Raw genomic sequence first — 72,089 nt, 5'->3', positions numbered from 1 at the left:
ATCAGTCCCTTCCAGCTGTTACTCTAAATCTCAGAAAGGCGGAGTAGGCACTTCCCTCCCGTTAACAGAAGAGAGGCTTAGAGCGGCTGGTAAACAGCTGCTTCTCTTGCTCTAGAGCACTGTGTCCTGCTTCCGCAGCAGGTGGCAGGAAAGGGGGTCCCCCTCTTTACTGGGAGCACCCTCTCCTGAGACCTCTGCCTTCCTTCCCACCTCACCTCATGGGATGTGCGTCTTCTTGTGCGGAGCTGGTCTGACCCGGGTGGGAGACCGGGTAACATTCCCCTTCTTCTCGTGCTACGCCTTCGGATGGGATGTCTGCTTCAACCAGACCCCCTCTGACCACGTGTCAGGCTGCCCTGGGCACTGGCTTCTGGTTCCCGACAGCCACACATGGGAGAGTCATCTGGCTTGGGAGCAGGGAAACCACGCATTCATGTCGAATGTGGGAAACTCACAACGGATGCTTGAAAACAGTTTAGTTTTCCAAACACACGCCTCTGAGCTGGCCTGCCCCTCCCCTTTTCTCTTGTTGAAATGCCACTTATTGGGCTTTTCAGCCATATAAAGGTTTTATATGATCTATTATATGCTGCCTGAATTGCTGCTGCTTATTTATTATGATTGTATTTGAATTGCTGTGGAGAGGCAGCGGTGACTTGGCACAGGGCGCCCAAGACAATGTCACAATATTGCTCTCAGGGCGGCGGCGGGTCTGGACTGCAAAGTGGAGAGCTGGGCGCGAGGAGCAGAGGGAGGCGCTGGCCCTCTGACCGTGGTGTGGGACTGCGCACCCTAACAGTGGCTCAGTCAAGCTAAATGCCCTGAGAGGCGAGCGGCGGAGAATCTTCTCGAATGCCGTGCGGCACTCATAGAGTTGACGTAAGTAAGTCTGCTGAACTTGCTGTACTAAAATAACACTCTCAACCATTCCCAAGCTCCGCTGGGATCCCGCTACATACGCTCTCACCCGGTCCCTGCTGGCACTAGTGGCCGAGGACCCAGGGGATGAGGCTTCAGTGCTGTCTACCGGTCAGCCTCACATTGTAAGGGCTCACCTGCACGAAGACCGCTCTCTGTGAAGGGCCATCACAGTTCATTCATTCATCGGAGCTCTGAACATATTCCTATCCCGTGTTAGCTACTCTCTCCCCTACCCGTTCCTGGTGATGGATCAACGCGTGGCCGGTAGTAGCTACAAAGAACGATGAGACCCAGTTTTTATCTTCATGGAGCTCAGTCTGGTGAGGTGGGTGAGGAGGTAACAGATACCCAAGACCACCAGTGACGCCAGGTGGCAGCAGGCAGTGCTGACTGCCCTCCTCTCCTCTCCGGTGCTGCGTCATCACCAGACGGCTCACGTCAACGTGCCCAGGTGCACACCTACATGTGGACACGATCCCTGTCCTAGGGCCATGAGTTTCTTAGGAGGAAGGATGAATGACAGTCCTGTGAGGACGCAATCTCATGTGTTCCCTGTTTCAGTGATGGCTACCATCTTCCTTCATCAGGAGGCATCACGGGTCTTCCCTCCGTGGCTTGGAGGAGATACTGTAGGAAAAAGGATTTCTCCCTTCGTAGGATGAAAGTGTCAACAGAGAGGCCAGGGAGGAGGGAGCAGAGCAGTGGGCAGCCCAGCAAGAACACAGCAGCCTTCAGCTGGGGCTGGGCAAGGGGCAGAGCAGGGCGCAATGGGGGAAGCGGGCCGTCTGTGTGCGGGATGGCTGGGAGCCAGGCAGGCACGGGGAATCTTCAAGGGGCTAAATACTGAGAGATTTCCATCCCTTTGGGAAAAGTGCCAGGGAAAGAGGCCAAGATTCCAGGGAACGTTGCCAGGACAGGGTTATTATAATCCCTAGGAGGATTCATTTGCCAGCTACTAAAGCGAAAGCAAGCAGCACCCTGAAATGGAGACTAGCTATTTCGGAGCAATTAGCCACTGGTGCCTGCTGCTGTCTTTGGAGAAATTCCAGAAGCCGGTGAGGTAAGGAAGAGGGCAGGAAGGTGTGGTCCGCGGTGGAGGAGATGACTCCATCCTTGGTACCTCTACCCACCTGACAGCTCACTGTGAGGGCAGTGCTAAGCCTGAAGCTCCCAGGGGCTCCTGCTCCCACGGGGTCCACACCCTGCCCTCAGAACGCCACTGGGCGTCACAGCTTCAGTCCACAGGACACTCCACAGCTGCCCAAGAGTGTAACATCTGGGGGGTTAGACCCGGCCAGGCTCTCTGCTCGCGTCAGGCTATCTCAGCCTGGGGCCCAGAGACGCCTTAGACGACTTGCCTTTGGAGGCCAGTGAAACACCAGAAATTATTTATAAAAACAGAGGAAGGCTAAACAGGTCCTAACTCCTCTCAGCCTGTCGTTAATACGCTAAAAACATGCCACTCCCCTTAACATGGCCTCTTTAAGAAGACCTGGACATTGGGGGGGTGGTGGATTGGTGTATAATTTGCACTTAAAGTAAATTGATTACTACAGTCTTTTTCTCCCCCCACTGCCTGCTCTGGAAAATGCCCAGTTTTTAGTCTTACTGACTTCTATACCTTGGGCTTTCTTTCTGGCATCTTGTGGCTTAGAGCTCCAGGTAACAGCCCATCTACAGTATCTCCTCCAAAAAGCCCAAGCCACGGAGGGAAGACCCGTGATGTCTTCTGATGAAGGAAGATGGTAGCCATCACTGAAACAGGGAACACAGGAGATTGCGTCCTCACAGGACTGTCATTCATCCTTCCTCCTGCACCATTCTGGGTTAAGGTCTGTGTCCAATTCCCTGCCTGTTTCCAAGACCGTCCTGCGGGCGGCGGCCACTCCCTGCAAATAAATCCATTGGAATAGAATGAGATTATTGGTGCCATGATCGTTGAATAAAACAGCAACAGACTTCCAACTTCATTAAGCAAAAGAGATGGGACATGTTTTCTTTACCTTGCATCCCTGCATCGAACACAGGAGGACCTGATTAGGAGGGAGTTGCGCACATGAAGCAGGGACAGCTGAGACCAGCCACCACAGCAGTCAAGTGTAAATGCGGGAGTCCCCAGAGTTCCTTAAGCAAGGATCTCTTTCGTACATGGAAAAATAACTCTCCAACTCTTTCTCATGTGCACTGACCATTCTAGGTCCTGGTCCATTTCCCACCCCACCCCACCCCACTGCCAACCACCTCCCCAAACAGAGGTACTGCTCAGGCACCACCCATAGCCAGAGCTGGTACCTCGATGGCTTGCCCCAAGCAAAGAAGACGTATTTCACAGTGTTCTTCCCCAGGTAGTTTGTGGTAGGATCTTTGGGGTGGGTTAGCATCTTACTAGCCTGAAGCTGAACTTGAGTTACCGTTTGAGGAGTCACGTCTCTGTGGTCATTTGCTGGGACTACATGGAAGTAACAGGAAAAAGACCACGATCTCAGCAGCAGTCCACAGGAAGGCGCCCCAGCGAGCTCTGAGCTGGATGCCGCGTGGAGGAGAGAGAAGAGATAACAGAATGTCATAGAGGGGCTCGGATGGCTAACCCCAAAGGGCTTCATAGGGGTTCCCACTGCAACTACTAACGAATGACGGACTTCCTGCTACTCCCCCCTTCACTGGGGAGGCAGGCTGGGAGCTGTTGAGGCCTGGCAGGCAGAGACTTCCAGCCCCCAGTGCCCAGCTCAGGGCGAACGCTTGGCATTTCTGAGAGCTGCCCAGTCTCTCGAGATTCGACGTAGAGAGAGAAGTGGGAAGAGGTATGACTTTGTTTCAAATCATTGTGACCTGCATAGAAAATGGTAACTGACCCCATATTTCTGACCCCCAGGAGAAGCAGAAACTCACCCCACATTCCTGGTCTCCATAGGAAGCAGTAACTGACCCCATATTCCTGGCTCCCAGAGGGAGCAATAACTGGGTAGGTGACGCCATCTCCTCATCATTGATGGGTGCACATTTCTTTACCTTCGCAATCATGTTTTCTAAGGACTCACATGAAAAAATCTGCAATTTCCAAAGCACCCACCTTTTGGAAGGCAAGCCCAGGGAAAGGCCGTTTGAGATGCAGTTGGTTTTCTCAGGGCATGACAGAGGTGAGGCCCCCGCCTGTGATGCTGGTCCTTCTCTGAAGTCCCTTTGCCTTAGGTGCAGCTCACTGCCCCCCACAGAGCCCAGATGCTCCTTCCGCCCCGTGCAGGAGCCCAGCCGCCCCACCGGGCCCTCTTGGGTGCAGAGGCCCGTCTTGCTGTGTTTTTCTCTCCATGTAGCCTAGTGCTAAGCGTGTCAACAGTCAGATAGCACAAGAACAGGGGTAATTCCTTGGTCCATCCTCTCCCCTAGATGCGCCCCTTTGCCCATAATCCTAGCATTCCTATATAGGTAAAAAGAGATGATGATTAAAAAAAAGAAGAAGATGATTAAAGGATGCCACAGGAAGTGTGGAAAGGCGGGAGAGTAATCTTATTTGCTTTAAAGACGGGAGAGCTCATGGTATGCTCTCGACGGTTAAGTCTCCCTATGTTTATGGTAGTATCAGCTGGTTGGCTGGAGGTGTGCTTATGTCCTCCCTGGGTGGTTGCCAATTTACCTGTGGTACATTCTCTGCCAGAGTCATAATCAAAAGATGACTGGGCACAGGTCATGCCTAAGTTGGTACTTACCTCGCATGCCAGCAGGGGAAATCATAGCTGCCAGAGCCCCAAGGGAACCTTGGCTGGGACAGTCTGGGCAGAGGGAGTGTCATATGGCAGAGCCCCAGGCCAGAGAGGTGGCATGCTGGGGACTCTGGGGACGGACCTGGAGCGCCAGTGTGGTAGCAGAGCCTCTCTCCCCCCCCCCGACAGGGCTCCCCGCCTGCTCTGCCTCCACTCGCCAGCAGGGGACTCTGCTAATGGGCGGGAACCTGTTGGCAGGCGCAGCTGAGCCCAGCTCTGGCAGATCGGCTCTGGCAGACCCACCCTGACAGCCTGCAGGACCCGAGCCAGAGGGTAAAAAGGACTTTGAGAATTCTGAGTGGAGACTGGCGCGCAACAAAGAGGCCTGCAAGGCCCGCAGGAAGTTGGTCGCTGACACAGGCACAATCTGCCGGCCTCAGCGGGGAGGTGGGGGCTCTGCCTTGCCCTGTGTGTGGCTGCACCATCTGAACATCTTGATTTGTTGCTAATTGAGCAGCCTGGCACCCGCAAAACCACGTGACCCCCACGCAGCTGAGACCAGAGACTCCAGCTCCCCTGGCTCACTGCGGAGCAGGGAGAGTCAGCTGCCTCGGGCTGCCCAGAAAACTCACCGTGCCAGGGAGAGCGGTCTGGGCAGGGCCCGCAGCCAGCCACATCCAAGGGTCTGGCGGCAGTCCCGCAGAAGGCCTGGCTCTGCGGCTCCTCTTTGCAGCGCTAGCCCTGTGGCTGGCAGCGCCTGGTCTTCCGAGTCCTGACAGTGATAACCTGAGCAGCCCCCGGGTGGCCCAGGACCTGCTGCTCACGTGCTGTGTTGCTGATCCTCTCCACAACTCCGATGATTTTGGGAATGATGAGATTGGAGTCCGAGAGGTTAGGTAACCAGGTACCAGCTAACAAGTGGTAAAGCTGGGTGTCACTCCAGTGCCCCTGGGCTCCAGAGTTTATGCTTGGCAGCCTCAAAAATAGTACACTCTGAAAGAAAACAAGGATTTGTCCTTCTGGGATGGACTTATTTTCACTCAGCATAATGTCCTCCAGGTGCGTCCGTGCTGTTGGCTACGGCAGGGTGTCCTCTTTTCCAGGCCGAATAATATTCCATTATTCAGATACAGACATTTCTTAATCATTCATCCGTTGCATTTAGATTGCTTCCATACCTTGGCTGCTGTGAATCATGCTACAGAGATCTCATGCAGATGTCTCTTTGAGGAACCGATTTCAAATTTCTTTTCTGGATAAATATCCAGAGGTGAGGCTGTTGGATCAATGTAGCTCTGTGATTCCACTTACATGAGCTAGGCGCATAGAAGCCCAGAATAGAGTGGGGTTGCCAGGCGCCAGGAGGAAAAGGGTGTACAATTTGAGTTATGCAAGGTGAATACGCTCTAGTGGCCGCTGCCCAACAGTGTGCCTGGAGGTCTCAATACCGTATTTTACATTTAAAAATCTCGTAAGAGGGCACATTTCAGGTTAAGTGTTCTTACCACAGTAAAATAAAATTTCGAAAACAGAAAGAAGAGATCCACGATGATCCCCTCGGTCTTATCATTCAGGAATTTCTGTAAAACCTGTGATTCTGAGTACGCGTGAGGAAGAAGGGACACTCATTCATCATCATCTCGGGGGACACTGCCCGTCCCCATCTGCTCGGTCTCCGTACCCACCTCGTGGGCAGGTGTTTCCTCCATCTTTTTCACATGTGGTTAAAGCCAGGTCCAGACCACAAGGGGGCTCTCCTGGTAAATAACCGGTGCCATGTGTGGGTGCTAGCTCACATGCCCGTCCACCCAGCCACCTGGGCCCATTGGCAGAATCAGAGAGGGGGCAGAGCACTGATCGGACCCTGGCCTGAGCTCTGAACTCAAATCCCTGGCTGCATGGCTTCGATTTGGCAAATGCTAGTGTGTCCGTTCCAACCACCGTGCTCACGTTTGTCGTGTCATCCTTCAAGTCATTGGCTCCGTTATTAGGTTAGTGCTGGGGAATAGGTTAGAGCGAGGAGGCTTGGAGGTAGCAGAAAGTGCTTCTCCCTCCTGGTGGAACTGAGGAGGGTGGGCAGGACACGCACAGGTGAGCGACAGCGAGAGTGTGTGTCCCCATAGATGACACAAATGGCAGAAATGAAGGGAAAGGACTGGAATCTCACATTTTTGTACTGAAAGTAAAAAAAAAAAAAAAAAAAAAAATCAATCTATGACCTTAAAGAAGTTTATGAATTTCTAGCTGAGGAATCAATGGCCATTGATTTCTGGGCCTCCGCACGGGCTGCGGGTATACACTGGAAAGTGATGAAAGCCGTGTTTTGTTGGGCTTGGAATCCGACTAAGCAGGAGCCACTTCTACCGGATTGCCAAGAGTCGAAAAGGAAAAAAGATCAAGTTCATGCTGTGGTGGTCCCAGCGCAGAGCTCCGGCCTCGGGCGGGGCCCTGGGCGGGGCCTCGGGCGGGGCCTCGGGCCGGGCCTGCTGCGTCCGATGCCACCCCGACCAGGGTGCCAGTATCTCGGATTCCTGAGCACAGTCCAGTCCTCTTTCTCCCACCTGCTTCCTGGCAGCCCCCAGCCTTCCCCACACATAACCTCCCTTTCCCCAGATAGTTTTCTAAGCTTGGATGTACAGGGTGAGGATTTGCTTAGTAAAGGAAAGATGGAGCGCAGAACAGAGATAAGCAGAAAAGGTGCCATGTAAAGGTGACAATGATTTACATTTGAACAACGTATTCCATCTACAGAAGACTTTTTCGTACATTCTGTCATTTGAGCACGGTACGAGCCGTGGGAGCTGGTCAGAGTGTGCATCATGGTCCTCAGGTCGCAAATCAGAGAGCTGAGATGGGGAAAGCTTGGGACTTGCTTATGATCACATAGCTGTTGCGGCCACAACCAGCCTTCCACCAGGTCTCTGCCCCTCCCCCCAGGCTCCTCCAGTGTCCAGAGCACACAGCAGCTGCTGTAATGGAACCTGGAGGCTAAAGGACAATAACCTGTACACACAGGAAAATGTAAAGACGTGCACATAACATTTAGAAAAGTTAACATGCCCGGCTGGTGTGGCTCAGTGGGTTGAACATCGCCCCATGGCCCTGGCCGGTTTGGCTCAGCGGTTGGAGCGTCAGCCTGCGGTACAGAGAGACCCTGGTTCGGTTCCCACTAAGGGCACGTACCTCGGTTGCAGTTTGTCCCCGGCCCTGGTTGGTCGTGCGGGTGGCAGCCACTCAATGTGCCCCTTCACATTGATGTTTCTCTCTCTCTCTCTCTTCCTCTCTCTCCCTCCTTCTCTATCTACACAAAAAAATGGAAAAAATGTCCTTGGGTGAGGATAAAAAAAAAAAAAAAAGAACATCGCCCCAGGGACTGAGAGGTCCTGGTTTGATTCCCGGTCAGGGCACATTCCTGCGTTGTGGGCTGGATCCCCAGTAGGGGGCGTGCAGGAGGCAGCCGATCAATGTTTTTCTCTCACATCGATGTTTCTCTCTCTCTCTCCCTGCCTCTCTCTAAAAAAATCAATAAAACATATTTAAACAAAAGATTCATTTAAAAAACGAAAAGGTAATGCAAGTGAGTCAGTGTAGAGAAATAAACACAAATTTGGGAGAAACTGAGGAAAAAGACACAGCCTGAAGGTGGGACATGGGGTTCTGCTGGGCCCAGGAGGTAGGGTCCCAGTGGGACATCACCTTCAGGATCTCTGAGCAGGCAGCTCAGCTTCTGGGGACACTGCCTCAGGAATTACTTCTGGGCCCTTAAACCCCACGTCCCCAGGGGGTGTCTCTCCCACAACCCACTCCCTGCACGCCTGCTGCTGTAATTCCCAGCTCTGTGCCCCCACCCTTCGCCAGGTTCAGGAGGCCAGAGCCCCCCTCTTACCCGCCACCTCTCATCAGTCACCAGCTCTGATTTGCTTTACTTCTTATATTTTTCTTGAATCCCTTTCTTTTCTTCCTCCTATCTCCTAGCTCAGGGTCTCTCATAATTTCTTATACAAAGTATTGCTGTCCCCTCCTCAGATATGTGTATATTTTGTCTTTCGAAAAACTCATTATGGTGGAGTAAGTCACTCTATGCACTAACAGCGATTTCCCTTCTGTGTGTGTTCGCTCCTTTCCCTCCTAAACAGGGAAGTCACAAGCCCTGGCCAGGCCCCTGACCCGCAGAAGCAATCGGCGTGGAGAAATGGCCTGGCCACTTCCCGGGAACTGCTGCCGTTCTCCCCACACCCCACAGTCTGGGGGAGGGAGTCACCTCAAAGAGAGGGCGGTTCAAGTTTTCTAGCAACCTGATTACATAGGGAGCTGGAAAGAGAAATTAAGGTGAGTTACAAAACGATGTATTTCTCACACACCTACGTGTGTGGACTGGGAGTCACAGACGCTAGCCCCATGCACTGCAGATGAATGTCAGAGACTTTCAAATGTCATGTTAAGGCAAAATAATGTTTCATGTTTCTCCCTACAACCTTCGCTTCACCCCAGCTGCCAGAGTGATCTGGCTGAAATGTGCATTTCATCGTGTTATCCCTGAATGTAAAACCCGCAGGCCTTCTGCATGCCTGTAAGACCAGGGCTAAACGTCTTAGCAGGGTCTGTGGTCTCCACCCCATCGCTTCCCCTCCTCGCCACTGCCGGCCTCTGTGTGCTCGCGAACATCAGCACCTCCGTGATGCTTCATGCCCCAGCCCTTCGTCATGCGGTTCCCTTGGGCAACATCGTCTCCCCCAGTTCCCTCGGCACCCTGATAGTGTCCACCGGGCCCTGGAACTCCTCCTCAGACCTCACTTTCTCCAGAGAGCCATTCCCGACTCCCCGGGCTGGTACCCACAGCACTCAGAGTTCGCTCCTTATACCATGGCAGCGTCTTTGATCCCCAGCCCCTGAGAGGCCTTGACCCCTGTAGGCAAGGTCAAGGTCAAGGCCAGGGGACTGGTGAGGTACCCTCAGGTGGGACACCAGCCTTCAGGGGAAACCCGCCTGCTTTCCTCGATCTACCTCGGGGAGAACAGAGGGTGTGGACTTGAATTTGAGGCCCTTCATGGGTTGGCACCCACAAGGTTTTCAGCGCTGGAAATAAATGCTGCTAGCTTAAAACATTATGTTAAAAGGAAGACCAAGAAGTAATGTTTTAACCCAAGTGACTTCTACCATGAAAGGTCAGAAGAACATTTTCTCTGTTTCTTTCAGCCTTCTAGGTGCTTCTTTTCACGGAAGCCTAATTAGGCCAGGCTGCCTGAACCTAGGAGAGACGGAAAGACAGGTCCCCCCACCGCCTCTGCACCCTGAGAAGGTAACACGCTCCGGAGAAAGGAGAGGGGGGAATCCACACACTCTGCCTGGGGCCAGGATGGACTCTGTTCCATCACCTTTGTCCCCTCACTCTTGCGTTGTCACGGGCGTTGGACATGTGGGTGTGAAGTGTTTAACTGGAAAGTCTTGGTGTGGTAAGAATTCGGGACTCTGGTTAGTGCCCATCACCACGTCTGCTTGGCTTTGAGGAACAGACCATGAAGGCTTGGAAATGGGAGCAGAGCCCTCACAGCACAGAGGAGAGCTGAGGGGCACCAGTTGGGACCACGGCCCTAGAGGGAGGTGACATCAGCTCTTTGAGCTCCCAATGTCAAGTCCCTCAGGCAGACTCAGAAAATAATCAGCCCTCGGAGCCCACAGGCTTCCTTTGTGCTGGTATTGTTTCTAAGCATCCTGCTCAGACGCCTTTCATTTTACTTTTGCATGTGCACGGATCTCTACGGGCGCCTGGGTAACGTGCTGGGTTCATGTACATCCAGGCACACATGTATGTGGAGGAAGAATCATGGAAAGAGGAGGTGGCTGTTTCCTTTGTTTTCTCTCACAGGTTTGCACTTATTTGGTCTGGAAGGAGCATCACCTGGAAGATGCCTGCTCAGACCGCAGGGCTTCCCAGTACCCACTATGCACACAGCGAGGGAGAAGGCCGGGGAGGGGAGAGACGCAATCTGCAATGCAGACTCCTGATCAGCGCAGCCCTTTGTACAGCTGGCTTCTAAATGCGAAGCAACAATCCCTCAAAGGTCCCCGGGAATCCTTGCTGAGAACACACACCTGCTCTGTGGTCAGTAAACAGTCGTCTTCGGGCGAGCGGGAGGAGGAAGCGTAAGATGGAGAAGGGAAATGGCCCGAGCAGATCACAAAGCACAGTGTGGGGAAGGGGTGAGGCCTCAAGGTTTCTTGCTTCGTTTTGTGGAAAATAAAATTCACTCAAAAATATAATAAAGAGGAAGATAAACAGCCTGGGAGCCTGCATGAGCCAGCTTCTCACAAACTGGTCATTCTAATACCGACAGGGCAAGCAGCTGGGGGAATCATCGGGGTTAATCTCTCTCCAGTTAGCAGCCAGGGGCTTGGACCCGTGGATCCCTCCGCTTGGGGGGGGGGTCCTTTCCATCTGTACTGGGGGGACAGTGAGAGAGAGGAGCTAAAAGGAACATTTATTGAGCTAGACAGGAGGTTTTCGACCCTGGCACTACCGACATTTGCGTCTGATAATTCTTTGTTATGGGGCTTTCCTGTGCATTTTCGGGTGTTCAGCAGCATCCTTGGTCTCTGCGGACTAGAGGCCAGGCCACTTCTCCCACACAAGTTGTGATGACCAGAAATGTCTCTGGATGTCACCAAATGTCCTGTGCGGATGAAAACACCCCTGGTTGAGAAACCTCAGGTTAGATTCTGTGCCGGTGTCTCCCACATACTCTCTCAACTAATTCTTCCTCCTTTCTTTTTTTTTTTTATCCTCACCAGAGGACATTTTTTCCATTTTTTGTTCAGATAGAGTGGGAGGGAGAGAGAGAGAGAGAAACATCGACGTGAAAGGGACACATCGAGTGGTTCCCACCCACATGACCCAACCAGGGCCGGGGACAAACTGCAACCGAGGTACGTGCCCTCAGCGGGAACCGAACCCGGGTCTCTCTGGACCGCAGGCCGACGCTCTAACTGCTGAGCCAAACCAGGGCATCTTCCTCCTTTCTTTTGACAGACAAGAAACCAGGCTGAGGTCCTAAAACTGCCCTACTCCAAGGCCTGGACTCTCTTTGCCACACCAGGCCCCCGCTGGAATGGAGTCTGGTCCACATCCTGGCGGAGGGACAGTCACTGTGCATGGCGAAGCTTAGAGAGGCCTGGCAGTAATGCCTTCTGTGGGCCAGTCTGACCTGAAGTGTGACTTTGCGAAGACTTCCGGAAGACTTCCTTTCCCTCTGAGCTCTCCCTAACTTCAGCCTCAACAGTGACTCTGTGATTCGAGAGTCTATCCTTTAGCTTAAGTTAAATCTTGGTTTGCCGGGGGTAGGGTAGGAAGTGGAAGAGCATAGAAGGAATGATAAGTTAAGCCAATTAATATCTCAGTACGAATAAATTCACTAGACTCAAATTCACTGGATAGAAAGTACCTTTCTCTACCGGCTCCTATTCCAATTAGAATGGAACTGAGGTGGAAGACTGTGTAGGCAGAAGCAAAGGAACATTCCTCCCTCCTGATATTAGAAATGTTATAAAAAATACTGTGTGCACTGGTTAGGTTTGCAGATCAGTTCACTATTTTAATGCTTGCAGGGATACTGTTATGAAGGTATAATTAACACTTCTAGTGGTATGCTCATTCTCCATGTGGTTCACTCTCAACTGAGGAAACCACTCATCAGAACCAAAATACATCGAGATAAAAATACTTCTCAATGTTTACTTCTAAATGTATCGCTATTTTTCTACCTTATTTATTCTTACCTGAAATTCTCTATTGGTCCTTATAGGTCTCCCTGGGTTCAGACTTCGCCCTATTCATTTACCCAGTCTCTGCCCTCTGTATTTATGTGCAACTGGTGTTGCCATATTAAAAACCTGCCCATTCCTCTCCTCTTTGAATGCCCCCCGGCTCCTTCTCAAACCTCAGGATAGACTCTAAATTCCTTGCTATGACTCACAGACTTTTCTTAATATGAGTTAGACCTATTCTATGACACTCCCACACTGAGCTTATATTTCAATCACACAGAACCAGTGGAAATTCTTCATGTTATTGGTTTTCTCATTCCTCTGTAAATGTTTGCCCCTGCTGTACATTTCGCCTCAAATATCCTTCCCATTTTTATCCATCTGGCTAGCTTCTCCTTGTCCTTGAAGACTTATCCCAAGGATCCCTTCTTTTCAGAAATTCTGCCTAACTTCTCCCTCCACAGTCCACTTTGTTTGCTTCCCACCGTATTCCATGCAGACCATGATGATATTGTATGTCATGCCATATACAGGTTACCTGGTTATTTCTCAGTCTTCTTCACTGGCCTGTGCGAATCTCAAGGGTAGGAAATATATCTCTGTCATCATTTCATCCTCAGTGACTAGCACAATGCCTAACACAGAGGAGATGGAGAAATACTCAATAAATGTTTGTAAGATGGCTAGCTGGCTGTGTCCATTAATCACTGGTGGTTCAGCTCAACCATTTAGCTTCTTTTTTGACACTCTAACTTAGATAATATTCAAACCTTAAAATCTATCAGAAAACTTCTCAACCAGATCTTCAGAAAGTAGTAAGCCATTTTGGGGGGTAGGAGCGGGGATGGATCAGTTAATTTTTATTATTCCTCTGTGAAGTATTGAGTGATTGAGCCCTCCATTTTCAATCTCTTCTACCACTCAATGTTGAAAAGCCAGAGGCAGTGAAGTTGGAAAACACAACAGGTGTCAGGAAAACAAAGGGAAGTTCTTCTGCCTTTGGTGGGTTTGGAGTTCCCCTCTGATACATGCTTATTGTTCATTATTCACAGTGCACTTCATGTGTTCAGAATGTTTAAGAACCATGGCTGTTGGGTCTGGGCCATCCCAAATGGTCTTCCTCTTCCTCATTAGCTACTTGTCTCCTCCACATCATGCAATAAGAGCTCTGTTACTGGATCTACTACCTGACTGACGTCAGCAGTATGTTCTCCTGCATGAGAGCAGGAGAGACAAAGAAACCTGCATAGGTTGTCTTCCTCCGGAAACTTCATAAAAGTACACACAAATCCGATGCAAACTATTGGTAATCAGGTGAGTTAGTTATAAAATCAGTAACTGAATTTAGTATCTCCTTTCACAACCAACCCCGGGAAAGAAAGGGCAGGATGATTCTTACAAAGTCCTGTGGGGGAGAGTGGGTTTTCCCTGACGAGGAAGGCATACCTGATAGGTCTGCATAGCAGGGGTGGGAGCCACACATTCAGAGATGGAGTTGGAGCTTTCCCAGAAAGAGGCAAGAGGAGAGATCGGTTCTTCAACATGTCCCAGGTATGTGACCTGTATTCTACAAGGCAGGTGATAGAAAAAATCATATTTAAGCCTGCCCAAAGCAGAATGCTCAAGAGATGGATGGCAGATGACAAGGACAAGGGCCAGTGCTGGGCAGTGATGTCCACAGATGGCTGAAGCAATAGGAAAAATAGAGATTAAACCCATCATTAAATTCCATGAAGGATAAAAGGGGAAATGCCACAAATTGCTGAGACACGTAGCAGGGAGCTTACAGCAAATGAAGTCTGATTTTGAGAAATAAAGTCAAGTGACATTTATTGGACTTTGCTAGCATAACAGGACCACATTCTTGGAGAGGCCAGGAACCTTATAGACACACGGGGATAAAAATAACCAAATTGGTAATTAAGCTCCAGGCTACACCAGCCATCGTACATAATACTGCTATAAATAACATCATTTCTGTCCTAGAAGAACTCGCATTCTGATGTTCTGATAGTCTGTGGTTCCCTAGGAGTTTAGAATTAGTTGGTACTCTCTAGTACCTGTCACTGGGAAAGAAGAGAGTAGAGAAGGTAAGTTGGGAACAAGCAGATTTTCAGGCTATTTTGCTGTTTATTCTGAAACCCCATTTAAACTCAACTCCATTGGATATGAACGTTTAGGCTTCGAGTCCACACCCTACCACTGTAGCTGAAGCACTGACTCTGGGGTACAGAGCAGGCTCGAGGATTAGTCTCTGCTCCATGACTGGTGCTTACACGACCGGTGCTTACATGACCTTGGTGAAGTCCTTTAGCTTTGTAATCTTAGTGTCTCCATCTGAGACTGCAGTTCTTGATAGCATCTACCTCGTGGTGCTATTTGGGCTGAAAAATGTGATGGGATTTGCATCTTAATGAGGGAGATAGGCTATCTCCAAAGAAATACATATTTATTCCGGGGTCAAGGAAGAAAAAGTGCTGTGAAATAAAAGCGGGGTACAGGGATAGATGGTTGTGCAGAGGTTTGTAGTTCTTTTATAAAGCGTGGCCAAGAAAGATGGTATTTGAGCTGAGACTGGGTGGAGTGAAGGAGGGGAGGGAACTGATGTATACAGAGCTCACGCTACCTTTCAGACCTAAACGGAACGTCCCAGAAGTGCTTGTTACTCTCCCGTTCAGGGACACAGAGAACGACTCAGAACAAAGTTTCTAGTCAAGAGCACGGAGGTTGATAGGCAGAGACATGAACTCAGTTCCTTGTGTCTGCGTCTCTGAGTCTGCAAGGCTCTAACAGTAATGACAGGTATATCATTTTCTACCTTGGAAGATGCCTTAACTATCCAGACACCGCCCTTGAAAGATGTGAAGGATACGATCTAAAAGAAACAAAGAGATGTGCAGGGCAGATATAGAACATACAGGGGTGTCGGGAAGGGGTGGAGAGAGAGAAGAAAGAGAACATACCAGAAATGAGAACAGCTGTAGAAACAAAAGATGCTTTTTAAGTTTTGTGGGTTTTTTTCACTTTATGCAGGATATATTTTGAATTAATGGGTTTCAGTGGATTCTCAGTGGGTTTCTGAGCCCCGAGATTCTTGCAGCGCATTAGCTGGACTGTATAAGGAATTAGCTCCCAGAAAGGCACAACCATTTGTTCTCAGTTCTGTATGCTCCCCACCCTCCCACCGCTCTGATGTCAACTTTGACATTTTCCATTGGGCAATTTATACACTAGCACCTGCCGGCCCTCCATAGTCCTCATGCTTGTTTGATCTCATACAAACTCCCCTCTCCGATCTGTTGAAGAAATAATAAATCGGAGACCTTTGAAGATGGTGCGCTGTAGGAGAGCACAAATGAAAATCTTTTCTTGACACGTAAGCATTCTAAATGCTGAGTCCCCAGTGCTGATGGGGTCTACATTGTGTGCTTCCTTTTAGACACTTTCAGACAAATCCATCAAGCAGGAGTCCCTAAAAGCCTGTAATTTTCTAGGCAGTTTGGGACACATCACTTTGACAATGGAAGATTCTGGTAAAGCCACATGATCCTGAGCTAAGCTATCTATTTATTTGATTTAAATTGTTTTAAGCACTTCATAGTTTTTGATGTGATAGTAGGAATCTCACATGATTTAACTTCAGGACATAGACCTGACCGTCAAAAAACTAAAAGTCCCAAATAGCATGCTTATTTAGGATATTCATATTTCTAGAACACTTGTTGGGTGTCTCCTAGCATTACATGAAGAACTTCGGAAACTCAATTGGTTGCTAAATACATTGTAGGGTCTTTCATCTGGAACCCACCGTCTCCCCCTGGGCCTCTTCAACCTGTCTCCGAGGTCCCTTCCGTGAACCCGCTCTGCTCTGCCCACTGCCCGGGCATCGCTAGCACAGCCCCTGCTCTCGCGCCTCTTTGTTAGAACCGACTTTAGGTTTCAGAGCAGTTTTAAGTTCACGGAAAAGTTGGGCGGAGGGTACAGAGATTTCCCATAGGCATACCCCTGCCTCTACATGCTCACAGCCTCCCCGACTATTGACAGCCCCACCAGAGTGCACATGTGTACAACTGATGAACCGCAAAGACACATCATTGTCGCCCCCAATCCATAGTTTTCACGTTAGGACTCACTCTTAGTGTTATTCGTTCTGTTGGGCAAATATATAATGACCTGTCTGCCATTATAGTCTCATACAAAGTGGTTTCACCGCCCTAAAAATCCTCTGTGCTCCACCTCTTCACCCCCCGACCCTACCTCTTGAAACCAGACCTTTTCACTGTCCCCACATCCTTGCCTTTTCCAGAACGTCACGCAGTTGGAATCACGGAGCCTGCAGTGGCTTCTCACTTAGTCATACACGTTTACGACTCCTCTCTGTCTTTTCACGACCGGGTCATTTCTTTTTAGTGCCGAACAGCCTTCCACCGCCGGGGTGGGCTACACCTTCCTGCTCTTTTTAAAATTCTGGCAGCTCTTAATGTCTAGACCTGCTCCGTGTGCTGCATGAGCCCCTGGTTATATAAAATTTAAATAGTGCGGCTGTTTAAATTTTAAATAATTAAAATTAAGTAAAATTAAAAATTTAGTTCTTCAATCACTTTAGCTGTATTTTAAATTGCTCCATCACCACGTGTGGGTGGGGGTCACAGTGTCAGCCCAGACGCGGGACACTTGCAGTCGTCACAGAGGTTCTGCGGGGAGCGCGGCTCCGTGCCCAGGTGGCCACCAGGCATGCCCGTGTGGCGGGGCTCAGCTCCAGGCAGGTGCCGGGTTAATATGTGTGAACTGACACGTGGTCCCACCAACAGCCCTGTGAGGGTGAGGCCGATACTACTCTCATTTTACAAAGGGTAGAACAAAACATCGGGAAGCTTGAGGGAAGCGTCCAAAGTCACACGGGCATTGGCAGGGCCTGGACTGAGCCACCCGTCCCCGACTTCAGGACTCCGCCCACCACGTCATCAGCCTGCCTCTCATCTGCTCTGTGATGGCTCTGGGTCCCTGCCGTGGGAGGGACTTTACTGCCAGTGGAGAAATGTACTCGTTGAAACGGGCCTGCACACAGTGCCTCCCAACATTCTCACTTACAGGTGAGTAAACAGGTGTCAAAATGTGAATAACCTGTCTGCGGGCTCGGAGGTAGAGCTCCTGGCAGAACAGAGACCGCGGGTCCCAGGCCCCCTGTAGCACGGCGAGCCTTGGCCGGCCCTGTGTTCTACAGTGCAAGGCTGTGGCTCCTGGGAGCCCACAGAGACAGCGCCGCTTTGGCACAGAAGGTGCCCAGACACGAGCTGTTTCATCGGATGAGAGAGAAAGGTGTATGCCTACACTTCCCAGGGGGTGTGGGGAGCGGAGGCCATGGTCAGTTTTCCCTCCCAGGTTGTTGGGAAAGGTTTGTAAGACAAGAGTGTCTTCCATGTGCCTTCCTGGACTGTGGTTTGGCTTCCGCTGAGAGGGACAAGTGGCAGATATGACGTGGTGACAAAGAACAGGGTGGCCGGCAGTCAGGAGCAATTGCTTAGAAGCAATTGCTCATTCATTCAACAGCTATTAAGGAGCACCCTCAGTTTGCCAAGCACTGCGGCAGGATTGGGGTCCAGGCGCAAGGGAGGCTGAAATGAGATGGAATGGGCTTTGCAAAGTCCAAGCGAGACGCAGGAGGCAGAAGGGCTTAGGAGCAGCAGCCACGCAGACGAGGACGGGAGGGAGACAGAGCGAGGTATTGCTTTTTACAGAGACAAACCCTGTGGATGATGAAGTGGCCTCCTCAGAGGATGCCCGGTAAATGCTAAAAGCAAGATCAATTCCTGACTTCTCCTCTGCGCAGGAGAAGCATCCTGACCTGGGTGGAGGTGCCCCCCCATAGAACCAGTGGTGGCTTCATATTTACAGCTGAAATTTACACGCAGCTGTGCCCTCCCAACCCCTTCAAACAGCCAAGGTCCCGTTCCAATGCACATTTCAGTTCAGGCTGATTTCCAGGTCTCCCTGGGGAAAAGAAAGAAAAGAAAGGGTTGGAAGGATGGTGGGGGATGGAGGAAGTAGCTGGCTTCAGGTTGCAAGAGAGTCACTGGGTTGTGACTCTAGAGAGGACCTGAACCGCCCCCAGCCTGCCGACGCAGCCAAGGCAAGTTGGGAGCCCAGCAGCTGTCTAGAAGTCTTTACAAACTGTATGGACTTCCACCCACCTGCCCAGGCGCCTCCCCCTAGCAGCCCAGGAGCAGCCCGGAGCACAGGCTGCCGCAGTCCTTACGCAGTGGCAAACCAGCTTGGCTGCTCGTCCAGGGTCAGGCCTCAGCTCCACCAGGCGGCCACTGCCACAGCTTCTGTGCAGAGGAGGGAGCCCTGTGCCCTTCTTGCCAGCAGAAAGGTGACAGCTGCTGGCTCCTCGTGCTCCCTCCCGCCCGGTCCAGCCCTGAGCTCATTAACCCTTTCGCCTGCCTGTTTTGGATGCCGGCTCCCTGGTGCTTGTGCCTGCTCAGCCCTCCCTTCCACCTCCTTTCCTAGCTATCTTGTGCCAGGTCCTGATGTCTAACTACCTGGTGACTCTCCTGAGGACGGAGTCTCACATAATATTGGCTGAAGCAAGGAGGGGTGTTTACTGCCCTCTTACTTGTCCGGCTTGCTACCCTTGTCGTGTTTCTGTCTAGTCTCAGATGCGGGGTGGCTAGAGTGACCCTTTTAAACATCACTTACATCATGTCCTTCCTTAACTCAGAACTCCCTAATGGCTGCCATTCATTCTGAGAGAGGAAGCCACGCTCCCTTCAAGGGACAACAAAGCTTTCCATGACCTGACCTCCTGGTCCATCACTCTCCCTCTTGTTCACTCGGCTCTGGCCACACTGGCTTCCTGCTGCCCCTCACACATGCCAGCCCACCCCGGCCAGGGGCTGAGCTCTCTCTCCTCCCTCTCTCGCTGGACACCCACCCCTCTGCTTCCTTCCGTGTAGACCAGGCAAGGAGATACAAGGAGAAAGACGTCCAAAGTCACGTATCAGAGATGCCGCCCCTGATCCCCTCCCCCACTTCTGTCCATCTACAGTCTTTGTTCTCCATTTGATTTTGTTTTTCTCATGAGCACATATCGGACATGGCTGGATCCAGAGGTTCAGCTGCTTTAGAAATCACTCTCCTCGCCTCTTGACTCTTCTCTCCTCTGTTTCAGTTCCACCCTTCTCTCCACAGTGTTGGCAGAACAGCCACCAGCCCCTGCGTGGTCAGGGGAAAGAATTCGCCTGGTGAGGCTGGATCACACATCCATCTCTGGAAAGGGGGTAGGGGTGGAATCAGCCCCACCCAAAGCACAACGCTTGAGACTGATGAGAAACGGTTCCCAAGGGGAAATTCAAGTACACTTACCGGTAAAGAGAAAATGAATAGGGGCAGGTGCAAAGAACCTGTGTCCACGGGGTCCCTGAAAACATTTCCCAACGGCTTTCATCTCTTGCCTTGGGGGCCATCCTGTCTGCATTCGGCAGTCTCGTTGGGCTCACAGAATATACCCTGTGATCTGTTACTCTGCTATTTGTAAGTCTTCGGTGCTTAGAGGCTGAAGTTCAAACATTTTAGAACAGGATTGTCCACCACCACGGCCCCGTTCCATCTTTCCCACGGAGTCTCCTCGCAAGCTCTCTACCTAGGCGGTGGGTCTACCTACTGCTGAACCTGCTTTCTATGCTCTTCTGTGTGTTGTTCTCGTCTTCCAAAGTGTAGTTGGCGTTACCTCCAATCTGACACCTTCCTTCAATACCTGCACCCACCTTTCTGCATCTCTATAATACTGATCATTCCTGGCTCTTCCTATGTACTGTCCTCTGTTGTTAGGGGTTCACATGAGACTTCTCCCTCCATTCCTCCAGCCCAATTGGAGGTCACTTGAGGATAGAGACCATTGCGTATTTCTGGTAGTCCAATCAAGGCTGTCGCTGCATATTTTGGGAAACCAATAAGTCATAATTGATGGTTTCAATGCCACTCTTCCTAAATTTCAGCCTTATTCCAAATGGCTTGTTTCTTCCTCAATAAGCCTACCAGACGGTGTTGAGACTTGGGTTTTGTTGGACACTAAGGAGGAGTCAAGGGTCATCTGAAGGAGGAAGAAGCTTAAAGACTTTTGACACACTTCACTCTTACCTTCTCTCTCTTTCTCTTCTCCTGTCTCCTTCCTCAAAGTTAGGATTTCCTCACCAGGGATGAATATAATCCCCCAAATTGTTCCTAGTTGCCTTTTGTCTTCTGGAGACAAGTTCCGTGCTCTGATCTAACCTCAAGAGGTCTGTGGTGCAATAACCGCTGTTTCCTGTGTTCTCATCCCTCCCCGGCTCCTCGCCAACCTCCCCCCTAAAGCTCTGCTTCTCTATGTGTACACACTCCCTCAGATACCGCCGTGGTAGAGTGAGCATTGCCTTCGAGCCAGGCAGCTAGCTATGTGATCTTGAGCAAATTATTTCACCTGCCTGAGTCTCAGTGTTCAAATTTGTAAAATAGGGATATCATGTGTATTTCACAGTTATTTTGCAGAACAGATGAAGAGGTATGAATAAGCTTCCGATTGTGTCCGATGCATAGCGAGCACTCAGCAGACATCCTTGATCACCATCTCCCTGTCTCTCTCGGATGCTGCCCCTCTTTCATTACAGCTGACAGGAGGTTGCCATCTAGTGGGCCTGCGACTCTCAGGCTGCCGAGAGGGGCTCTGCAGGGCTGGTGCTCAGACCACATCCAGGGAACTCCAGAGGGAGCCTGGATGTCTGCCCTGGCTCTGAGGTGTGAGCGTTTGTCGTCTCGTGCGGTTCCACAGCTCAGCCCCTCCTATGGGTCTGTCCTGGCTTCCCGTCTAATGTCAGAGCAGATGTCCTATCTGACCCATGGGCTCTTGACCACTCTTCCTATCAAATCCTGCTTCGTGCTGCAGGAGGCCTTCAGGGCAGAGGGGCTATGCGGTTTTTTGTTTTGAAGATATGATTTTTATTGAGTTTTAGAGAGAGAGGAAGGGAAAGATAGAAACATTAATGTAAGAGAGAAACATCGATCAACTGCCTCCTGCACGCCCCCTACTGGGAATCGAGCCCACAACCAGGGCATGTCCCCTGACCAGGAATTGAACCTGGCGGGACCTCTCAGTCCACTGAGCCACACTGGCCAGGCCTGGCTTAGAGGTTTTTATTTTTACTAAGCTCAGGACCACCCCCATTCCCCCTGGCATTTTTTAGCATTTATTCTGATTGCCAAAAATAATTGGTGTGTTTTGGTGACATAACCCGTGTGCGCTCATGGAGCAGAGCACCTTTGTGCAAATAGGAATACAACGAAACCAGGGACAGCTCTTTCTGGCTGGAATCTTACCATCGGAGCAAGCTTGAGACTAGTTAGAACCTCATTCCGAACCACCACAAAGAAATCGAGATCTTGAGGCCACGGGAGAAGGAGGAATTCACCAACAGGCACAACCACTAATCCAGCCCAGGGTCTCCAGGTGCGTTGTGCCCATGCCCCTCCAAGGTTGACGCTGTGGGCACATCCCTGGGAGCAGGTGGTACACAATATCCCATACCCTAGAGTTGGGCAATGCACAGCGACCTAGGAAAGTACAAAAGGGTCTCAGAGGTCCTGAAGGAGAAAAAATTGTGTTTGATTTTACTTGGTGAGTTTGACCAAATCAGATTGGTGGGACAATGCTTTTTCTGAAAAACAACTGTGAACACTCTATGGAGCCGTTGTTTCTGAGAACATGTCCTAAGCAATACAGAGTTATATACGGCTACGTGCTGGATTCTGTGTAAAACTTGGGAGTTTACTTATTCACTCGAAATCACTTTTGAGCACCTGCTGTGTACCATACGCTTATGCAGTGATGAAGGGAATACGTCCTTGCCCTCATGGCGCTTACCTTCCATGGGCAGAGAAAGACATTAAGTAAATACGTAAAACGTTCACTACATCAAAGGGTGATAAGCCTGGTGAACACTGGTCTCTGCCAAGGGTAGAGTGATGGACTAGCATTTTAAGTAGAGTAGCCAGAGAAGTATTTGAAAGAGCTAAGCCATGTGGCCACCATACGGAAGAGCATCCCAGGCAGAGGGAACCTCAGGACCTGGCCCAGAGGTTAGAATGTACCCCAGAGGTTAGAACTACAAGAAAGCCAAAGAACTTGCTGAGGGATGAGGGCGTAGGGAATGTCGGGCAGGAGGAAGGATGACCAAAGGGGGTGTTGAAATGATATCGTAGAGAGGCTCAGAGAAAGGGGTACCTGGAGATCAGGAGTGAAGGAGGGTTTGAATCCGCTCTGGAGGATGGGCAGAATGTGGGTCCTCAGAAGAGAGAAATGGGGTGTCCTGCATGTGGAAAGCAATCATGAGGGAAGACAGAGGCTGAAAGCATAGCACGTGCTCTGGATGTGAAGTCATAGGACGTGGATCCCAGGTCCGTATCAGGACCTCAGTCTCTGCAACCACAGGGGAGGGTGGCACAGTCCTCCCCACGACGCTGTGCGGTGACAGGTATGCCAACGTAGCAAGTGCTGAGGAAAGGTTCATTGTTGAGGGAGATTCAGGCAACAGCCCCCCAGAAACAGGTACTCGGGGGCCTTGCAGCTTGCCCTTTGCCAGAGGTGAATGGTAAACTGCTATTTCCCATCGTCGTTCAGGGGGAGGCGTGAGGCGGGTCCCTGCGATGTACTGGGCACTTACTTTTTTCTCTAACCCCCTTCTCCAAACTCTCACCCCTCAATGAAATAAAAATTAAACACTGCTGTCCATCAAGCATTGGAAATGGGGAACTGTGAGAGCAGTGAGGTGTTGGAGGTCTTCCAGTAAGTAAACCCGCGGAAGAGGAGCCAAGCTGGGACCCCACAGTTCTCTCCGTTCTTCTGCTGAACACGACTCACTTCCCAAAGTGAGCCAAGCACTGTATACAAATGTTTAGTGTGGTCAAATACACATAACCTACAATAACAGCTTAGCCGCTTTTAGGTCTACAGGTTAGTATTTCTAAGTACACTCACAATGGTGTGTATCCAAATCTCCAGAAGTCTTTCCAGGTTACAGAACTGGATCCCTGCCCGTTAGACAGCAAGTCCTCCCCCTCCCCAGTCTGTATCGTCTAGTTCCATAACTGTTGCTCTGTGATAATATTCCCTTATAGATATAGACATAGGTGTAGATGTAGATGATATAGATACACATATAGATGTAGCTATAGATATAGCTAAAAGAAAAAAAGTATCTAACAATGGACACCTGGCTTGCTTCCACCTCTTGGCTATTGTGACTACATTTGCTTGGAACACGAGTGTACAGACATCTCTTTGAGAACCTATTATTAATTATTTTCTAGAATTGGATCTGATAGATGGTAATATGGTAATGTACTTGGAATATTTTGAGGAACTGTCATACTGTTTTTCATAGTGGCGGCACCATACTATATTGCCACCAAGATTGCCCAAAAGTTCCAGTATCTCCACATCCTCATCAACACTTGCTAGTTTTTGTTTTTCCCCTTTTTCAATGGTGGCCATCTTAACAGGTGTGAGACATATCTCACTGTGGTTTTGATTGGCACAACCCTAATGAATAGTGATGTTGAGCATCTTTTCATGTGTTTTTGGCCATTTGTGTATCTTCTTTGGATAAATGTCCTTTGTCCAATTTTAATAAGGTTATTCGTGAACTAAGCATTTTTACTGATCACTGAGATGAGGTAATAAATACAAAGGAACACGGCAAGCTGGCCTAAGAGTTTATCAGCTCTGATTCCAAAATTCCAGCTGGCTGACTTCGCACCTGCCCCACTGACGTGCTCAAGCCTCCTGCTCAGAGTGGCTGTTGACACTAGTGGTAAGAAATTTCCACCCACCGGGAAATGACTGGGGAGAACCAGGGCTGGCTTTAGGGCCCTACGTTTCATCCACAATGAAGTTGAAGAGAAACTATTTGTGTTAAAAAAAACAATCTTATTCTTTCCTTTTTCCCTTTTGCAGCACAATATGAAGTGTTATTACCACAGCAACAAGCTCAGCAACTCTTACCACCCACCCCAACCACCAACACAGCTACCGGCCCCAGCAAACACGGAACACGTGCTCTGTGCACAAGTGCTTAGTGCCCCCAGGCTCGAGTCCATTAGGGTTCGAATCCCACAGGTGAGAAAAAGCCAGCCATTGGCCCCTTGATTGGCTAAACAGTCTAAGCATCTGAAAATGAGAAGAAAATGTGGGTGGTTCTTTATTTCTTCTCCTTCTTTTTAAATCCATACCAGTGAATAATGAAGCTGTGGTTAGAATGTTAAGCAGCAGCTCCAGCCAGCAGGGTGGTTTATAGAGATTAACTTATTCCCTTGGAGTGTTCGGCAACCAACCAGAGGCTCTCCCAAGCCAAGCAATTTTATAATTAAGTGATAATTGTTTTTTGGAGGTTTTTTTTTTTTTTTTTCCTTTTTCTTTTCTGGATAGCCTAGAGAAAGATAAACAGCTGCAGGAATCAATGAGCATCAAAGTCATGGGCTGCATTGTTTACCCTGTCTCTGTTGTTCATCGTACACTTTTCTCTCTACCAGGAAAAATCGTGTCTACTTCAGAGAAGTTTTAAAACGTACCTGGTTTAGTTTCACAGTCGCTGTTACTGTCTTTACCTTTCCACAACTGAGCCACCCTGCTGCCTCTTTCACAGAGTCCAGAGGATGGGAGTATGGAAGGGTCCGAAAACGGCTCATTCCTCACACTGGCAGGGTGGGTGAAGCCTGGTTGGGCACCAGGCTGGAGGGGTGCTGGGTGAGAGGGAAACAGAAGATGCAGGACTTGTGCACCGCGTGCCTGTCCACTTGCATGATGACTGCAGCAGCTTCCCAACCGGTCTCCTAATCTGCCCTGTTGCCTCTGACCCCCATAGTTCTGCAATCTGCCCTCACAATGATCTTGTGTAAACCCAGTGTCAGTTCCCTGTGACCAGAAGTCTTCAGGGCCATCCTTGCTCTCTGAGGGCCCCTTAAATCCACGTGCATTTCTGAGGAATTCTGTAGCAGCAAACCCCACCACACACTTCTGGCTTCAGATCCTGCTGCCCCCAGCCTTCAGCTCTCAACTCCTCCGTTCTTCTCTGAGCTCCTCAAACACTCGGTGCTTTCCCCGCAGGTTCACCTCAGCTGTTGGTCCTGCCGGAATAATGCCCCTGTTTCCCGGGGCAAGCCTTACACACCTAAGTTCCATCCGCCCATACCTTTTAGGTAGGCCACCGCCATGTCCTGGGTCCTCCCAGAGCATCCTTCCCAACCCCATGAAGGCTTGAGTCATTTGAATGAAAGGATCGTGCTTATATGAGCATGTCTTAGAGCACTAATGATAGTTCCATGTCCAGACCATAACGGAGAGTAACCATTTCTGCAGTTAATGAAGGAATCGTGTAAGTTACCTTGGACCACTGAGAAGGAAAGGGGGCTCCAGGCAAATGTCGCCTAGCGGAAGGTCCCTGTGAAATCCTCAGTTTCTATCTAAAAAGCGTCTCACTTGCCTTTGACTGAACCTCACACTGACAGAAAATAGTTGTGATGGTTTAAAGAAAGCACAATATATAAAAACTAATATAAAAACTTGATCTATTGAGAGTTGGTTATCTGTTTAGCAGACTGCTATTCTTCTATACACACCTGCCCATTTAATTGCATTTTACTATTGAATTAATTTATATACAACCTTCAAATAATACAACTGTTTTATGCAACAATAAGACATATGCATCAAAACTATGTACTTTTTTGGTGAGTCATGAGCTCTTCAGACAAGTAGCACATTGGTTAACATGTACAGGCATATAAAGAACTTAAGGGGACAGTGTCCTGGTGATATGTTTGACCTTCACCAATTCTGAATTGAGTTAGAGGCACCTACACCCAAAATAAAATTTACTTACTGTTATTTAATGTCATTTTCAGTCTTTCCTCTTTGGCAGATAAGGCTGATAGGTACCTTCGGGTTTGCTAAAATGCCCTCTATAAGTCTAGATGGTGCGACGTATTTGGATGAAAAGGTATTTGATAAGATGTGAACAAAGTCTCTGGATAAATAACTCAGACTTCTCCTTTTCATTTGGAGTTTTGAGTGCTTGCAGACAAATGTAAAAGCACGTGGCTTTCTATTTGAAGGTCCTTTGCTCTCCTTCTAGGCCTTGGATGTGGATGTTGGCTCGAGGCAGGGACCAGCCTTCCTGGCCCAGCACTCTTACGGGGCCCTGCACAGCTTTGAAAGTACTTCTTGATCTCTTTTAAGGGTGTAGATTCCAATGATGCATTCATGTCCCCTTTTGTCTGTCCTCCACCTCAGCAACTACTAATGAACTCAAAATCAATCTGTCGGGTTGCTTGATAAGATTAGATTAGAGAGCTTCCTCTAGTCTTGCAACTGTTCATAGGCAACCAGATCAAGCAATCATTTATTGTGATCTCTCTCTTTCTCTTTCTCTCTCTGCATCTCTGCTATTGATTAAGTAATAGCCCCTGGGGCTCGTTCCTGATAAAGCAGCTTTGGAGAAAGCAAAGTCATGGGTCTCCACACAATCCTGGCTGTTATTCTCTACCCAAGAACCAGACCAGGGATGGCTTAACCTAAGTAAGGCAAAATGCTAGTGCTAAGCAGTCTCTCTAGAGAATCCAGTTTTAATCTGAGATAGTGTTTATCTTAAGAAGAGATTTTCTATTGGCTAGGCAGGTCCTAGTCTACACCAGCACACTCCACTGACTGTCTATAAGGATTCAAATAACTCCATAGTAGGAACTCAAACCAAATTCTCTGAGTGTTCCAAGATCCAAGTCTTGAATTATTCTAATCCTAACCTACAGAGGCTGGAGGGTTGTAGTGTCTCCATAATGACCACGAAAAGAAAAAAAGCTGAGATGAAAAGAAAAGTGCTGGAAACAGGAGCAGCTGACCCGGGGAGACCAGAAAGCCTGCAGCCTAGAAACAGCTGAGTTTAGGACCAGGCAAATGATTAGGTGATTAGGAAATATTATGCAGTATGGAGAGCAGCATTCTCTTCTTCTTTCATGAATTAAACAACTGACAGAGAAGAATGTTGGGCTCATCCCATTTCACACAGACACTTAAATTTATATATGTGTATATATGTATCCATAAAACCTTTATTTATATATCTGTGTGTGGGTGTGTGTATGTATATGTATATGTGTGTATATATATATATATATATATATATATATATATATCTGCAAAACTTTATTTGATGCTTATCTCTAGAGGGTCTCAACCTTCTTAAAGATTAGCAAAAAAGGCTGTATTTTAAAGAAGTAAGTTGATTCTCTGATGGATAAAGTTAGCAAGCATTAACATAGGGATATAAGAGCTGGGTTTTCTTCACAGAGTCCCTGTCCCTGGTTAAAAATTGATAGCAATTTTTTAATTGCTTTCTTTACATAGGAATAACACAGTAATTGCATGAGAAATTTGAATTACTATGCAAAGTTACCAGTTTTTTGGGCAAGAAAAATTAAAGAGGTACTCTATTAGTCAGGATTTATTCTAGCTGCTGTTACAAAGAGACCCACTCTTATTTAAGCAGTTCTTAAAGAAACAAAAAAATCTCAGACCCTTTATCAAAAGTGATTCTCAGTCAGTAGAAATCTGGCTAGAAGCATGGGGGCTCACACACTATTTAATTTTTTTTTAAATGTTTTTTACTGATTTTGGAGTGAGAGGAAGGGAGAGGGAGGGATAGAGAGATAGAAACATCAATGAGAGAGAAACATAGATCGGCTGCCTCTTGCACACCTACTACTGGGAATCGAGCCCCATAACCTCGGGCATGTGCCTTGATCAGGAATCAAACCCATGACCTGTTGGTGAATGAAATGATGCTCAACCAACTGAGCCACACCAGCCAGGGCTCACACTATTTCTTTTCAGGTACAACCAGGAAGTGGCAGACCTTAGTCATATGGCCACACAGCACAGTGAGGCTGGAAAACCAACTTTCAGCTGGTTACCCATGCTCCCAGGTAAGAGACAAGAGTTCTGTTATAACGGGAAGAAGTGCTGAAATATATTGGTGGACAATTTGCAGGCTCTTCCACAGGTGCATAAGTAGAAGGAATGCAAGACAACTTGACACTCAATGATCCTGCTTGGACTGAGAGAGTGTGTGAAATGAAAAAGCGGAGAAACAGTAACTTGAAGTAGATAAAAGAGTAGTCATCTCAGACTTAGATAAAGAGGGTCAAAGATAGATGTGCATATTTAAAGGTGGAATTAGAACAGAAAAGAAGTGTGTAGTCTACTTTCTAGATTTAAAATTTTTGAGTTCAAACTAGCTTAAATAGGGCTTGCCTCTAATCATTTGGGATGCTTGAGTACATTATAATTTGTCAATCCCATGAGGCAGTTCACTTTAATTGGGCTGTATTTGAAAATCTGCGATTCCTTAGCCCTTTATTTTGAGATGCTCCTCTTTATTCCTGGTGATATCACTTGCTCAGAAGTGTATGTTATCTATTGTTAGCATAGATTTTCCAGCTTTCTATTGTTAATGTTTATATCACATATACTTTAAAGACCATATATGTACCTTTATATTTAAAGGGGGTTTCTTGTGGTCAACAAATGTTGATCTTGCTTTTGTATTCAGTCTGTCATTTATATGGTTCATTTAAATCATTTACATTTAATGTAATTATTGATATGGTTGGATTTAAGTACACCATTTTGCTACTTGTTTCCTATTTGTCTTATGAGCTCTTATTCTTATTTTGTCATTGCTTTTTGGATTAAATAATGTTTTTCTATTATTCTATTTTATATCCACTGTTGACTTATTAGCTATATCTCTTATTTTATTTTATTTTTGTTTTATGTTCTAGGGTTTCTAACATGCCCTTTATTTATTATACATTGCCTTGAAACAATATTATATCATTTCTTGTATAAGGTAAGATTCTTACAACAGAATACTTTCATTATCCTACCCATCCTTTGTACAATTGTAATCATACATTTTACTTCTATATATATTATAACATAATACAATATATTGCCTTTTTGCTATAAACATTCATTTTTTAAAATTAAAACATGAAGAAAAATATTGATATTTTAAAATGCTCTTTATTTCTTTGTGTAGATCCAGCTTTTCATCTGTCATCACTTTCTTCTGCCCAAATGACGTCTTTCATTATTTCTTGTGGGACTGATGTACTGGTGATAACTTCTTTCAGGGTTTTTTATTTCTTTGTGCCTTAAAAAGGTTTCATTTTGTCCTTATTTTAAAGGCTATTGTTACTGAATATAGAGTACTAAGTTGCAGAGTTTTTTTTCTCTGTTTCTTTCAGTGTTTAAAAGACATCTTTGTATTGATTTAAGGCTTACATAGTTCTATTTTCTCATTCTTATCTTTATCTGTATATAATGTGACTTCCTTTTTCCTCCAGAATTTAAAAAATATTTTGTGTTTATCACTGGCTTTAAGCAATTTGATTATGATTTGGAGGTTTTTGTGTATGTTTACCCTGTGTAGAATCCATTAACTTTATTTCATATGAGTTTATAGTTTTCATCAGATTTGGAAAAACTGGAGCCATTATATATTTCAAATATTATTATAACATTTTCTTTTCTCTCTCTTTCTATTACCCCTATCACATGTACGTTAGACTACTTGATATTTTCCCCCAGTCATTGAGACACTCTTCATTTTATTTTTGGTATTTTTTCTCTGTTGGTTTCATTTTGGATAGGTTCTATTACTGTCTTCACATTTACTGATTTTTTCTTCTACAGTATCTAATTTGTTGTTAATTTCATCCAGTAAAAAATTCACTTTAAATATTGTATTTTTTATTCTAGGACAATGATTGGCAAACTTCTGTAAACAGCCAGATAATAAATATTTCAGGATTTGAAGGTCATACAGTTTCTTTTCTATAGCCTAGTATTTAATCAAGGCTAAAGGGACTCACGCAGATTTCTAAGGCTCATCTTCTGTATAGCTCCTTGCTTTCTGGAACTCTGTTCTATACCTCCCAGCTGCCACAGCTTACTTAAACTCCGTTCTTCCTCTCCTGACTTTACAAAGGCTGCTGCACTCTTCTGGGCTGTGGGGAGAGTCTTCCCGAATACATGGTTCAGAAAATGCCTCCAGGTAGAAATCTGGGGCAATTATCAAGTGCACCTAATTTGTTTCTCTTCTTTCAGGAATTGGTGTTTTCTCTTGTCTGTTGTTCAACATCTAAAAACAGTTAATTCATACACTTTGTTGATTTTTTTAGTTTTTTTGTGATGATGATATAAGTTCAATATTTGTTACAACATCACAGCTGGAAACAGTAGTCTTTTTAGCTCTTCGAAGAGTTGCTGTCACAAGGCGATCCCTGTCTATGTTTACATGCAGCCCATTCATTACATTAGTGTGTCCTGTGACAAAATGTCCAAGTCTTTAGCCCTGACCAATAAATAAATAATAAATATAAGAATGCTGATTGGTTCAGTGATCTCTGGCTTGCTTTCTAGAGTGACACAAGTCTGTTTACTAATGTTTGACATAATAAGGTAGTACAGAAATAGTAGTTATAATCTAAAGTCTTTTTTTTTCTAATGAGGAATTGTTCATGTTCACTACAATAGGTTGGACAAAACATTCTGTTGCACACTACTACTACTGGCCATTTGTTGTCATACATGGCAGGAATATTGTTGAAAAAAAACAATTTTTACTAAAAGTTAAAAAATGTTATAGGTGTGAATTCAATACTCCTTTATTTCCACATTCACACACACGTAAAACCATTTATGTGTATAGCGAGGAGGTACTGCCACTGTGGGGGACGAAGGAGGCATGCGTCTGGGTGAAGGTATACCGTGTGTATGCAGGGATTCTAACCGAAGCCTAGTCATTGAAACTTGAAACATAACACTAGGGATTCCTCCACTGACATAGATATTAAACAGCCATTCAAGTAGTAGATGGAAAAAATTAAGTATTCATTCAACTTTGTCTTTTGGTTTCTTCAGGTTGGAAAACAGTTAGGACTGATAAGCGTAAAGATGTGAAGTTCATACTTATGGGTTTGATGGTAAAGGAAAGGGCAAAACATTGGAGGCATTTTAGAAGATCTTTGGACAAACTATCTGGAAACTTGTTGGGTTATCTCTAAAAGGAGTCACATACAGGATGCAGTCATTGTGCTTTCTCTATAAGGCACATTTCAGACATTTTACAGATGGGCACTGAATTGACAAATGATGTATCAACAATTTTGTGAAAAGGTCAAGGCCGGTGTTGTCAATCAGAGAAGCCAAAATAGCAGCAAGATGTACAACCTAGAGTCATGGTTTCTAAATTGTTCTTGAGGATTATTGAGGGACCTACGTAATTAGTAGCTAATCTTACACACATTAGAAAAAAACTATTATTACTCTTCTTATGGGAATATCTTGGATGACCTAGAAAATGGGTACCTTTGGTTTTGAAGACATACATATTTGAGAGTTGAATAAGACTTTATTTGAATATACTTCTAAAGAAATCATCTGGACTGGAATATCACATATACTCCTGTGCTTTCCCATGCAACTAAACAAGGAGTCTCTCTGTATCTCCAAAGATGCTTCTTTTGGAGATCATATTGATAACCATCAGCTGAAGTCAGAAGGAAATCATCTGAATTAGTTTATGTACGGCCACAGCCACAGGGAAACAGCCCCGACTCATAGCAGGAATTGGAGAAATCCCACCATGATGAATCGTCATCACCGTTCCTAGAAAATACGAGTCTATCGAGAATCTGTGGAGTTCAAGTTCGTTTGTTCGACTTTAAAGAGTGCCTTTATCTAGTGGTGCTTTCCAAGAAAGCTTGTTTTTTACTTGTAATTTTTTTTTTCTTATCCTGGAAAAATATGTGCTCCTGTTTTGAGTTCATCTGACCTCAAATTCTAGAGGAAAAGAGCCTTGTACTGCTTTTTCTTGTCATTAGAATGCGTATTTGACAGTGTGTGGGATGTGGACTTGCAGAGCCGGTGGTAGGACTGGCACTGAAATAGCTTTGCGTTCATCCAAGAAATACACCGAGTGAGCCAGTGACGTGCAATCGCCTTCTCGCCTTCACGGAGCTCATATAACCGAGTGGTAGAGAAAGATATTAAAGAGGAAGCACACGCATAATGACATGAGCACAGTTTTGATAGTTTCTTTGGGGAGGGGTGTTGAAAAAGCCTTAAGTGTTGGGAATTTTTCCCTTAGTGTTGGGGCTTTACCTTAGTCGGAAGTTGAAGGCTGAGAAGTGAAAGATGAAAAGTTGGGAGAAGAGGGACAAGTGGATGTGGAGATCCAGACGTAGAAAGGACCTTGATAAGTCCGAGGAAAGAGAAAAAGCAAGTGGGGGGGCACAGTGAGAGAAAGGGAGGTTTTATGGCAACGAGGAGCTGCTTAGGAGCGCAGTCACGCCGGCCTGTAGGAGCCGTTCTGGACTTGAACTTAGTTCTAAGATCTACGAAGAACCACTGAATGCTTTTCGTGACATGATCAGAGGAGGCTGGACTGGAGAGAGATAGGAATGGGCCCAGGAAGATCATACAGAAGGGTAGATGCGATTTTAATAATGCACAGATGGTTTCTGCCATTCTTTTGTTCTTTCGCATTCTCCAACCAAATTAAACCCTCTTTTGTAACACTTAGGGAACAGAAGTCTATTTATTAGAAGTCCACTAAGTGGACAAGAGAAAAATGGCACAAATTACCTGCTCCCCACTGTCATCTTGCCAAGTATCTGGCAGCCTCTCCCTCGGGAGGGAGCCGGGTCGCGGGGCTCGCAGGGTTCGGTTCCTTCGGAGCAGGGTCCCACCGTCCTCACCCTGGAGAGAGCCAGGGGAGGAGAGGTGGATGCTAGGGGGTCATTTTAATGAATTTGGATATTATACCCACCTCAGCAGCCCTGATCTGTGGCCAGATTTTTATAATTCCTCTCCCACTTCTGCCTTTTTGAACAAAACTGGTTTTTCATGCATCTCCATCCTGAGCAACAGAGGACTTTTGTCTCAGGACCTACTTTCCTTTCCAGGAAAGGGGGTGGGGACACTAGGGTCTAGCTCTCACTGGCTCAACACTTCTCTCTTACTTAGGGAGCCAAGTTTAGTACGTTAAAAACAACAACAAGAAACAAACACCAACGAACCAAATAAAAACATCACCAAAACCTCAGCCTTCTATTAGCAGCACCTAGCCAGTAATAAATTATTTTTGATTCACATCATTTAGGGCCAAGCATATTGAATATCTACCTGTACTTCAATATGAATATGTCCTTTTGCGTGTGTGTGTTGTGTTGCCCATTTTTTTGCTTATTTGTTTCATGGTAGAGATAAAGAAGCAAAGCAGTGGAGGAAAATTCCTGTAAAGAGGCTGAATCATGCTTCGTGATTTTTCTTCCTATCATCGAGGGCTAAATAACCACAAAAACACTCTTTCATAGCACTTAGGGTAAAATATATTTTAAAAATATCCTCTATGGAGACCTTCTCTGGGATAAAATCATTTGCGTCTAAAATTATCTCTGTGCTACTAAAACTTAGTTTCCATTTCTCTTCTCAGAAGAAAAGTTTAAAGTAAGGCCACTTAGGTGTGGCCTGTGGATCGGTGCCCCGCCATGAGGCATTTGTCATTGGTCTGTGATGAGACACATATGCAAATTGAAACTAATCCTCTAGAAATTTTCATACAATTTCCTGTAATTGTTGACTCTAATAATAAAGAGTTTGGGCTAACATTTTATATATCTTTATTTTTTAATTTTTCTGGTAACTTATTTCTGTCACATTTTATAAAAGCATTTAATCAACAACAGATTGGAAATACAAACAACCTGGCCCTCCCCATACTATTCCAATTATTTTTTGCACTTTTTGGGTTTATAATGAATCTATAATTATTGCAAAGAATTTTTTTTAAAAAAAAGCTGGTCCTTCACTACAGATAGAGAAGCATCAGTCCTTAAAGCACTAGCTTTGGAGTGAATCAGCTCTACATGGAAAGAGTAACTTCAAAAAAAAACACCTGAGTTCATGGTCAGTAGATACGGGGAGACTTCCCAGGACGTCATCCATGAGCTAGTACTACAACAATGCTGTGTAAGAAAACCAAACACACATGATGTCCAGGGGCATAAAATGATGGACATTTATTTAGCTCACTGGCAGCTTTCCTGAGCTGCGCTCACCCTGTGTCTTCAGTTAGTTGGTAGCTCAGCAGGGGACCAGCTGGTCCAGGATGGCCTTGTGGGATGTCCCGGCTCTGGTCCACGTGGTCTCAGTCTTCAGCAGACTAGCTTATCCTTGTTGTCATGACAGACACAGGGAGCTAAGAGAGCACACAGGAACTGGCCCAGTGTTGTGCTTACTACTGTCCTCTGTGAGCAAGTCAGGAGGCCAGAGATTTCAGCCGTCAGAAATGGACTCCACCTGATAGGGTACTGGGTAAAGAAAGGGAAAGAAATGGGGCCATTTGGCAATCCACTCATCAGGTCTGGATAATTGCAGGAGCTTCCAAATTTTCTAAGGCCCTAAGGGCTATTGATGAAATAATTCCCCTCTCCTTCAAGTGACCAAAATAAACACAATTAATTATTATAGTCTGCTGATGAACTTCGAAGAGACTTTAGAATCTTTCAGAATTGGATTTACAAATTGAAATCTATCACTCGACACTGCAATTCTGAACAGTCAGAAGGAGCTCAGGAGCCACAGACCCTCAGGGGCAGTAGGTGTGAGTGCCTGGTTAGTAGTAGGTGCCTCTACCCCCTCAAGCTGAATCTTGTCCCCTGTGGGTCATTGTAGCCCAATTACAAGACCCATGCACATCTATCTACACAACTGAAAAGCGGAAGAGCTAGGCCAAGGCAAACATCTGTGCTCCCAGCCAGGGCAGGCAGCGCGAGGCTGCGGGTGGGGTCCTTGGAGCTTGCCTGGGTTAAGACACAGTGTCATTGTGTTCGTTTTGAAATGATCGAGGATCATCGATGTGGTTACAATACTAGAAATTCTCAGAAATGGCACAAACCCAACCTGAACGTATTAGTTAACATCTTGGGTCTCAATTTAGGGCGTGGATAAAATCATTTTTCGGATGTTCTCCTATAGTCCTGAGCAGAGGAGAAGGTGGAGGAGCAGGGAGTTGCTGCAGGAATGAGATCCTTGCCCGACATGGCTGAGCCCAGCCAGCACTGCTGGGCCATGGAGATTGGTTGGAAGCATGGGCAGACTTCTCTGACAAGGCAACAGGTCCCCCTTTCAGCTTGGCATTAGCTACATCTGTGTCCATTACAGAAACAAAGCTTCCGGAGACCAATTACGGAGCCCTGGGATTTAAGGGAGGCAGATACTATTCATCAGCTTTTCTTCAGAGGTATCTCCGTGCTAACACACACTCTGTGCCAGAAGCTTCACATAATCATAGTGCTCATAGCCCCATTTTACAAGGAGCTCAGAACAGTTAAGTAATTTGCCCACGGTTCCGTGGGGAGTCAGTTATCAAGTCAACATTCAACTCAGGTACATGACGTACAGCCAATGTTCTTGACCACGGTACTCGATGACATCTCAAGGATTTGAAAGCTTTGCAGAAGGTAAGGGTTGGCCTGATCTCTTCCAGGAATGAGGATAAACGTCCATGCCGAGTGCTCACTTCGGAGTCCGGAGAAGTGTGGAGCAGCCAGAGCCAGGCCACAGGCACCGCATGGATCCGAACCACTTCCCAGTGCAGTCCCTTGAAGACAAAGGACACCCCCAGTGGCCTTCCCAGGATGCTTTAGTTGGCCAAGTAGGATTCAGCTCACCAAAAAGCAGGCCCCAGTAGCTGGCGAACTGGGAAGGGTATCAAGCTTCAAGGCTCAGATGTACGACCAACCTTCAGGGGTGGAATTGGGACACACGCACGTTCCCCGGAGCTTCACGGGGTGTGGAGCTGCCCATTGCCGTCTAGTAGGAGGGAGCTGGCGTGGACCAGAGCGGGAAGGGGAGGAACAACGATCAACGAGATACAAACTGGTCACAGAAGTCCACCTGCTGTCCAGAAAGGTGACCAGACAGGTGTGAGCAGGCCCTGCCACGAAATGGGGGCACAACGGCAGGGCTCAGGTGTTGGGGAGCAGGTGAGGCCAGCAATGAGAAGGCAGGAGCTCCAGCAGTACAACTGGGGGGCAATTATAAGATGCACTCGTCCCCCAGACCCCCAAGTCCTCAGTTACCAGACCCACGACAGACCCTCAACGGGGACAGCCTGAGAACAGGTCAACTTGAGGATGTCACCTGAGGTCCTTTGAGTTGCTGCCAGTGCAGGACTCCACTGATCCCCACCCTAGGGCTGACTCTACAGACTTAGAGTGATAAAATGTCACTTGTAGGGAGACAGAAAATCCAGATGGTTTTCGCAGTTGGCAAAGGGAAGAGATTTTATCAGTCTTGAATGTCTTTCCTGCCTGTGCCCGCTCATCTGAGAGGCCCCGCTTTCAGTCACATCCCAGATTTCAGACACAGAGCCTGCTGGACTCTATTTAAATTATGATCTTTTACGTTGTAGCATTTCGAATCAGTCAATTGTCACAGTCTCTCATTGGGCTGGTTCGGAAGAACACGAAATTGGCCGGAATTGCAGCAGAGATGTGGGTTGGACGCGTCAGAGAACTTCCTCGTCTGAAGGACACTGGCAGGAGAGGATGAAGTTATTTCTGTCGCTGTCATGCTGCTCCATTCCCCTGTCCCTTCCCCTCCTCGCTGGGACACTTCTATTCCTTTTTCCTTCTGCATTTCACTCATTGGTTTTATGTTTTTAAATCCTCATTTGAAGATATGCTTATTGATTTTAGAGAGAGGGGAGGGAGGAGAGAGAGAGAGACAGAGAGAGAGAGAGAGAGAGAGAGAGGAGAGACATCCATGTAAAAGAGAACACTGATTGGTTGCCTTCTCTACATGCCCCGACCCCAAACCCTGACCTGGGTACAAACCGTCAACATGCGCCCTCACTGGAAATTAAACCCACAGCCTTTCAGTACACAGGATGATGCTCCAACCAAGCGAGACACGCGGGGCAGGACTCACTCACTGATTTTGGCCAGAGCTAGAAGGGAGCGGCCTTGCTGTGGACTTGGTCATGACTGCAGGGACTGAGATGGAGATGCTGTGATCCTGGCCCTGGGAGACTGCAGCCTTATGTTACATTTATATGTTCTCATTTTTGTTGAGTACGACTGTATTTCTGTACATTTTATTTCACCCTTTAAACATTTATGTTCCTGTGTTATGATTAATTAAGTGTAGTAAAATGAGGTATTTGCAAAGTTAAAAAAAAAAAAAAAAAACTCTTCTCTGGAGTGTTTTACATTTTTTATTTCCCTCTTGCCAGCCCTTATGTCCCTTTGCTCTTGCTGTCTATTGGACACCTTTCTCTACTTCTCGCTTTTGTTCCTCGGGCCGGCCCTTTAATCCCCATTCCACTAAAGGATGTGCTGATGCAGAGTCCCTGGCAGACAGCAGAGGCTATTACAGCCAAAGAACCGGCTCTCTTCACCCCTCCTCGCTCTCTTCACCCCTCCTCCCTCTCTTCACCCCTCCTCCTCCCTCTCTTCACCCCTCCTCCCTCTCTTCACCCCTCCTCCCTCTCTTCACCCCTCCTCCCTTCTTCACCCCTCCTCCCTCTCTTCACCCCTCCTCCCTCTCTTCACCCCTCCTCCCTCTCTTCACCCCTCCTCCTCCCTCTCTTCACCCCTCCTCCCTCTCTTCACCCCTCCTCCTCCCTCTCTTCACCCCTCCTCCCTCTCTTCACCTCTCCTCCCTCTCTTCACCCCTCCTCTCCCTTCCACGTCCCCTCTTCTTCTCTATCCTTGCCACCCCCTCGCCCCCTCTTTTCTCTTTCTCAGCCATCTCATCCCTTCTCATTTCTCTATCTCATCTGATCCCTCTCGTAACAATAGTTTTATCAAGAAAATGTCAGCGACTAGGAGTCAGGCTAATGTCACAAGCCCAGGGAAGTGCACAGCAGAGGTGATCAGATACGTCTGGAGCCCGCGAGCCTACTCAGTTAGACAGCAAGACGAGTTCTGTACACAAGAAGACTATTCTGGGGTCATCATCTGGAACTTGCAGGCGGATCATCTTCATGAAGCAACTAGAGGTACAAGCAAAATGTGCCCACAAAGTTAATGTGTTTAAACCTTCCGATACTCGATTTAAATCAGTCAGAGGAAAAGCTTTATAGAGAGCTCTTAGAGATGCCTCGCTACATGGCTAATCAATTTCCTCAGGACTCTCGCAGAGGACCTACAGGTTCCACTGGACAAATAATCGCTTGTCTAAGGCAGTGGTTCCCAGACTTCAAAAAACATAAGGCTCACTTGGTGGTTCATTGAAATGCAAATTCCCAGGCCTCCTCTCTGAAGACCCTGGTTCATGTGTCCATAAAGGGGTCCGAGAAGCTGCACTTAGACAAGCTTCCCAGGTATTTCTGAAGCAGGCCCTTCACGGACTGTTCTCTGCACATCGCTGCTCAAATGAGTCAAGACTGGTTTTTCTTGGGGGGAGGGGGAGGAAAACATCGCCAGCACTCGTGATCTGACGCAAGTATTTAGTCCTGGCTGTATGTGAAGTTCAGTGCGGGCACCGAGGGGAAGGCAGGGACGCAGACGCCCGGTCCGTATCGCCGTTCTCCACTGTCTTTATTGGCTCCTCTGTTTTTTTTTTATCCTCATCTGAGGACATTTTTTCAACTTTTGGTTCAGATAGAGTGGGAGGGAGAGAGAGGAAGAGAGAGAGAGAAACATCGATGTGAAAGGGACACATCGAGTGGCCGCTACCCGCACGACCCAACCAGGGCCGGAGACAAACTGCAACCGAGGTGCGTGCCCTTAGTGGGAACTGAACCCGGGTCTCTCTGGAGCGCAGGCCGACGCCCTAATTGCTGAGCCAAACCGGCCAGGACTGCTTCTCTGTTTTGAACCTACAGTAAGGTCTCTCTGTCACAGCACGACTGGGCTCTCTCGTCCTCTGCATTTGCTGTCCTAGGTCTCATATGCTGGTGTTTACCGTATGCACATGCAGTCAAGTCAGGAGAATAAGTCAGTAAGTATTTTAGAAGTTTCAGTAATAGCTGAATGGCGGTCAAAGGTTATAGTCAGCCAAGGGTGTCCTACAGTCGATATGAAAATGATGCGAAGGACATTTCATAGCATGGCCTTTCTTTTAATGCGTTTTGAAAGTAGGAAAGCCATCATGCCTCACTCTTGCCTTTGATCTGAATGCAGTTTCTATACCTGTCATCTTGCTTCTGACCGTAGCTGGCATCCCAGGGCTGCATCCCAGAGAGTGGGTATAACCCAGTGCCCAAGCTAAGCTCCCACTAGGAGAGTTGTCTTATTCTTTCAACCTCTTCGCAAGTCCTTCTGTCTGCCTGGGGTCTAGTTCCTGCCTTCCTCTCTTAGGTCTCGTAGTCAGATGTGAGTGGAACCATCCTCGCTGCCTGTCTCAGGGCGAGATGACCTCTGTTCCTGCTTCACCCGCAGGTTGTAGGCAATGCTGAGAGCAAGGCCAGGGTTGGTGAGACGCTTTGAAAGACTCCCACGTGCTGTGAAACAGAAGACTGGGAAACACAGACCCTTCATTGCTCTGGTCCTCTGACACATGTAGCTGCCATGCAGAACACTAAGACCGGGGAAGTGAGTGTGTGTGTGTGTGTGTGTGTGTGTTCGAATCTGAATGTGGGCATGTGGGGTAGACCTCCACTTTCAGAAGAGTGATTTCTGAAGAGGTTTCTTCAAATCAGCTTTTAGGAATTATATAAAAGGAGTACTGAAAGATTCTTTATGAAATAATCAATTTTGGAATTTTATATATTCCAAATTGATTTGCCATCACTATTCTATTTGGTATACGCCAGTTTGTCTTAATTTTCATGGAGCATCACACATCACCCCCATTTCTACCCTGATGAAAGTTATAGATAGAACACGCACAGGCATTTAACACAACATTTTGTTTAAGTTTCTAAGGGTTATGGACCCTGACAAGTCCATGGATGGACTCCAGAAATTTTTTAAAAAGCTGCTTGGAATGGATAAGAAAAACTTGCATTTCTTGAGCCTAAGGCAGGGACAAGACTTCGGAAAAATAGCTATGGGAAGATGAGTGACCCAATGTGGGTTACAGGGTTGATTTAGAGCACCTTAAACTGAAAGTTACCCAGAAACTGGCAGATGGTTTACATTACATTTTAATAGTTTTAATTCGAATCTATCTTGGATCAAAGTGTGCATGAGAAAAAATGAACAGTTATTAACAATAAATGCGTGCATGACATTTAATCTTTTACGTCCACTCAAATATATACCACATGCCTATAGTTTATGAGTGTCTAATAGTTGTATTTTTTTTCACAATGATGCTATGATGTGTTTATTTTTATCCCCATTTTGCATTGAGGATACAAAGGCTCGGAGAGGTTAACCCACTGACCCAAGACCACGCAGCTAGTGACAGAGGCACTGGCCTTGATTTCAGATCTTCCTGACAGCAAAGCTGGTGATGTCTGCCCTCCGGCCTCTGCCCTGGTGCCTGAGCTGTCCTGCTGTGCTGCCTGGGACTCCCAGAGCTAAGCACAGCATGCTGCTGCCCAGGGAGGCCTCACCTGTCCTCCTGACGACCAGCCCGCTGGCAGAAGTAAGCTAAACCATTACCCCAGGGTATAAATAAGGGAACAGCTGCTTCAGAGAAGTGAGTGAAGTCATCCAGTCAGGTGTCTGACAGGCTGTGCACGCCCCACCGCCACTCTCCCCTGACATTCCCGCTGTGGATGCTTCTTCATCGACAGCCCCCCTGTGTGGGCTGCATCCTTCTCCAGGGAACCCCGACCCCCTCTGCCCTCCGCCAGGCTCCCAGCTGCACCGTCTCCTGGAGTCTCGCAGGACTGGCCTCCGGACTTAGGTGATGCTCAGGGAGGTGACGCTCTCCTCACCATTTATCACACAACAAAGAACTCTTTGGGAAAAAAATAAATTAAATCCAGACCAAAAAAACCCAAGCCACCCTTTCCTCCAAGTTAATTAATTTAAGCACTATTTTCAGGAAAAGCGGTTCTTAAATCCCTATCGCTGAAGGCAATTTTCTTGCCACAATCACTCAGTGTTCATGACAGAAAGGAGCGCAATCGCTCCTTGACAGAGGGGACTGTCAGAAGGAGGGCTGGAGGGAACGCAGATTTCCACAGCCACGGAGGGGCCCGGGGCCTCAGAGGACCACCTCCTCCGCATCGCCGGGAAGGGGGTGCCTGGTACACACGCTTCTCCCTGCAGTGAATACTGACTGCTGTGGGGTGCACAAGGTGGGGCTGTGTGTGCATGTGTGTGCGTATGTGCACATGTTGGTGTGTGAATACATGAGTATGGGTGTGATTGTGTGCACGTGTGCATGTGTATGAGCACACAGGCATGGGTATGCGTGTGGTTGTGTACGTATGTGTGGTATACGTATGAGTATGTGTCTATGCATGTGTGTGTGCACATGTGCATGTGCACGTGTGGGGGGGTGTTGGTGGGTGGAGGGAGTAGCAGGTTCTCTGCACAGTGGTCGGGGAGCCTGGTGCGTGTCACTGCCCTCCTACTGGCCAGTGTGCCTGCACCACAGGTGCAGAGTGGCACGCCACATGCACTGCAGGGCCACCTGTCCTAAGTGACCTCCACACCCTCTCCTTACTGCAGCGTCGTTTTAGTTAGTCCCAGATGCACGTGGGCTCTCTCTAGGGAATGGAACTGACCATTATTGACGGGAAAACTGTGCTGGAGCTTTTTCCAGGCCTGAAAATTGAGGTAAAATATGGGGTCAGTGCCCTAGTTCCCTTAGCCATTAAGAGTGATAATAGCTTCCATTAATCAAGCAATCAGGCACTAGGCTAAGCACTTCTGAGTGTGCATACATTACTGCTGACAGTCCTTCCAACACCCCTGCGAAGTTGCAGCTTCAATCCTGGCTTTCACAGATGAGGAAACTGAGGCAACGTGACTCGCTTGGTTCCCAGGACGCAGCGGAGACTGAGCGCCAGCCAGCTTGGCTGTCAGATCGCAGCCCACCCCTGGCACACAGCCCGTTACCCAGCCACCCGCCGGCGGTAATGCCAGGACAGCCCTGACCTGCGGAGACCTTCGGAACAAGGGGCGTCTTGCCACCAGAACCCGAGATTCCCACGGACCTCGCCAGCTGGAGGACAGCACCTCTCCCTCTCCGAGTGAAGGGGATGCCAAGCAGGGATAGTCTTGAGAGTGGCAAGGATGGCTCCTGAACATGCGTGCACAGCAGGGCACCGGGTGAGCGTGCAGGTTCCGAGGCCAACAGGTGGCGCTGGTCCCCTGAGCGCCCTCGCCCCTCACCCGTGGGCGGTGCGCTCACCTGGGTCACCTTGGAGCCCATAATGATTCATGAGGGGACAGGATAAAACATTTGCCTCTCAGGGTTTTGTGAGCATTAAATGAGAGAATATATTTAAACGACTAAATAGAGTGCCAGGCTTAAAGAACTGCCCAGAAAGGAGTAACTATTACTGTGGTTTTCTCCTCCAGGGGCAGGAGCCAACCTGCACGTTGCGCTGCATATCTGTACCCAGGAGCCTCGGCTCGAGCGAGACGTGTCTCCATCCCTCCTGGCTCGGATGCCCGTCGGGTTGTGACACCAGGCATGACACTCATCCTCTCCCAGACCCGTGTTCCTCATTGGCGCAACGGAGAAGAACCTCGGTCAGACAGAGAGGAGGTGATCAACAAATAGTAGCTTTTATTGCTATTATTATTGTTGTTATATTATTATTATTGTTATTATTGTTGTTGTTACTGTTGTTTTGCTAATCCATCAATTTATGTAGTAATTCTCCCAAGCTCCAGTGAAACTCCGTCTGCAAAGAGTATTTTCCTTGCCCGGAGATTAGTATATCAGTACAATTCATAGTTCATTAGAGGCGGCTGTGTGCTTCTAAATGAGTCCCCTAGGAGTTGAGGACATTTCTAAAAATTGTTTTAAGTAAATCTGGGGAGTAGAAAGCAAGGACAGAGGGTGGATTTTTCCTCAGGCCTCTTCTGTGCTCACTGTGGCCGGAGAACACCCTACATCAAAGAGGACGTCTCCCTGCTCTTTCCTACATCACGTGGGCTGGAAGCGAGCGGAGGGCACCCCGCTGCTGAGGGCTGGGCGCACCTGCCCCCGTGTCAGGGCTGACCTCGCTCCTCGGCCTTGTCACACCAGGCCAGTTCAAGGATCCTGTGTTTTTAGTCTTTCATCTCCTGTCTCCTTAATTTATTTATTTACATTTGAGGCCCCTTTCTGGTTCTAACACGTTTTTCTTCAATGAATTCATCTACAGATGTTTATCTGATTCAATGGCTCTCAACCTGGCTATAGGTTAGAATCACTTGGGGGAAACTTTCATTTTTTAAATATATTTTTATTGATTTTTTTTTTTTTAGAGAGAGATAGAAACATCAATGTGAGAGTGACACATCGATTGGTTGCCACCCGCACGACCCCAACCGGGGCTGGGGACGAACCACAGCAGAGGTACATGCCCCTAGAGGGAACCGAACCTGGGACTCTCTGGTCCACGGGGCCGATGCTCTAACCGCTGAGCCAAACTGGCCAGGGCCATCTACCTTTTTATTTGTCCGAAGCAATAAGAACTGACTGGGAAGCTATGCCTGAGAAATGGGAAAGGAAGGAAGGGAAGCTTAGTGACATCAGTGTGCTGGATGGTTGGGTAGGTCGTCCTACAGGGAGGCTGTAGGAGACTCAACACTAAGTGGGCGTGCAGAGCGTGTCAGGCAGTGGGGCAGGAAGAGATTTCGGCAAACTGAACTTAAACACGGGCTAGCCAACTATGGCCCGTGGGCCAAATCCAGCGCTCTGTCTCTCTTTATACAGTATAGCTAAGAATGTTTCTACATTTTTTAATGGTTGGGAAAAACCCAAAGAAAATACTTGTGACACATAAAAATTATATAAAATTCAAATTTTAGTATCTGCCCAGCTGGTGTGGCTCAGTGGTTGAGCATTGACCCTGCACCAAGAGGGCCCTGGTTCGATTCCTCTTCAGGGCACATGCCCAGGTTGTGGGCCTGATCCCCAGTGGGGGGGCATGCAGGAGGTGGCCAATCGATGTTCTCTCTCATCGATATTTCTATCTTTCTCTCCTTCTCCCTTTCTCTCTCTCTAAAATCAATAAAGAAAAAATATAAAATTCTAATTTTAGTATCCATGAATAGTTTTATTGTTATACACATACAAAAACAAAATCTCCTGACACCCGAGTCCCATCTCCAATCAGCTGAAAAGGGATCTGGGTTGGGCATGGGCAGGAGGGGCCTCAGGTACTAGTTGTTCTTTAAAATCTTCCCAGGCACTATGCAATCCAAGGTGAGAATTAGTAATCTAGTTCTCAGTCTGTATTGGTAAGGATCCCAGCCTTGCAAGGTTGGTGAGAAAACGTGTCCTGTCTTTGGGAGTTCTTTGTAAACCAGACAGCAACATGCGTAAACATGTTTCCTGCTGCCTTCGGATTGCAGATGTGGGTGCAGTCCAAGAGCAGTGAACACAGCTGCCCCGTGCTGTCCTCACCTCCCCACAGGCATGCTTATTACACTCTTCCCTTCTCCCCGTCCCTCCCCAGGGGACCCGGGTTGACCTGCGCCTGCCTCAGGGTGTCTCTCGAGCCTGGCTAACTTTAGAGGTGGCTTCACACCACAGATCCATGCGGCAGGACAGAGCCCTCAAATTCATGTCACTTGTAAGTAGATTTGACTTGCCACTGGGTTGGAGATGATATGGTCCCTGACAGGGACTAAGGTGACCCTCTGAGTCCTGACTTGTCTCCCTGGGGCACTGCTTCATGGAAGCTGGCCCCTTGGCCAAGTCTCCTGGCCAAGCTCCTTGCAGCTGTGTCGCCAAGTCAGACAGCACCAGTGTCAAATTCATTGTCTCAAGCGTTACCCTGACCCCGATGCCACACGTGAAATTGGTCACCACCTATTAGGGCACGGCTAACATTTTAGTGGAGCACTTTTCGGCATCATTGTTTGCACAGAGGAGGCAGGAAGAATCATTGTCGAGTGATTGGGAGTGGATTGTATATGGGCCGCAAGGAGGAGAGCTGGAGCTAAGTGGTTTCAGAAAGTATGGGGGATTCGGTGAAGTCCCGGCTCCCAGTGCGGAGGATGCAGGCTGAGCAGTGGGCTGGGTGAGGATCCACCCGGCCATTCTGAAACCATTTGTTCAAATCTGCAGGAGCAGGACAATTTCCTCTGATTGTTTTCGGGGGGTACCTGACTCGAGTGCCGGTTTTGAGCCTCACCCTGCGCCCTCTGAACCCAAGGAGGCAGAGAAACAGCCTGGAAAGCACGGGCTTGCCTCAGACACCGAGGTGCGAGTCCAAGTCCAGCAGCCACCACGGCTGCGCGCCTTCCCCACGCACCCGAGCTCTGCGCCGCCACCGCGCGCTGTGAATGGGGGGAATGAGCGCACCTTCCAAACAGGATTGTCGGGAGAATCAGAAGAGGCAACGTGTGTAAAACACTGAATCCTGTGCCTGCTCCTGTTTCTCACACCTCAGTGTCTTCGTCCACCTGGGCTGCAACAACAGAATACTGAAGACGGTGTGGGTGGCTTAAGGACAAAGGAAACCATTTCTCACATCTGGAGGCTGGAAGCCAAGAGCAATCGCAGGCCGACTGTGTCTGGTGAGAACCTGCTGCCTGGTTCCGAGAGGCTGTGCTGTCCCAGGTGGAAGGAGCTCTCGGGGCCTCTTGTAAGGCACTAATCCCATTCACACCCTAGCAGTATGGCCTAATCACCTCCCAAAGGCCCCGCCTCCCAGCACCATCACATGGCTGATTAGGTTTCAGCACATGAATTTGGGGGGAGGGGCACACTCAATCTGTAGCACTAAATAAACATTTTTAAATAAAAGTTTTTTTCCTCCTTTAATCCCAGAGCCCCCTCTCCTTCAGTCACATTAAACATTTCTCAGCACTATTATATTCCAAAGACGGCCTTTTCTCTTTCTCCCCTTCTGCACAGGTGTCGGGGGAGGGGCCGGCCTGGGTTGTGTCTGAAACCCTTCCCCGTCCAGATGCGTAAGCGTGGCAGGTGGATTCAAATAAACACATATGAACACACACAGCAGACTCCCTTGCTTGCACAAAGACAAAGAAAACGAACGAGGGTTAATTTTTTTGGCCCCTTCTCATAATGACTCATCCATAACGATTTCTACTGCTTGTATTTTCTTCTGTGACAGAAACAATTTACTGCATTCCTGCAAAGCCCATTTTCTCAGCATGATCTAGTTGTGTGGTGGTTTGGGAAGTAATTTACTGATATTTTGCTTCAAAATAGCTTACAAAGACAAAAGGGCTCTGTTGACACCAAGGTGCTTTCCTTATGGGCTGGAAAAAATAGGATAAAACAATTTAAAAAGTAAAAACCTGGTATTATCGTCACTTTGAACTTGGGCTGTAAGTCACACACCCCTAGTTGCGACTGGCTCTCCTCCCCTTCATTTCTGTACCTCGGTCTGAGTCTCTGCAGGGGACTGTTTGCATGAGCAAATTCACGTTATATCTTGTTGGAAGCAAGTTTTTCTATTTGATCATAGCCCCTCCTCAGGACGCCAATGCTTTCTGCCTTTCTCTCTCTCTCTCTCTCTCTCTCTCTCTCTCTCTCACCCATGTAAGGCAGACAGCAAAGGCAAGACCCATACTGAGGACTATGGCAGAGCCCTCGCCTCCCTGGCTGCTGTCCTTGGTCTCAACTCCTTTTCTGGCTGGACACTCCTCTGCCTGGGAGTGTTGATTCTAGGCTTTTCAACCCTCCTCTGTCCAGACTGCACACTGGAGAACAGCGGGGTGACCCTTGTCCTCAGCCTCGAGCTCCCCAAGCAGGGCGAGTCCTGAGCCTCTCCCGTAATCCGCGCCAGCCCGAGCTCTCCAAATTGGACAGGATTTAGGCTTCGTCTTGGTTTTAGAGTTGACACACATTTGTTATTAGTTTTGCCTAAGGTTTTATACTCCTTTTAAAATTAATAATGATTTTAGGATTTTATAATGGGCAGGGTTTATGATCGTCAGTCTAATCCTATAAGCCTAAATCCTAAACCAACATGAATTATGCTGAGGACTTGTAGGCGGCGGCACAGATCTTTGATTTCCTGGGCAGTGACGTGAGTGGGGAGAGAGGAGCAGCCATGGCCGCATCTCGCTGACCGAGGGGACCCTGCGGAAATGTAACTGACAGGAGAGGGCCTTCAAGGACCCAGCATAGATTATATTTTGTTAAAAATGCAGTTAAGTTGCATTTATAAAATTAGAACATAATCCTTTGAATTTTTAAGCAAATATTAGGTAACTATACTACATTTCTGTGCCGTTTATAATTTAGTCTTTAATCATTTGCTTATTCACAAAAGTCTGTTGAAGACTTACTATGTGCTAGAAGCTTCCAAAACACATTTTATTTTATTTTTTTCTTTATTGATTTGAGAGAGAGAGGAAGTGGGAGAGAGAGATAGAAACATCAATGAGAGAGAACATCGATTGGCTGCCTCCTGCACGCCCCCCACTGGGGATCAGGCCCACACCTGGGCATGTGCCTTGACCAGGAATCGAACTGGTGACCTTTGGTGCAGGGGTCAATGCTCAACCACTGAGCCACACTGGCTGGGCTCCAAAACACATTTTAAAATGGTCTCTACCTTGGAGGAGCCCCAAGTTAGTGGGGGATGTGAAAAAATGTAAGTAGCAAGCTCCCCCTCCCCCTTTCTCTATATTTATTATTTTCAGCTCCTTTAGCTAGCTGGTTGAAACTGAAAAGAGAGGGGACTTCCCAAGAAGCGCTTGGGACTTAATATAAACAATGTTTCCACCCACATTCATTTCTGCCTCCTGACATCTTGACTGGCTTTTCTTTCTGTTCCTGCCAAACTAAGAAAACATATGTTTATTTCTAAACAAAAGTAGCCATACCTGTGACTTATAAAACTATCCTAGACAAGGTCAAGTTTCAAAAGCATAGTCTAGCCCTGGCCGGTTTCGCTCAGGGGTTGGAGCATTGGCCTGTGGACCAGAGAGTCCCGGGTTCGGTTCCCACTAGGGGCACATACAGAAAACAAAAACAAAAACAAAAACAAAAACAAAGTCTAGAATCCTCCCTGCCCCATTTCTGTCTGTCCTGATTTCTGTGGAGTCCTGGGATGTGCTAATTTGTACTGCATTAGCATAGTGACAGCTGAGTTCCAAGGACAGAAGTTGATTCTGTACTCCACAAATAAGTCTCCAGAGCGAGGCAGTCAGGGGAACAGTCCAATGGGTCTTCAAATAGGATAGTTAAGGCCCAGATTTTGCCACCTCTACTCCACATGCATGACCAGCACCTATGCCCTTGAGTAACCTAGAGAGACAGCATCAAGGAGACCATGCCCATGATTACGCAGTTGTGATTGGGCTGCTCCTGGGCCACTTGGGCACATTAAGGGCATCTTCTTCCTTGTTCTTCCCTCGTAGAAGCTGATGAGCACAGCTGAATGGCCCCGAGACCCTGTGGAGAGTCTGACAGTCCTCTTGATACGCCAGGAAGCCCAGGAGACACACAGGTCTGGTTCATAATAGAGTCAGCTATTGACAAGACTCTTTTAGTTTATTATTACAGGCATGCTTCAGATGACAGGTGGGTAGAGCCAGAAAGAAAAGAAATGGGCAAATAGTGTTTCTTTTTGTTTCTGGCACTGACTTCTGAAACAACTCCCACCCCCAATCTCTTTGACCCTACTGGGGCTCAACTGAGCTCCGCCAATGGGAGAAGACTCAGTCACAGGGCCTCCGCCCCCGCTCTGAGACAAATGACTTTGATTGAATCGACCTTACTCCCCGGTACTGGGACATCTAGAATCTGTCCTTATGGCCTTCCTTATACCCCAGGAGGCCAACCCAAAAGGGCAGCTTTAGAGACTCCATTAATTTGGAATGAACGGAGTGTCAACAGATCGAGTTTCAAGGGCAGCCCAGGAAACTGGTCAATTTGAAGCCGTCTGCTGTGTGTCGGAAGAGTCCTTAGTAGCCGGATTCGGGCGTCTTGTTCACGTTGGCTTGAGTAATAACTACAATCCCCCAGGTAGGTTCAGTAATTTCTTCATTTAGAACATCCCAAACTATGCGACATTTGGGAGGTTTCCCCAGCTCTGTCAAGGGCAAGCACTCGCCTCATTGCTTGATCTGGGTCTCTACGTATAGACAACAGACTGCTTTCTCCTTCATGGTGACTGAGGAGCGGAGGTGAGTGGAAATATCACAGATGTTTTATGACGCTCAAGCCCTTGCAATTGTGCTCCCCAAACTGGGTAATAGCTTCTCTCCTGTGTTTTCTCATTCTGTCTCTTGTAATTTTTCCTCCCATTTTCTTTCCAAGTCAAGATCTCTGCCCTTTACATGAAGCATAATAATACTCAGTATTCATGCAACACTGCATTTTTAAGGCCCTAAATGATCATTAATTAGCTAATTCACATAAGATAATGCTTGCACAGCAGGCCAGCTGTTACCCCATTGGACAGATGAGAAAGCCAAGGTCCCAGTGGACCAACTCACAACCCAAAGTCTGGTAATTCTTCTATCACATCAGAGCCTCTGGCTTCAAGAAAAAGCTTCCTCCACTTGGCTCCCAGAAATACAGTCAATAAAGATCAGCCCTGGCCAGGTAGTTCAATTGGTTATAGTGTCACCCTAATAGGCCAAGGTTACGGGTTCCTTCAGGTCAGGGTGCCTACAAGAAGCAACCAAGGGATGCATAAATAAGTGGAATGACAAACTGATCTCTCTTTCAAATCAATTAATAAAAATAAAAAAAGAGAGAGAAAGATCAGAAGTTGTTTTCCCTACATGCCTTCTCTATTAAAATCCAACCTGTTCTGATTTACAACTATTTCCTCAGTAATCTGCCCGAGCTAAAAGGAACTCTAGGCCTGCACTGCTCTTCTGGGCCTACCCATCATTTACGGAGTCCATCCTTGCTCCTGTTACCCACATCATCAACGGATTGGGAATACTTCAGGGCTCAAGATCAATTCCTAGCTAAAACCTCTGTGTGGTTTCCTCCGAGTGCAGGGTCCCTTAGGCTATATTTTATTAGTATATTTATGAGTATATCACATAGAGAGGAACCGACAACCTTACTGTAGTCAAGTTATAATAGGTTTACTGCTTCACAATTTCTATCTGTTTCATCTCCCTCTTTGAGATGGAGGTAAATTGGTTTTGTTGGGCAGGATGTATTCCTTTTAAAGCATCATTGGTTATTACTTAACGCCCTTCCTCCCAATTAATTCTCTGATGAATTGTTTTGAGAGTCTTTATAATAGGCAATTTAGGTGTTGTTACTAATCTCTAACTTTCTGACTTCTGATCTTTCTGCTTTTTAAAAACATACATTGTGTCGGTCTGTTTCTCATCTTTGTAGACCTAATCTAATTCTTCATGAGTTCTCAAAAATGGGATTTGTTGAAACTAAAATTTCATCGGTCAAAACATTTTTTAAAATATGTTTTGATTTTTTTAGAGAGAGAGGAAGGGAAAGAGTATAAGAGAGAAACATCGATTGGCTGCCTCCTGCACGCCCCCTACTGGAGATCGAGCCTGCAACCCAGGCATGTGCCCTGACTAGGAATCGAGCCTGGGCCTCTCATTCTATGGGATGATGCTCAATCCACTACGCCACACCGCTGGGCCCATCAGTTCATTTTTAATGATGATGTCCACAGAGTTATAGATTCTGGATGGCGGCAGCAACATTATATTTATTTTTTCCTCTATTCCCCTTGGTGCAGAGACACGGTGTCCTGAAAGATTAAAAGGTGCATAAGGCCTGTGTGCAATACACTCAGCCTTCTGAGAAACGCTACGGAATATATTATCTTGGCCAAACTTCTAGGAATTTTTCATTTAGGTGGACAGATAAATCTTATATCTATGAAACTTTTAGAAAACAGTAAATGACAATGTGATCAAGGGCCAGAAGAGACATAGATTGTGTGTATAATGCTCCAGCAAGTAGGATGAGAGCAGATCTTACAGCCTGCCGTGTGCTCGGAGGACAGCTGGGGCTGCAGACCTGCGGCTCCATTTGGGCTTTGCAGCCAGATCTGCGTTCAAACCCAAACCTTCTGCCATGGAGTAGCTTTGTGATTTAGACACCTCACTCAACCTGTGTGAGCCTTGGTTTACTCACCTGCAATATAGGAACAATACTATTTCCAAAAAGGCAGCGGAAAGAGAGTTTTGTCCTCTTTGTTCACTACTGTACCTGCTCTGTCTAGAAAAGTACCCAGCGCATAGTAAAAGATCAATAAATATTTGCCAAAACAGTTGACCAAACCACATTTTTATTAGTTGAGGTAATATATGTATATTAAAATGTTAACATGGTATTTGGCATAAGTGTTTACATTAGAGACACTATTTTTATAAAAAGAATTCAGACTTAGATTCCAGGCTCTGCCATTTGCTAGCGGTACAATTTTGGAGACATTAATCTTTTTGATTTTCCATTACTTCTCCAATAAATTGTGGTACAAAATACCTACCAAACGGGGTTGTGATCAATGTCAAGAAAAATGATGTGTATAAAGCACGACATTCCGCCTGGCATATACGTTACTTTTAGTTTTTTGTGTCTTGTCTCCAGAAATCGTGCCCAACTATTCATTAGTTCTCCAAAAGGGACCCACTGGTCCAGAAGTCACTTTTCATACAAAAGACAGTGATGTTTAAAGAACCAACTTCTTAAGTAGCTCTGCATGTGGCCTGTGCTTTCAGACACCGCAGGGTGCTGGGTGCTGCAAAGGATACGAAAGGCTGAGAAGCTCACAGTCTAACTAAGAGTCAAGACTAACACTAACACACGGACTACAGTGAGCCGCACGAGATAGACCGTAGTGAGAGTGTAATTAGGCGGTGCAGAATCTCAGCCCCTGGAGAAATCTCAGTGCAGAGGAGAGGAAGAGTCCTGGTGAGTTGGGGAGATCTTCACTGAAGATGCTTTACTGGCCCTTGAAGAATGATTGTGTGTGGGCGGGGGCAGGGGGTCATGGGAGGGGGAGATAGAGGAACGCTTTTACTGTGGGCATATTGTAAAAATAGGAGATTTTTCTGAACTAGACCTACCAGCTATCTTAGGGGTAGTGTAGATATAAGGCTATACACACTACCTGGCAGTCAGGGGACTCCTCCAGCCAAGGAGAATTCCATGGTGAAGGTAGATGAAGTCCGAGCAATGACCTCTGTAGTGGTCAAGACCTAAAGGAGACTCAGGAGTCAGTGCAGGTGCTCCTAGTACAGCCAGCCAGGCCATAGAGAGTGCTGCAGATGGGGTCCTGGCCAGCAGGGGGCACTACGGCAGGTGTCCAGGAGTCCAAGGAGTGCACAGTCAACTGCATTTCCTGACTCCAGGGGGCACCATTTAGAAAGAATACATTGGGAAAGCTGCTGTCTAAAGTCAACACAAGGGGGCAGCCTCGAGCGCAGTCCATACTGTATGATGGTGTCTTCTGTCAACACACCCTGGGGAGATGCTAATGGTGAAATAGTCTCATGTACTCCACTTGATCAGATGAGATGGGTTTCAAAAGATAAATTTACCAGAGCATTACACGTGGTACACTAATTTTGTTACTATCACAATCTTTTATATGTCTCATAAGATAACACTGCAGAGTACATTGTGTATTGATTATAACTTGGAATTCCTTGATTTCAAAGTGGTTTTTTTATAGGCATACGTCTGCCACAGGCTGTGTGGGTTGAGACTGTTTTAAAAGACGGGGTAGGGGTGATAGGTTCCCCATGTGCCTTTACTAACTTTTTCACTTTTTAATGTATTCTTTCTTTCCTTCCTTCTTCCTCATTTCCGTTCCCCATCCCTTTCTTTCTCCTATTCTTCTTTTTTCTGTTGACAAAGGTGAAAGGTATAAGATGTCTTTAAGGAGCTCTGGGTGTGAGAACTACCTTCCACTCTAGAAAAAAATTGAACGGGGGCAGCTGAAGGAGGACACCTCTGGAATTAGCCTGCTCTCTCTGTGGCATTCTCCTTGTATTTTATTTCTGATTCTACCTTTGATCCCTGACTTGGTTTTTCTCTATGGATTTTGTATATGCTGTTTTTTGACTGTGAGTATGGTATGATATTTTACATTCTTAACCCAGCCCACTTGGACAAATATACACACACATACACATACATAAAATAATCGTTAAACAATATTTAACCTTACTATGGGAGATGCACTCTGACATTTATATTCTATTCTGTTCTCTTTTATCTCATCCCATTGATTCAATTCCATTTAAAAATAATTCACTGGATCATAACCCACTAAGTTGATTTCATAACTAATTAATGGGTCATAATTGGTCATTTGAAAAACTCTGTTTTAAATGATTATTGACTTTTGAATTAGTCCCTTCTCCAAGTCTTTTGTTCCTACCCGATTCCAGAATATTCTTGACTGGACTTTCTTTTTGAATTCCCAGCCAAAAATGATGACACAGTAATATGTATTGAAGAGCATGTAAACAAGTTTTAAATGATTTTATGGAAGCAGTCACAGGAAATGAGTTTAAAACTTGAGATCTCACATTTTATTCACTATTTTCAATATTTTATTTTTTCTATTTTACTAGAATCCCTACCTGTATCTGGATGAAAATCCTGGCAGGCCCATGACTTTTTTGTTGTTGTTGTTTTAGAGAAAGAGGGAGAGAGAGACAGAAACATCGATGAATGAGAGAGAATATGGATTGGCCGCCTCCTGCGTGCCCCTCACTGGGAATTTGGCCCACAACCTGGGCATGTGCCCTGACTGGGAATCAAACTGGTGACCTCTTGGTGCATGGGTTGATGCTCAACCATTGAGCCACACCGGCCCAGCAGGCCCACAACTTTTTGCTCCCTACTAAACAAGTGTGCATGCTGGCCAATCAGAGTGAACACGGGCAGTAAGCAATCCTAATGAGTGGACTGAGGCTGGCTGGCTCAATATCAGACTATTTAAGAAAGTAACCTGTCTTTTATTTAAGTCACAAATGTGATTTGAGTTAGAAAATCAGAACATGCTGTCTAAGGTTTTCATCTTAATCTGAACTTGATTTGGCATCAGCTCAACCCTCCCAGTGGTCGGGACAGTAGCCTTCTCCTTTCCCCAGCTCCAGCCAGCAGACAGGCCCCAAGGGGGATGGGCATGGGACTGGGGAGGGAGAAGTCATGAGAACTGCACCATGCTCCCCACAGTAGGGACTGGGACCTACCCGCCGAGGAAAAGGTGCATATACGTCGAGAGAATAACACCAGAGGTCCCAAGTGATAGGAATCATCACGGACCCTCATCATTGTTTCCCTTCACTCTGTGGCAGGAGCCCCTCTTGGGAGGATTCAAACTAGCTCTGGGCCACCTCTCTCTCTGGCATGGCCCATGTCTGGCCATAGGAAGCTGGAGTGCAGGCAGATCTGGGGGCTGCCACCCTCAGAGTCACCCTTTTCCTGTGGGCCAGGCACAGGTCTGCTCTCCTGCACACACCGACCACCAGAAACCCAGCCAGCTCTCCTGGGAAAAAAAGGAATCATGCCCCTCCCCCACCGTCAATCCCCCAGGGCTTGGATCTGGAAGCATGGTGACAACTCTTGGTGAAGAAAAACTCATCAGATTCCTCCCTTGACCCTTTCAGGACCTAGGATCAAGTGAAGTGCTCAGAGCTGTGCACTGAGTTCTCATTAATTTCCTTTGGTAGCCCACATTGCTCTGACGGTTGCTGGATAAGTGAATGGGTCCAATTTCTCCATCACTAGTGGGGGTGGGGTCTTGTGATATCTTGAGAAAAGGAATTTTCTGAGACTCACGCGGGAGAATGAGTGGTTTTTATGTAATATTATATCCCTCAGCTTGTAAAGTCCCGTCTCCCTTAGTACAGTCCTAGAAGAAGGGCAGCTGGGGATTCAGCAGAGCTAGAAGCAGGGCCAGTGTCCAGAGTTTCCTTTCCATGGTGCAGTTGAGTCTGGCAGAGCATCAGGCTAAATTCAGTACATTAGTCCATTGTGTGGGTTCCACATGGCCATGAGCCATGTGGGCGGATGCGGGGGAGTTCTGTCCCTGCAACAGGAGAGCCAGGAGCTTGGGCAAGCAGGAGTGGGAGCCAAGAGCGGGAACTTCCTTTGTTTAGGAGTTTATATATCTCCGATTTTGTGCCCTTGCAGTGGCCATGTCTATTTTGGGCAGTTACCTGTTTCCAGATGTGACTGACAGGCAAGCATCTTCCCATGTTACCCAGACCTTACTGGGAATGCATCCGTTGTCAGTTCCTTCCCCCATCGATCTGTGGGGAATAGATCTGGGCAGTGCTAACTGCAGCTTCCTGGCAAAGCTGTGTAAATGGCATGCCTATGTTATCTGGTCTCTCCTTTACGTCTTTCCTGTCATTTAATACCCAGGTCACTATAACAGTATCATGACCACTCACTTTGAAGTTTCCCATGTACTTTATCCTCACACTGCTGCTAAAGCTTAAATTTGTATATCCAATTATTTTATGAAAAATATTTAGCCCTGACTGGTTTAGCTCAGCAGTTAGAGTGTCAGCACATGGACCAAAGAGTGGCGGGTTCGATTCCAGCCAAGGGCACTTACCTCGGTTGAGGTTCATCCCTGGCCGTGGTTGGGTCGTGTGGGAGGCAACCAGTCGATGTGTCTTTCTCACGTCAATGGTTCTCTTGCTCTCTCTTCCCTCACACTATCTGAGGATAAATGGAAAAATATATTTAAAATAACATGACATTATAAGGAAAAGGTCGATTTGTTTTTATATCACAACTCTTTATATTATTAGAAACCAGGTCCAATCGATCAATTTCGAATTACTAGTCAGCTCCATTACGGTTGTTCCCCCCTTATCTTCAGGGCATAGGTTCCAGGACCCCCAGTGGATGCCTGACACCAGGACAGTACTGAACCCTGTACATACTATGTTTCTTCTTATACATACATACCTATCATAAAATTTAATTTATAAATTAGTCACAGTAAGAGATGAACAACATATGTAATACTAAAATAGAACACCTATAAGGATACACTGTAATAAAATGATGGGAAGGACGTGGAGCCATTATTAAGTAAAAGAAGTGTTACTTGAACACAAGCATTGCAGCGCAGTAACACCTGGCCCGAGACCCCAGATGGCTACCACGTGACTAATTGGTAGGGAGTTTCTGCAGCGGATAAGCTGGACCAAGGGAGGTGTGTCCGAGGTGAGACGGAGCAGGATGGCGTGAGACTTCAGCACACTACTCAGGATGGCGCACAAGTTAAGACCTATGAAGTATTTACTTCTGGAACTTTCCATTCAATATCTTTGGACTGTGTTTGACCATGGCTAATTAAAACTGTGCGAAGAGAAACTAAGCATAAGGAGGGACCACAGCATTTAATTACATCTTGCTTTATAGTAGATATGTTGTTTTCAAAATTAATGGAAATCTACTTTCTGAATAATCCTTTTATATTTAGGACTCACTACTAAAATAACAGCAAAACAAAATCTGTAATCCACTCTTTTCTGTCTTCATAAATGGAATCTTAAAGCAGGTATTAAAAAAAAAAAGACATGGTACCTTTCTCCTCAGTTACCATAACAATGCTTGGAGGTAGAACTTCCCACCCAGCTCTCTCCCATCCCCCCTCATCACACCAAACTCTGAAGGGGAGGAAGAGGGATGACAGCCAAGTTCAGCTATGAATGCAGGGAACTGAGTCAAAAATTAATGGGCACACCTGCTGGAGAGAACAGGTCTACTGGGAGGGGGAGGGGTTGTCTATAGAGATAGGGCGGGGCGGGGGGCGGGGCTGCTGAGTGTGGTCAGGCTCCCTGGCCTGGCCCATATTATCTGGCTCCCCTAACAGGTATCTTGGTCTCTCTGCTTACTGCCTGCTCCTTCTCTCCCCTGGGTCTTTCAGGCAGTAATGGAAAGATAATTATCAGTTGGCTTTGATCCAGCCTTCCAGGTGGCAATATTTTCCTATTTTTACTTCTTTTGGTAGTGATAAAATTATTTTTACTCTTAATCAGCTACTACCTGAATTAGGAGAGGTTGGCTTGGGGGATGCGTTTTGCCAGGTGGGGATGGTATGAAAACTCTTTGTGGATTGTAAAGGAAAACATGTCATAAGTATAACCTGAGGGCAAAAGATTGCTATTTAAAAGAATAAATGACTTTCTCCACGTGTGCATTGTGAGGGAGTTGCAGGCTTTATCTCAGCCAAGATGGCTCTTTGGTTTAGGAAAGCCAATTAATAGGCCTTTGGTTTAGGCTCCAAGCCTGGTCTGCAGTGAAGGACCAGACAAAAGAGAATTCAATCTCTGCATAATAATGCGGAAGCCTTGGCCACGTGACCGGCCCAGGAGCGGGGTCTCATTTAAAGCAGCACAGGCCCACCTGGAGTTTCAGGGCTGCCTCTCTCGTGTCTCCTTGCCAGGGTCTAAACGGGGCCCGTGGGTCGTGAGCGCTCATGACTCTTGGGAGCCTCTCACCTCCCTTCTTCCAAAAGCTCTTTCTTCATCCAAGCCACCCATCACCTCCGTCTCGTAACCCCTTCACCATTACCCCTTCCCTCCCTCCAGGAGGACCTGCCACTAACAGGAGCCCACAGAGCAGCAGTGTGGTGGGCACAGTCAGGTCTCATGACTGCAGAATTCTCTCCAGTGGCGACTGTCCTTTTTCTCCCAGTGACTACAGGAAGGGGGACCGGTTTGGGGAGCAGCACTCTCCAGCGCTGCCTCAGATGGGGCTAATAAAGACGATAAACTCTCACATATTAATAAGTTCTGCTCTGTCCTGAAAGACACTTTAGGTTCCCTGGAAAGGAAAGGGGTTTTGCCACCCCAGGAACCTGGAGCATGAGACAGTGGTAGGGTGCTTGGCCCTAGAGGAAGACACCAGCCAGATGGCTGCTGGGCAGGCTGGACAGGGCTACGAGGAGAATTCTGGTGCTGGCGGAAGAGTGGATGCCGTTTGGGAAACACTGGTATCTGACATTGAATTTGATTTTGTTTCTCTTCAGGCTTAAACTTTCCACCTCTTATCTCAAAATCCTTGGTAAAGTGGGAGGGGATGGTGTTTGGGGAGTGAGAAAGAGGAGCCCCGTCCAAGGTTAGGAGAAAGAAGGGCAGCAGAGGGCAGATGCCAGAGGGAAAAGGAGACGAACCAGGGAGACTGGACTCTGACTAGAGAAAGGGGGATTCGGGGAGACTGGAAGACTGGGGGACACTCGGGTCATGTGGAACAGTAGCACTAATCCACAAAGCAGACAGTGACACCCGAGTTGCCCTTTAGGTCCTGAAGTTACCCCTGGGCGTGTCAAACCCTTTCGGTGAGAAGGGGCCATTGTTCCTTAGACTCGCCTCACCCCGTTTACCCGCCAGGCTGTCCCCTTGTCATTCACTTTAGTGCGCAGCAAAGACAGCGTCCTCCCGCGACCTGCAAAGAGACCGCCCGACAGCAATCTTCTCCATAGGCAGAGGCTCTCCCTCCCCCACCCTCTCCTTCCTCCCTTCTTTTGAGGGATTTACTCGACAACCCCAAGGATGCAATCTTTCACTCAGATTCTCTCTCATCTCCCAGTGTATTCTCTCCATTTTAAACTCTTGCGTAGTTGCTTCAGGAAAACGGCTTCCTTTCTTCTCCCTCCAGCGTCTTCCCATTTTCTTCCCTGCCCCTCCCGGTTTCTCCTGCTCTCCTTTCTCAACTGGCAAGGGAAAGACTCGGACTCCAATTACGAGGGGTTAGTATGAGGAGAGCCAGCTCCAAACCTGCATCAGGCAAAAGGCAAGTCACAGGTTTCCAAGTGAAATGAAAGTCTTAAAGTGCCTGTGCCATCAGCCTCAACAGCCCTCGAGGTTACCCAGGAGCCTCCGTCAAGAGCACCCTCATCTCCTCACCTCCTCGTCTGTCTCCAATTAATCTGACTTTTCTCAAGAATCAACTTTCGTGTAAAAAAAACTATTGTATCATTCTGCTCTTTGGTTTAATTACTGGAATTGCAGTTACTGTTTCTAGCAACTGCATAATCCCGAAGCCAGGACGGGTTAGAGCAGCATTTATAGGCTAGGCTAGAAACGCTATTTATAACATCGTTTCTATGGAGCAGCTTTTTCCAGGTCCCAAGCAACTAACTTACAAATGAACTTTTTGATTATAAATTGAAACAAAGCTTCCACATTGGAAACTGCTTACTCAGGAATATGTAAGATCAGTTTGTGATGGCTAATTAGTGCGTGGTTCAGTTAGCACACGAGGTTCTCTCGTGGTCCTTACCTGTTAGCAAGCTCGTGGCTACTGCCCATAAACTGGGTAATTTACTGCCTAAAATGCAGAAGCACCTGCAAAAAGGCAGATGGATCCCTACTATACATAAGGGACTCCCGTTCACATAGATAGTCCTAGGATTCTGCTTCCGAGTGTGAAAGGTGTATTCCCTGGGAACTTTGTTTATCCATATGGAACATAATCAGGTGAGGGCTCAGAAGTCAATTTCTTCTCTGGCTGACCTTGGGAAGCAGCAGCGTTTTATGTTAGGAAACACAAGTGTTCTTTCCACGGCTTCTGGGGGTCACCTTGAGCTAGTCAACTTAAGCTTTCAGACCCCTTGCCCTGGCCAGTTTGGCTCAGCGGTTAGAGTGTCGGCCTGCGGTCCAGAGAGACCCGGGTTCAGTTCCCGCTAAGGGCGTGTACCTCGGTTGCAGTTTGTCCCTGGCCCTGGTTGGTCGTGCGGGTGGCAGCCACTCGATGTGTCCCTTTCACATCGATGTTTCTCTCTCTCTCTGTTCCTCTCTCTTCCTCCCACTCTACCTGAACAGAAAATGGAAAAATGTCCTCGGGTGAGGATAAAAAAAAAACAAAAAAAAAAAACTTTCAGACCCCTTCACAAGATTATTCTGGGGAAAAAATGCAATAAGCATCTCACAAACACACACACACACAACACACACTCTATTATTTTCTAATCCTTTGTGAGTTACCGGTTGCACTAGGATGGCCAATGTGTTATTGGTGGGAAGAGCTTTTTGTCCCCACTGGTTGCTGCTGGGAGCGGGTTTCCTGGGGTGCCACTGGAATGAGAATTTCCAGAGGCACCCCACGGGAGGATGAGATATTGTAGAAAGTGTTATTTCTGTGGAATTACACCTCTTAGTTTCCAAGGTCTCATTTCCCTTCATCTCACCCTAAAAGAAGCATGGCTGTGGTTTCAGAGTCTCCATCCCATGTCTGCACAGTCTAATCCAGCATCGGGCTAGTTTCGCTTATGTTCCCTGCTACAGTCCATCAGTCCATTGTGTGAGGGGTCCGCATGGTCACATGGCTACGGAGGGAACGTGTGCAAGTGCAAGAAATCCACAAGAGCACCAAGAGCCACGAGAGCGAGCTTCTTCGTTTGGGGGTGGGTATGCATTTCTACATTTTTGCAGGCTTGCTGTGGCCCTGTCCCCTCTGGCCAGTCCATGATTCCCCAGGCAAATTAACATGCATGTACCTTCCCTAAGTCACCCGACTTGACTGTGATGCATGCATTCACCTTCTCCTTTGTCCAGTGCCTTCCCCCAGTGATCTGCAAGAAATGGGCCAATGGTTCTTTGGGGAGTGTGAAATTGCATCTTTCTGGTGAAGCTGCCCAAATGACATGCCTATAATGTCTGGCCTTCCCTTTGCTCCTCGCCTATTATTAATATCTAGCTAATTACAACAGTATCAAACGGAGAATATTTTCTGAACCTAACAGGAGTTAGCTCCATGGATTGGGGACTTTAATCTTCCAAGCATTTACCTCCAGTGATGATCATCTGGGGAAAATGGAGTTGCCAGGGCAATGCTCTGCCAGCCCCTGTGCTCCCCGAATGAGTCCCCTGTGGAGAGCCATTTGCACTTAGGAAGAAATGTGATCACCTCATGCTTACTGTGGTGTTTGGGGCAATTTGAATTGCAATGTGGTGTATCCAATCCACAGAGTCAAGAAAACTGAACCAGTATCATTAAAGCTTGAAGTGTTGAAATAAGTGGACTGGGCCTGGCTTCTATGGGAAGAAAAGATTCGTCTGGTGGCACCTGAATAAATGAGCCTTGCTGAAAATTGGGTGGACATTCCAGTGTGTGTGTGTGTGTGTGTGTGTGTGTGTGTGTGTGGTATATACATCTATACACATGTATACACCACACACACGCACACTTTTTTTTTTCTTTTCTGATTACTGCTTTTTCTCTCAGATACATGATTTGTCCGAAAGCAGTTCTCTCTTAGAGGAATCAGCTTCTTTCCTCTGAGGGGCAGAAATACCTGCAAATTTCTCTAAATGCCTTCCCAACTCCCCCTAAAAGACGAGGAGCCCGTTTGCCTGGAGCGTCGTGTCCACACAGCATTAACGCTCCTCACACACAGGCACCTTGGAAGCTGACGGCAGCACCCTAATAACACTCTTCTTTACAACGTGCTTGTTGTTCAATATTTATGAGGCCTTGCAAGCCGGGTCCCTATCCCTGCCTGGGAACACACATGCCGTGCTCATGGCCCTGCAGAGGGGCGGGGGGGGGGAGCAGAGTCTTCCCTCTCACCTCTCTGTGACGCTGCTGAAACCGCAGTGCTGAGCTGGTGCAATCACCCCTTCAGGGGAGGGATGCTGCAGATCCGCTGGCTCCAGAGCCAAAGCAGAATGGCTTGGGGGGGAGGAGGGGATATGGCTGTTTCCAAATAACAGCCAAGGCAGGCTCCTACCATCACAGTCTTTTAAATATTAATGGGATCCCAAAATATGTTCATAAAAAATGAACAATCTGAAAATAAAAAAAGAAAAGCAATAGACTGGGACACCGTTTGTGGTAAAGATGACCAATTAAAGGTGGTGCCCTGTTCCTCAGCCCCTTCGCTCAGGCGGCACAGGTGTTCGCAGGCAGAGCGCAGCTCCGAGTGCGCCCCGGCCGGTGGTGCGGGACCTGAATGAATGCACACGTCACCCGGGGTCTTGTGTTCTGAAGCTGCCGGGGTGCTAGAGCTGGGGCGGGGCAGATATTCCGCACTGCTCACCGGCTCCCAGGGGACTCTGCAGCTGCTGCTAACCACCCTGAAGGCAGGACTCCGGCGCGCTGTCCAATAGGGTTTCTGTGATGACAGACATGTTCCATATCTGTGATGTCCAAGGGAACAGCCACTAGCCCCGTGCGGCTACTAGCCCTTGTAATGTAGCTGGTGAGATGTTTCCATTTTATTCCATGCTCACTAATTTCAATGTAGATGGCCCTTTGTGACGGGAGGCGGCCTGTTGGAGAACCGGGAAGAGTCTGCCAGCGGCCTTGGTAGCCAGTGCGTATCAGTGGAAGGCGGGGTCTGGAACTCCGAGGCCGCCTAGGTCTGAGACCAGCATGAGCCCCGGGGGCCCACCCAGCGAGCCACTGCCTTGCTTCCTGCTGTGTACCCCTGCACTCCCCTTCAGTGGTGCCTGCTTTGAGGTGGCACCTTCTTGACTGGGCTCCGCCTGCCCACCCGTGACCTCGGGGACTAATCCTGTGCCACCTGACCCCAGATGCAGATGTCCTTGCTAATAACACAAGGCATCACCCTGAGCGCTTCTGTTTGCAAACACCTAGCCCACAGAGCCTGCGTTCATGTCAGCCCCCAGGGGCCCGCGCACTCCTAGCTCTGCAGGGAGTTGTTGGTGAGGCCCTCGGGTGAGCAGGGGGAGGCAGCGGGGGGTCGAGGGAAGGCCTGGACTCCAGGTTCACACCAGCAGGAATTCAGCACCTGACTTGCTTCTTCCTACCTGTGCCATCTTTGGGCAACGGCAACTTTTCTGAGCCTCAATCCTGCACCTATATTTTAGAGCCACAACAGTATCTGTCTTTCAATAATGTGAGAACCGGAGATAACGAACCAAATGTTCAATAGTGTATTTTGATAGTCAAATAATAATGATTCTATGCTTTATTGTTTGAGGTGAGCCCATGGGCCTCACCTCCACTTATTCCTAGTGTATTCTCTTCTTTCAATGAGCTCGCAAGGAAGGACCCGGGATCCTTGAAAACCATAATGTATGAGGCCAGTCTGTAAGTTCCTAAGAGGAATTACCAGATTCATTTTACTAAGTAGAGCATGTGGGAGAGGAAATACAAATAGTAAAAGAAAAACCTTGGCATTCTTTTTAACCTTGTTAATCATTAAATAAATGAAGAAAAAGCACCGCTCAAACAGTAAAGAATCTGTAGAGCAATATAATTCTGTGCTGGTGGCATTGAAATTGGTGTAATAATTCTGAAAAGCAGTCTGGCAAAGTCATTCATTCCGTGGACATGTATTGAGTGCCTACCAAACTCCAGATATTTTGTTAGGCTCTGGGGATACAGAAATGAATAAAGCCAGATCCTTGTCCACAGAAGTTCATGAAATAATGGACATTATATAACACGTGTTCTCATAAAAATTTATCTTACTTCCCGACTCAGTAACCCCAAAGAAATAATTTAAGAATTTTTAAATAATGATGTGCATTTCTATGCCATCTATAATAGTGAAAGACTAGCCACCACTCGAATAACCAACACTTAAGAAATGCTAAAAATTATAATAATTTGCCCTAACTAGTTTGGCTCAGTGGTTAGAGTGTTGGCCAATGAACCAAAGAGTCCCAGGTTCGATTCTGGTCAAATTTGCAGTTTGGTTCCTGGCCCTGGTGGGGGTTGTGCAGGAGGCAACCAATCGATGTGTCTCTCTCATATCGATGTTTCTCTTTCCCCTTCCCACTCTATCTGAAGGTAAATGGGAAAAATATTCTCAGGTGAGGATTTAGAAAAAATAATTAATAAAAATTATAATAACTTATCAATACAGTAAAATTGACATTAAAATGACAAATAGAAGAACTATGGAGACTTAAAATAATGTCAAATAAAAAGATCACAAAATAGTATGCAATAAATAATTGAACTGTGAAAAATTATGTATGAGCAAACTAAGCATCAGATATTAGTAACTTTTATAAATGCAGGTTTGTTCTGAATGGAGCGTTACATTGTGAGGGTCATGAGAGCTGCTGATGCACACCACTTCCCACACACCCTGAACCCCAACCTTCTTGCTTCACGGATCACAGTTTCATGGTAGGATGGCAACTCCCTGACCCCTTGGAAGTAAGGCAGGGCCATTAGATTTGCTTTGGCCAATGAAATATAAGTAGAAATGCCACCCAGCACTCTTGGTAAGACTTTGACAGCCCATTGCCTGATGATGGACACTTCACCACATCCCCTACCCTTGCCAATGCAACCAGCACACTTCCCGGGCTAGATGCTGATCAGCCTGGGTCCTGGGTGAGGAGCCAAGCAGCAGAGCCTCAGGCAACCTGAAATGCATGTTTAGCATGAGTGAAAAATAAACCTTGTTATTTTTAGCCCTGAAGATCATTTCTACCAATTTCCTGATCAATACAGGTATGTGTATTGCTTACTAACCTTTAAATTGTATAGATCGCATAGTAGTTCTAAAGTGATACTAATAAGGCTGTGTAGAGCGCTATCACAAATCACAAGATGTCATGAGCTTCATGACCTTGGCACTCACCATCCGGGAGCTCTCCTCATACCTCTCTACGTCTTTATGGGTTTGATCACCACTCGGCATGTTCAAATCCAGCAGTTCTAAAAATTTGGTCTTGGGATCCCCTTTATACACTTGAAAATTACTGATATCCTCAAAAAAAGTGTTATTATGTGTGGATTTCATTATCAATACTTGCTGTATTAGAAAGGAAAATTAAAAAGATAATATTTATTAATTAATATGAAGTAACAACCCTTTATAAAAATGCATTCATGAAAAATAACCATAGCTTCCAAAAAAAAAAAAAATCAGTTGGTAAAATAAGTGTCATTATTATGCATTTTGAAAAATCTCTTTTATGTCTGATAATAGAATTCAGCTGGATTCTCATATCTGCTTTCACATTCAATCTGTTGGCATAAGTTGTTTTGAATGAAGTATGGGAAGAAAATCTGGCCTCACACAGATAAGTGGTAGAAAACAGGAGCTGTATTCTAATAGGCTCTGCAAGCAACTATCAATATTCCTCTTTGTTACCACACCGAAACTTGAGAGGTGGTAATAGTTAATTGCAATATGGAATCTCAAGCCATATTACGGAACTTCTCATACCTAGTCTGTTATATAAAAATTCGCTGGTCTATCCTGCCCTGTCCATGGATCTTTCACCATGTGTGATGTTGTAACGGCAGGAATTGACCATTAGGGAAATACTGGTTTGTTGAGTTACTCAGATAATCCAAAAGTTAACACATTTCATGATACATTTATTAATATTACTACTGATCCTTCCAGGAAAGTCTTTGAATATTGGGAAGGTGTTAAGCTCAATGGGAGAAACACATTTTTTAAAAAAAATATATTTTGATTTTTGCTCAGAAGCTCCCGTTTTATCATTGGCAACAACTAATCTCAGTTGTTTTTCTTTAAGTGACAGGCTCATTTTGCTCATTTTTGAGAAAATGTCTGCCAAATGCCCAACTCTGAATAACCATGGTTCGTGTGGGATTTTTTCTTTCAAGCAAAAACTGTGAAAAAAGTGGCTAGTTGAGCTCACAACTTAACTACACACGTGCTTCTCCCTGAATCACACCCGACTCGGTTTCGCAGCATACGTGCTTGGTGGCCGTCAGTCTGCCGCACAGAACACTGCAAAGGTCTGTACTGAGGGCTGAGGGTTAGTAACATTCACGATTCGTGCTGTTTCATGAAAGGGCATTATTGCCCGGCCGGTGTGGCTCAGTGGTTGAGCGTCGACCCATGCACCAAGAGGTCATCGGTTCGATTCCCAGTCAGGGCACATGCCCAGGTTGTGGGCCCGATCCCCCAGTGGGGGGCATGCAGGAGGCGGCCAATCAATGTTCTTCCTCATTGATGTTTCTCTCTCTCCCTCTCCTTTTCCCTCTCTCTCAAATCAATAAAGAAAAAAAATTAAAGGGCATTCTGCAATGACCTGCTTTGCGTTTTTTCTCACTGTGAGCCAGTGGCCGAGAAGAACGACACGACACGTGCGCAGGTCGCGGTGCCTCTGCCCGGCTCTGTGCTCAGGGCCAGCACTCGCACGCTCCATGGCATTTGTACCACCCATGCAAATGTCAACAGAGGAAAAGGCAAATAGCATTCTCAGAATAAGTATGAAAATAACTGAGACCCCCGCGACGGCTGCAAAGGCGTTGAGCTGCCCTGGGTCTGTGCATAGTGTCCCGTGTCCTGCAGACGAGGTGTGCGGCAATGGTACTGATACTCGTCCTCCTCAGCCCGCCCCGAGCGTCCATGTGACCTGGGGGAAGTACCTTATCTGTCGGGCTCCCGTTTCCTTGTCTGCAGAATAATAGCATCCATTCAGTCATTCATTCCGCAGACACTATTAGCCACTCTATCATCCACCTGTGAGAGGCACCGGGCAAAAGCCATGAAAAGACCGGCAAAGTCTTGGAGCTCCTTGCTCGTTGTATAGTCAAGAGGGGACCAAAACAACATGGGGTGGTGCAAAAGTGGGTTTACAGTTGTGACTACGTGACACACAGAGTTTGTTCTTGTATTGTTATTTAGTAATTAACGTATTTTCTATATGAACCACTGAAACCTACTTTTGCCCACCTCTGCATGTATGTATATGTGTATGTGTATTTATTTAGATAAAAATAAAGTACTAACATTTAACAAATAAAAAAATAAGTGAAACAAGTGCAAGCTGTTGTATGGGCTAGAAATGAAATTCACCGACGTGCGCGGATGAGAACGGACAGGCGAGGGGTGGGCACAGTCGACCCGGGATGTCAAAGAAGCTTCTGTTCTCACAAAATGATGTTCGAGCTGAATCTTAAGAAGAGACAGTACCAAGCAGGTATCTTTCCAAATCTAATTTCTTGAGACTGCCCAGTGGGGCACCTCAGAGACATCTTTGAGTTGTAAAGGGATGGGGAAAGAAGAGCAGAAAAGAGATACATAATACTGATATTAGTTAACAGTTATTAAGCCCATATTACCTGGGCAGTGTTTTAAAAACTTACTTGTACTAGCTCATTTAATCCTTGCAATAACTTGATGGAACAGAATTCTATTATTTCCACTCTGAAAGATAAAATCAGAGTCTGGAGGTCACAAAGGTAGAAAATGATAGAGGCAGAATTAAAACCCAGGGTGTCTGAATCAGGAAGTATTAGTCGACCTGGCCAGTGTGGTTCAGTTGGTTGGGTGTCATCCCATGGACTGAGAGGTGCCAGTTTGATTCCTAGTCAGGGCACATGCCCAGGTTGCTGGCTCCATCCCTGGTGGGGGGGTCGGGCAGGAGGTACTGGTCAGTGTTTCCCCTCACAGAGATGTTTCTCTCTCTCTCTCTCTCTCTCTCTCTTTCTGCTTCTCTAAAACTCAATTAAAAAATCTTTGTACTCTCTGAAGTACCTAGGAAGTACTTGACCATTTTATCTAAGTCCCGTTAGATAAGGATACCTATTATTACCACTATCAGTACACATGCATTTAAAAAATACGTGTATCTAAATAATACCAATTGAGTGGACTTAAAATGTATTTTACAAGTTATAGATATTGTCTATGGATCTGACTGACAGAGTGATGAAAGCAATAAAGTTTGAGCTCAAAGAAAAGAATGGGAATAGACAGACTGTCAGCTTTTGGCCTTATTTTGAACCTGGAAAGGGGAGGTTAAATGTCTGAGCTTACTAGGGTCTGGCCCTCAACAGCTGCCCATACTCACGGGGGCTGTGCTGGAGCAAAGCATGGAGAACTCCCCGGATGGTGCGTATCTGGGGCCGGAGCTTGGGGCTGGGCTTTGTGATCAACTTGCTCCAGCTGCCTCTGGACTCAACGATGCTGTCACCCACCCCTTCCTGAAGTCCTTTCCTGCATCTTAACAGAGCCGTTCCTCTGCACAGCCGCAGCTAGGGAGAGGTGGGGCTGGAGGTCTGGCCGCCTCCCTGTGAGAGGCCACGCCCTGGAGAGCCCATGCTTAGACACTCCCCTGGCTGCTGGGACTCAGCACCAGCATGGTCTGTGGGTGCAAGTTTTCCTTAGTAGTGGCTTCTTGTCTTGCTCTGAAAGAGTAAGACGATCAAGAGACACGCATATGTTTGGTCTTTTAAGTTTTTCATTTATTGATTGATGTTAGAGAGAGAGGAAGTGAGGGAAAGAGAGAGAAACATCAATTTGTTGTTCCACTTATTTATGTATTTATTGGTTAATTCTTATATGTGCCCTGACTGGGAATCAAACCTGCAACCTTGGTGTATTGGAACAACACTCTAACCAACTAAGCTACTTGGCCAGGGCTGTTTGATCTTGAGTTTTTTTTTTTTTTCCAAGAAACTTCTGTTTTTCTTGAGCAGCATGTAGAATTTTGTTTCATTTCCTCAGAATGGATTTGGTTTTTGTTTGTTTGCTGCCTAGTTTTTTAACCAGCAGATGAGGTTCTAGGGAAACCAAAGTAAAAGGCAATCTGAACAAGAGGGTCTAAGAAATAAATCATTTTCATAATTTCGGAGGTGATAGATGATAAAGTGGGCCTGTCAGTTTGAAAGGGAAGGTTCAATTAGAATCAGCACTGTGGAAATTCTTGAGCTGTACCCTTGGCTCATTTTGACAAGCACCTTATATTTCCTGTCAGCAGAGTCAATAAAGATTCTAAAATTCTGATTTGTTACAGATTCGTATCTCCTTTCAGAGAGTATACTGAGCAGATAAAACCTGAATCTGGATATTTTAAACCCGGTCTGCTCAGAATATCACTTCACAAGGCACCTACTACGCGCCGGCTCTGACCCGCCCAGCGAGCCAGGTAGACACTGTCCTGGTGCCCTAGCCGAGGCTGTGGGTGACAGCTATGTACAGACATTTAGTCTGCTGACATACAAATATGCTGAAGCCCATGCTATTAAACTGGCTATAACAAAAAACTCTTTGTGATAAAAGAGCTAATGGCATGCCATTTTTATAGTTATTATTACAGCTGATAGTAATAGTGGTAATAATTACGCACCTGTATGTATATCAAGGGGTTTTGTGCTGAAAGAAAATGAATATGGATTTCTCATAAGACTGTAGTAGATAAAATTTTAGACATAAACTCTTTCTTCTTCCCCTTACCTCAGACACCAATTCCCATGTTCTTATAACCTTTATTGTCAAGTTTTAGGCAACACTTTCCTGTGAACACTGTTTTGGGGAGAGGGTGGACAAATACTAAAAAAAAAAAAAAAGCTGTCCATTGTGTTATTAAACACATAATTGAGTGAACAACAGAAACAATAGTCTTGGAAATAAACCCTTTGTTTTTGCAAGGGTCGGGCTTTTTGAGAGAAGAAAAGGATCAGAGCATAAAATGTATCCTAGAGCCATAATTGGACAGGAATAGCTGATGGCGTGAAAGCCAGATTCCACACAGCCTAAAGAGGGTGGCCAGCCCTTTCTGGTTACGGTGGTTCCCAGAGAGATGCGGAAGAGGACCTCAAGCCAATTGCAAAGTTATGGCCCCACGACACAGGAGCCCCACAGCCGCACCATCCCGCAGCCGGGGAGAGCAGATGCTGGGTGCTGGGTGCTGAGTGCTGGGTGCTGGGTGAATGTCCCAGGCCAGTTTAACAGTAGGAGAGCAGAGGAGACTTCACACTTCTTGTTGGTGTAGACTCACTGTCTGCGGCAGGGCACCTCTGTTGTGGAGCAGCCCAAGAACACGAGATGCCAGAACAAACAGCTTGGGGCAGCGTCACAGAACCCAGCTCCCCGGCGTGGTCACAGAGGAGCCGCTGGGGTGTCTTGAGCCCACAGGGAGGCACTGAAGGGTGGGCGAGAGCAGACAGAGTGGAAGTGGCCTGTGCCTGGGACGAAGGCAACGCACAGTGCTCGCTCCTGGCTCTCACAAGACGTGCTGGGGTGGTGGACATCAGTAGAACATGCGGGGGGGGGGTGGTGGCCAGGACCAGGAGCGGCCAGCTGCACCTCAAAGGGAAGAAATAAAGGTGGAGGATGGGTACGGACAGGTAACTGCTCCCCAGGAGTCCCGGGGACAGAGCAGCCGCCCTCTCCCCTCTGCACCCTGCTGGTAGTCACGGAACGTGGTACGTCCCCCAAACACCCTGACTTTTAAACCAGAAGAAACAGACCCACTTGAGGGATCCGGGTTAAGTTTTCCAGAACAGAGTAAAACTGGGGGCTCAGGAAAGCTCCATGAGGAAGAAATACTGACGTTCCATCTGGCACACACGATTCGGAATTTGTAACATGGTGTAGTGACGACAGTCAATGGAACACCTCGTTCCCGCCCAGGAAGCGTTGCATCTGGGTGTGGGGCTGAGAGCTCCCAGGTGACAGGTTGACAATAGGAGCGACAATCACTTAAGGTACAGGTGAGCTGCAGTCGAAAATTGACAACCAGATTGGACAGTGGACAAGATTTCTCAGTAGTTAACATAGGAAAGAGGCTACATGTCTGATATGCATACACGGGGGAGGGGCAAAAGTAGGTTTAATAAATAATAAGACAAGAATAAACTGTGTTTTGTGTACTCACAGCTATAAACCTACCTTTGCCCCACCTTGTGTATAATATACATACAATATGTACATATCTACGTATCCTCTCTCTCTCTCTCTGCTCATATATGATATATGTCAGTCATATACATGCATGACTGATGTGACTTCTGTTTGCAGTGGGAACAAATCGCGTCCGTGACCAGGCTAAATCTGTGCCCTTTGCGGTGAGCTGAAATGTTTAGTGGACGCAGTTACTTGGACCGTCTCTGCCAAGCTGCCACGAGTATGTCATTCATGTGCCGAGATCAGCATAAATATGGAAACTCCTGCATGAATTAGGCAGGAAGAGCGGGACCGTCTGACGGCCCCTTACTGAGCACAGCAGCTCCCACCCCCTGGAAGGCCCGAATGGCCGAGCGCCGTCCTGATGGCCGAGTGACGGCCAGAAAGAAAACAGCAGTCAGGCAGATGCAGATGCTTCTAAGATGTTTGCTCGACAGACTGAAGCCTGTTTGTCATCTGGGCTGTCATCCATCAGAGTTTTACACTGGGGCTTCCTATAGCAGGTTGCCTAACTGCCCGCTCACAGCAGCCCCGTGGAACGGAAGGGGTGGGGGGCAGGCGGGGTAGACGGGCTGTGAGATGGAGGACCAGGCCCTGCTGTCCCCCTGAACGAATTCTGAGTCCCCCGCGTGGCTGTGCTAAATCACAGCCTGTGCATGGGGATGCTTGTGCTTTAAGGGCTATGTCAATCAAGAGAAGAAAATTAATCATGGCAAAGCTGGGAGCAGAGGGGAGAGGACAGAGCAGGTTGTCGGCGGGGGCTGGTCATTTGAGATCGTGCCCTGGGAGATGCAGGGAGCTCATCGCCAGTTCTGTCCCTGGTCTACGTGACTGACATCTCCCCTCCCCCACACCACTTACCACTGAAGGCTGATAATTGAACCCAATTCTTCCCTCCTGGGAAGGGATATAGGTTCTGTTTCGCAAGACTACAGCAGTCCCCTTACCTGCGGTTTTGCTTTCTGCAGTTTCTGTC

The sequence above is a fragment of the Molossus molossus genome, unplaced genomic scaffold, assembly GCF_014108415.1.
Source record: "Molossus molossus isolate mMolMol1 unplaced genomic scaffold, mMolMol1.p scaffold_m16_p_22, whole genome shotgun sequence".
Taxonomy (NCBI): domain Eukaryota; kingdom Metazoa; phylum Chordata; class Mammalia; order Chiroptera; family Molossidae; genus Molossus; species Molossus molossus.
Note: the sequence above shows the minus strand (reverse complement) of the source record.